This window comes from Pinus tabuliformis, chromosome 6 (genome assembly GCF_031772625.1).
Source record: "Pinus tabuliformis cultivar Carrire ecotype Pingquan chromosome 6, CPIR1, whole genome shotgun sequence".
Taxonomy (NCBI): Eukaryota; Viridiplantae; Streptophyta; class Pinopsida; order Pinales; family Pinaceae; genus Pinus; species Pinus tabuliformis.
The window spans coordinates 1,394,873,321-1,394,945,409 of NC_142292.1; positions in this window are offsets into that span (position 1 = coordinate 1,394,873,321).

A 72,089-nucleotide genomic window follows, 5' to 3' on the forward strand; every position below is an offset into this window, starting at 1 on the left:
CCTCTTTCCAATGCCACAAGTCTGAGCCAAATTGGATTCTCGAAGGAAGAGTTATGTGAAATATCCCACAGTGACTTGTTTTTAGACTCGTTCAGTACAGCGAACTTGTACGACATGCCACGAGTCACTGTTTCAAACTTTGAATCTAAAACACACACAAAAGAAACTACAGTCCGTCCTCTTTCTGTATCTTCTTACGAAATTTCAATCAGATCCCCAGAGAGAAAGTTATGACGATTTTCCCCAGGTCACCTGTTTTGAATGTAATTCAAGAGTCTGCAAAAAGGCCAAATTCCTCAGACCATATCTCCGCAAATATCGCGCAGAAAGCTCTGAAATTTGGACACAAGGTTCAGCACAATTTCTTCTCAAATGGGTTTCTTTTTCGACTTCGGAAACGTCACAGAAAAAAGGTTATAGCGAAAATGCCACGATGACCTGTTTGGAGCAACGAAACCCTAGAATCCAAAGCTCTGATACCAAATGTTATGAAACCAGCTCAAGAAAAGATAGAAAAGATAGATCAACCTCTTATAATTCAGCCTCTTCGAGGGGGAAACCTCCTTTACATTACATAAATGAAAAATTCTTGGATGATACAAATTACAAAACCTTCTTTCTATATATAGGAGTCTAGGGAGTCACAATATAATCCAACCGACCTAACAATAATAATATAAAGCCACAAAAATAACAATAGAGGGATTCTATGGGGCATATAAATAACAATATGGGGGTAATAGGGGCACAACAATATAAATAAGAGGTATAACTACAATAGTAATGGGGTAATCACTAGTATTATAGGGACCCAACATGTGGCCACCTATGTCGAGGGTGCAGACGTGTGTTGTGCAAACACCTCTAAGACTAAGGCTCAAAAAATAGAACTTGATGCAGCAGTCGGGAAGGCAACGGGCTCCATAAGAAGTCCATGACGGAACATTTAAAAATCTAGGCGGAGTTATGAATAGATTTCACCAGATGAGGCGAACCACTAGGACATGTGTGTACCAGCGATTCGATGGGCCTATGGGACTATAAGAAAAAAGAGGAGCACAGAAATAACCCCATCATTGACAAAAGGAGATGAAGCCAAGAGGACGAAGATGAAACCCTAGACCACAACTCCCATAGTGGGGATAGGACACGAGGACCTAGGTAAAGGAATTAGGTAGTTACACAAAGCTGTTCAGCAAGGGAGATTGAAACTTCGGGAAGTCGACGAAGAATGGGCAGGGTTGAGGAAGAAAAGCAAGACATTGGGTGAGGACATCAGTGAACTGGAAACCGGAGTCACACAAGCTGGCCGCGAGAAACTAAGCATGATGGGACCAAGTCTAACTGGCCATACTACTGCATTGGAAATAGTCGCGTCCCTGCTATCATGGCTACGACCGCACCTTACTATACAGGGGAGTGTACCATACAAAGAAGAACACGACCCACTATTGGATAGAAGGGTATTCGAAGGGTGCCCGCAGCCTAGGCTAGTAGGAAAATTGAAACCTCACACCGAGGTTGCGACCACCTGACTACCCATAGGAAGCACAGTCTCGGTGCTCCAAGCAGTTGCAAGAGAGCGCGGGACTATAAAAGAGTCTATAAGAGAGTGGGGCGGCCTAGACGTGGTGCGTAAGATCAGTTTGGAGCATAGATTGCGTCCATGTACAAGGGACTACGTTGCCATGCGGATGGGATGGAAAGTGACCATTGGTGACATTGTTCATGACAAGATGTCCGAGTTAAGCCACTGAGGAGCGGATGACAGGCAATTAAGAGATGGAGTCAGAACTAGATTTGAAAAGATCTATCGCCAAAATCACATTAATGAGATAAGAAAGGGGGGAACGGTTGAATTCGAATTCAAAGATGCATATAAATCATAGGTGGCTCGTCACCGAACAACCCTTGGCATTTTTAAGTTGTTTCTTATCAAGCGAGCATGAACCTGATGAACTTGGAGGTTGTAAAAGCAAGTCCGTGCTTTGAAGCATTTCCAAAGGATACCCACGAGTCCCCGATCAAAATAATGAAAACAACTAGGGTAGCCGCCTAGAGTTCTACGCCACCGGTACGTGATGCACCAGAAATCCCTAAATTGCCTCGGATGTCAAGGCCCAGAAAGGACCCACAGGCAACAAGACCAGTCCGTATGTCTCTACGAAATCCATGGTTCGGCAAACTGTCAATGGAAGAGAAGGGAAAAACAGTTAATATTGAGAGTGAGGATAAGGAAGAGGACCCTCCGACCTTTGTCGAAGAAATGGAACGAGAGGATGAGCTAGAATAAGACAACTAGCCAATATGTGCCCCATCAAAGTTGCCCAAGTATGTCCCTCCACAAAAAGGGAGATTAAATTTCCCTAAAGATTTGGACGTCATTAAGAGCACACTTAACACCCTGTTCCTCCTCGAGGGGGTTCTATTTGAAGGTATGGTTGTTGGCCACATGCCCACTATGAAGTTTGAAGACTGGGACCTCGCGGATACTAAGAAGTTTCCTCATTTGGAAACTAGCTAGCTGATGGAACAACACACAGAGGGGGTTGTTAGAACACTGGAGCCACATAAATGGCTGCGTGCGGTGGAGGAGGCCAAGCTACTCCACCTCCTATCGATTCCACACTTCCATCGAGCCCCAATCATGATGTTTTTCATTAGGCAATTGCTTTTCCTAGTGCACGATGGGTACTTGTGGCTGGAGGAGCCCATTCCCATCACGATGGAGCTCATTCATAGGATTTCTCAGCTTCCCTGTTCAGGAAGGGACCCCGCGGAAATAGCTAGCACAAGTGGGGACTTCGCTTGTGGAGGCTATGAAAAAGAAATATAAGTTTGAGAAAAAGAAAAGGGGGTATGTTATTACTAGTATCCAGAACAAAGGGGTTCGCGTCGCTACATAGTTGCTGGCAGGAATAGTGATGAGAAAATGCTGGGGCAATGAGGTACCGGCAATGATCATCACTTTGGCAGAGCAATAAACGGAAGGGTTATAGTTCAACTGGGTGCAGTTCCTCTGAGATGAGTTCTTGACGAACTATAGGGAGGCCCAAGAGCAGGGTAAGACCTTCCACTACGCGTGGCTGCTCTTATCCATCCTCTTGGTTATAGGCGAATTCCCTGAGGATAGTCAGTTTCCTCCCCTTGACCAGGATTGGCCCGAGGCAGGAAAATACGCTCACTATGGGCGACAAGGGATGCTACGCGAATCCGAGAAACCAGGATCTTCTGGGTACTGATGGAGGCAAGCATACGACTATGGATCAACAAACGGCCATGCCTATCTACCTCGGTATACGATAGTTTGAGGAATTTTGTGGACTTTAAAGCAGATATGCATAACGTGTATATCAGGGTGCGAAGGGATCCAGAGAAGAAGTGGACCACGCTCCCCTTCATTGCCATAGATGATGTTGTTTTTGTGGTGCTCGATACATGGCCCCCGGAATGGCGTGTACTAGATGTGGTAGCGCGCGACGAAATATAGATTCAGAAACAAAAGGCTACCGCCAAGTGGCTAGCACAACATAAACAAAACGAACAACTAGTTGTGGAAGTGTGGGCATCTCGGGAGGCTGCAAAGGCTGCTGCGGACAAGACAGCAATAGTACGGGCCACTACAACGTAGGAAGAAAGACGCCCAAACATAACCACTGAACAAGGGACAAATGCGACAACGGAAGGCGTGGAACCCGACACCACTTCGACATAATTCAAATGACCGTGCACAACAGAACGAATAGGGCCAACGAAGAAGACCAAGGATACCAAGTTGGAGGGGGAGTCTATTACACTGATCCAGGGTGGCTTATATGACATCAGTTACACAGTTCGCAAAGTCACCAACGAGGCACTCCAGGAGGCAATGACGGAGTAGTAGAATGTATTGGGGGAGCTCCGGGTGCAACTCCAGGAATTTCAGGTGTGGGCTCCACAGCAAGCAACGGTAGCTAGGGATACGGGTACAACAACAATCGAGAAATTGCTGCAAGCCAAAATGGAAGATACCGTTGTGCTGCCAGAAGGAGCATTGACAACGGCCGATACAGAGGACAGAGCTATGATAAGCTGGCTTAAGGGACTTGATTTAAACTTGGCTTCCCTACCATGAGAAATCTTATACCAATTGCAGGATGGAGCGATGGCAGAGCTCTGCACTAGGGAAGGACGTGCAGTCCAGGTACTCAATGAATAATGAATCAACATCGAGCAGCTGAGCCTCCAATGCAATAAAGCAGTAGCACAGGCTCAATAGTTGGAGAAAATCGTCGAGGAAGCATGTCACTATGTCCCCGAGCTAGCGATTGCAACAAACTTACTAGTAGGTATCAGGATCCACAAACTGGCCAGTGGATTCCTCCAGGAACAAGAGGAAGCAATAAAGATCTAGTTGGACCTCAACCTTTAGATCGCAGAGCTGAGGCTGAAAGTGCAGCTCGCTACATCACCAGAAGTCAAAGAGCAGTGAAACTGTGACATTCAATCAGGATTGGAAGCAATAGAGTGCACCATAGAAGACTGCACAAGGTTGTTAGATTAGTCACTCTCCACCCTCACGTCACTACAGGAGGATCCCATGCTACAGCGGTTAGAGATAGAAGTGCGGGAATTGCAGCAGGCCTATGACAATGTTCGAGGGACCGCGTAGATGGTCGCCCTTACTCAATGACTGGCCAAGATGCAGGAAGCTCAAGCTCTCAAGGCGCAAATGGATGCCGCGTGTTAAAAAGAAGCAGTGCTTAAAGAACGCATCCAACCATGGCTTGAGGAAGCATTCACAGTCATAGCCAAGATCGAGGGAAAGTTGGCACACATGCATGGAGTATACGCACTCAGGCAAGGAATTGCACCCACCGATAAAGCATCGGAGATACGCACACAATGGGTAGAACAAACAGCGGAAGAATGTGCTACGGATGTAAGTGAAGTACAGATGTTGCTGGATGGACTCTGAGCGAAGATCATTGCACCAGCCGAGTGACTTGGGATGGGTCACAATGATTGTGTTGGGGGCTTTTTGGGCAGCGGATACCCCATGTAACAGCCTTGGGGTTTAAAGCCCACAATTTTGGGTAATGGTATTGTAAAGGCTCCGTGAAGTGCACGGAGCGCGAATTGTAAAGAGTCAAGTCAAAGGGCTGTTTGCCTAAGATATTGTAATTTAATATAGAATGGGTTGGCCTACCCATGGTCCGTAGACCATGGGAATGTATAAATAGAGCAAGTCATTAACTGTAGAGGCAATTTTTGCTTGGATAGTTTTGGTCTTAAGTGTTATGGGTTTTTGAATGTGATGTTTGCTTTGAATCTGTAATTTCGAGTCGTGGTTGGTAGTAGTAGAGACAGGCTCTGCAGCTGTGTGCGCAAAACCCTATAGCTGAGTGCGCAGGGTGGAATTGGATTGTATTGGAAAAAAAGATTAATAAAAGATAAGTGTTTCTGAAATATTATGCATCTGATCGTAGATCCGTGTGTTTGTTCTTTTTTTATGAGTTTATGCATCTCTTTAAGGTTTATGTTTGCACGCACTAGTTATAAATATTGAATGATTGATTAAGATTACTGAATTAAGTCAGATCTATTATAATATCGTACTAAGGGTAAGGGATTTAGATATCACTCTTTGTGCTCGGTACCAGTGTTTGCGAAGGCTAGACAGTTGCACGGAGAAGCGCAAGCATGTAGGATTAGATCGCAACCTTTCCAGACCTCATCAAGACATCCCAAGGGTGTGGAAACCTGGTTCTAGCACCCTCCCATACTACCTCGGGTGAGACCTCAATCTGCGCTTGGTGGATTGTTTCTGAAAGGGCCGATAGTGCGAGATTTGTTTGGCTAAACATTTCTGAACCTGGGTCAGGCCCCAATGAGCCAACAATGGACATCTCCTAAGCCCCTTGGCCTCTCCTCTTGCTAGTTTAGTGGGTCAATATCTATTTTTTGTGGGGAAAATTCATTGAAATTCACCTTTGGTAGGGGTGGTGAGCATACCGTTTTTCCCCATCTACCTATGCCCAATTTTTTTTATCCTTTTCCTTTGAATTTGGTCTTTTCCTTTTTTTTTCACTTTGTTTGACGCTTATTCTTATGCTTAGATTGACTATAAGAGTACTTAGTTTTTGTATAGTGTCTTCTAGTGTTTTTTTCTCATTAAATTCAATTTTGTCTTTGTAGGCCTATGATAACCCACTAAGATGCCTTTTGAATCTTTACCTTCTCATCCTTGATGTACACACATACCATAACAGTTCTAAAAATCTATTGGTGTATTCATCTGCAATAAGTTTCTCTAGTGAATGCTCATAAATTCTTTAATTTGTTTGTCGTAGTACCTTTCAGATACATATTTTTCCTATAAATTTCTTTCAAATCTTCTCCATGGGAACTCCTTCTCTCTGATGCCCTTAACATTCCTCAAAACCTCCCACCAAGATTCATCTATCTTTCAAATTGAAAACGGTTACTCCGAACTTCATGTTTTTAGAGTATACATGTACTCTAAAGCATTTATTCATCCTAAGTGCCCATGCTTTTTCCTCTTTAGATTTCTTAACTTTCCCATCAAAGGTAGGGGTTTTGCTTTCTTAAACTCCTCTAGTATTAAGATTTTGTCGCTCCTCATTCATCGTTGGTGGCCTCTGGTTGCAACACTTTATGACTGATCAAGTCTACCTACCCTTCTTCTTGGAGTGTTGAGAAGAGTTTTTCCTCTCACTATATCCTCACTTTCTTGAGTATGTCTCTTCTTTGAAATATTTATTTCTATTCCATTAGCCTCTAATCCATTTTTCTAATGGACTTTGCTTGGAATTTTGATTACCAAGGTAGTTGCGACTAAACTCATGTTTTTTTGCATTTGGAAATCTAATAGGCATTGTAAAAATATCAAATTTGCCTTTGGTTGTTTCTCTTGTCCTCTTAAAATCTTCTCATTGTGAGCTTTCCAACTTCTCAATTCATCCTTCATTCTCCTAAGGGTGTCCATACATTCGGGGGAATTCTCTTTCGACCTATACCAAAATGATTCCTCTTCCTCATTACATTGGGATCTATATATGTTATATTACACCACTCTACCACAAATTCCTTTCTTTCTAACTAGAACTTGTACTTCCTTATGTGTTGTGACAAAAACACAACTATGAGTTAACTTTGTCATGAGTATAAAAATTCATTACCTTCTCCTATCATCATGTTACATGATGATTTGAATTTGTTCACTAAATCAAAGTCCATGTTAGTCATATAGAGTAAAAGATATGTAAGCATTTTATAAAATTTAGCAATTCTATAGTTATAACTCTAAATAAATACAGGATATGAAAAAGCTAAAAATTATATAAAATTCTATCCATGAGACTTTTCAGTTCTAATGCTAAGCCTAAGCTTTGATAAGAGTATGTAACACTACCTCCCACCACCTTTTACTATATTGGGTTGTGGAAGGTGTTACTTATGACTTATCCTCATCTCTAAATTATGTTATGAAGATGTGGTTGATAAAAATTATTCTTTTAGAAAGTTTGTGTAATTAAAATTTGGTACCACCTTCACATCTAGCTCATTGAGATCTTTTTGGTGATATAAATTTCATTTCAACTTAACTCTTGGATTACAAGTTATGGCCAACTAAAGTTAGGCCAATATTTTAATTCCACATGGCATCCATGTGGCACTCATGTGTAACCCATGTGGCTTTGTCCCGTCTCCACAGGGACTTCCACATTGTGCCACATCACCTTTGGAAGAGTTCCATGTTGAAACTGCCAACCAAATATGAGAGGTTTTTAATAGGACCCCCTCTCTATTTTAATATGATTTTACAAATTTAATTTTATTAATGTTGAGGATGAAGGGTTTTACAAATTGGGTTTTGACCAACACCATCAAAAATAACAAAAAAACTAACATTATGCTTTACTTCTTTTTGCACTATCTTTCATCTTTTTGTAACTCAGAAACTGTAATATGACTACTCTTACTCTCCTCACAAATTTAAGATCATTGTCAATGTGTTATCACAAAAAATTGATCATCTAGCCATAATTTATTAGATGGATCGAAGTACACCATGTAGGGCCAATTTTACCATAGTAAAATTGCTTTCACTCTAAGAAATTACTTAATAAACCACATTTGTTGAGCAATATATAATTAAACCCATGAGGAATAATTATATAGTCACTATTTGTTTAATTATATTCTAGAAATATTTAATTAAACCATTCTTTAATTAATATTCCTTGTTACGTTTGACCCAATCATGAGAAATAAACAAATAAATTATTTATTATCTTAATTTTCTCTAGGAATAATTAATTAATCACTAATTAATTATTATTCCTTGTCAAGTTTGACTAAATCCCTTAGGAAGAATTAAATAAATCATTATTTGTTTATTATTCCTCCACCATATTTCTTGAGATGATAAATAAATTATTTATTTATTTATTTATTATTTATAAATAAAAGTTTAAATATTTTTTCGCTTCTAACCAGATATAATAAAATATTCCAAGTGGTTATTTTAAGAATGAGGTTAATAATATTTTATTATTGCTCATTATTTGATGATAACCTAATATTTTGTTATAAATAGAAGGGTTTTCCATTCATTATTCACTTTTGATCATTTTCATTTCTGCACTCACTGTTGTAACTGATTATTATCACTATCGCACAACATTTTTCTTTTCCATTCGAGTTTCCATTGAGCTCAAACATTTTATTTGTTGCGTTTACACATTATAGAGGAGAGAGACTCTATCGAAAAGATGAATACATTTGAGGATAGCCAAGAACCCATCCCATAGAGGGGGACTGGTAACATTTATTTGTTCCCTTCACAGGTGTTGTTTAATAAAATATATTCATTATATATCTGGTTTGCATTGGATTATTGGAGATACCCGCATTTATTACTATTCCATTTTGTTGTTTAATTATGATCATGGCATAGATTAGGGCTTTGACAGGTTTTGTTTCTATCATTTGCTACAGATCTACAATGTTTAGCAACCATTTATATTTTTGAGATTGTTTGTCATCCAATGTCTTAGGTGATTTCTTTTTGTACACATATGAGAAGAAAACATTATAACAAAATTGGCGAATCTGCTGAGGACTTACTTTTGATCTAGAAACCTAGGCGACCTTCAGTTTTCAGCTTAGGGTTTCTTCTTTTTTTAGTCTCTTAATGTTGTTTACTAGCATTCTAACCCTAGATCAGTCAAAATTATAACTTTCCTAAGTTCTCTGGACTTTTCTGCATGTCACAGGAACTAGTGGCAACAGAGACGACAATTTTTTCGAAGACTTGTCAACCGGGAATCAAGGATTAGAAATCACACTTTTATGCCCCAAAAGTGCGATCTGGAGCTCCATAGCACACCTTCTTGCCCCAAAAGTGTGATCTCCTAGGAATTAGGTTAGTACCTATGATTTTTAATGTTTCTGGGATTTCTTCAGATCTGTTTCTCGATTTTTCTGAGAGCTGTCTGCTAGGTTGGTTGACCATTGTCCTATCCTGCTTAGGCCTTGATATACTCTATTTTGCTCGTTAAAGTGGAATTTAACCCCTTAGGGCTTCTAGTATGCTTCCACCTTTATAGGAGGAGTTTAACTAAGTAAGAAGTATGAGTTTTTACAATGCTTTCAACCAAATTTTCCATATATCTACTTTCCTATTTCAAATCCTCAAAGATGGGTTCTTTCCATCCAAATTTTCATTTTAAGCCTTGTCTGGTCATTCATCTTAGGGTACCACTGTTTGCCCTAGGTTTCACACACATCTCCCTATCTTTTTGCAGTGATTTTCCTCCTGGTTTTTTGTTGTTGTTGCACTACTTTCAAGCAACGTAGTGTCATTTGATCCCAGACACACCGATGCTTAGATCTCTTGGCCTTTTTAGTACGTTTTCAGTTGATTTCGCCACCAAATAGCACAATGTTTGCAAACCCAGTTTGGGTGGGGTTTAGTTAATTGATTTGTTGTTCATTTTCTATTTTTAATTTTAGTTTATTTTAGCAAGTTTTTTTTTTTTTTTTTTGAAACATGATCTGGGATTAATTAATAAACACACTTGCACACACAAGCACACCCTAAGTGAAGAGCACTTGGTTTACACCGCCAAGCCAAGACTAAACTTAATTAATTTATCTCCCCATTGAGATGCAAAAATTTAGCTGATATCCCTTCACCATTTCCATGTCACTTGTGTCCAACCACCATTACGCCACTAAGGCGTTTGGCGTGAAGACTCTTTCGCCTTTTTCCCTAGATTCCGCTTGGGCATATTACTCCTCCCCACAAGGTTCGAGTTCATAGTCCCCCAAGTACCCATACCTACTCTTATTTTAATTCATCTGATTCCGAGTCTCCTTTACCACATACGATCACCATGTCTGGACCCACTGCTAGTGTAGGAACCCAACTTGGTGTTGGATCTGGTTCTACCCTGGTAGTCACATCGAGAGGAACCGTTTCTAGAATGGTTCTGGAACCTCTGCTACCTTTCATGGTTGGGTTAAGTCTCCCGAATTTTATCTAGTTGATAAATGAACCTATACATCACAATGCTAGTTGGCCAGCTATGCTAACTAAGTTCCGCACCGACATCCCAAATTCTGAGGGTAATTTTGGAGAGGACCCTACCAATCACTTCTGCTCCTTCCATATGTGGTGTTCATCCAATTCTATCATCGATGATTCCATTCGTCTTCAATTGTTCCAATGCATGCTCATTAGAGATGCTGCAAAGTGGTATGTAAGCTAGCCAACCATCTCTCATTCCATTTTCATGATGCTTGCTATAGCGTTCCTCTCATATTTTCAGTTACCTCTCTGATACAACATTGGTACGGGGCTCTTGACTGCATTCCGTTAGTCCTCTGTGACCCATCTTTCTGATCATGTCCTAAAATGGCATAGAAGGAGGAGGATTCGTCGCACTACACTCTTCAAATATCGTGTCTACCTCTATTGGTTTCTTAGGAGCCTTTTATCACCCATTGCCAAAGATGTCGTGTCTCATTTTCTTCTGACAAAAGAAGAATCTCTCCAAACTGTTCTGAGATATGACTTGATTTATGTGCAATCCGATTATGTCTATACCTTCAATCCAGGCCTCCCCCATCCTGGAGGTGCCAATGCACTAGGGGTATCTCACGTCGCTCACAGTATCATTGGAGCCATTTCACATCCTTTGCCATATACTCAGCAAAGTTATGATTATCTGTAGGGGGCACTAGATCCTCCAATACTTATGCCCCTCTTGCTAGCAACATGTTTTTAGGGCCTACCAATGCTCAACCTATCTACCAAACCATTTCCCCTCCACCATCTTATCCCTATGCACAATTGAGCACTCCATCTCCTTAAGCATTAATGGCACAACCTCCCATGCATCCTTATCCCTAGTAGCCACCGCCTCCTTAGGGTCAAGTGTTTTCACAGCAGAGTGTGACCAATCCCCAAATTTTGAAGAAAACAAACAAGGGGAAGGGTAGAAAAGGTAACCAGGGTAATCAAGGACCAACCTAGTGAACCCCAAGGGAACTAGCCTAAGACCAAAAACTAGCAACATGCTAGTCAACTCAAGAAGAACAAGGCTATTCATACGAAAACACCTTGTGCATGTTGTGGTGTACATGGCCATTATACTCATGAGTGTCCTCTCTTAGCTTAAATGTGCCAAATGTGGGAAGGTCAAGTAGCTTCTTGAGGTCAACTGCCCATTCGATAATTTCTTAAAATCCTACACCATCTCAACCAACAATGCTTACAAATCCTTTCCCCCAACAAGGATTTGTTGTTGCTCAACCTCAACCAGGTCAAGCAGCCCATCCCCCCTAACCTTCTGGTCCTAGTGACTACCAGATCCTCATGATGAATTCTGACGTGGTTAATCCCTCTTATATCAACTTGCAAACTCGGTCACGTTAATATGACAAGCCATCAACTTTTTCTGCCACTAAGTCCAACAAAAAAGCATCTATTGAGCCTCTTACGACATCAAATGGTCCAATAAAATTCCCTCAACCTAAAGTTGAGTTAATTCCTAAGATTCCCAAGGGATCATTATGTTGTAACACAACTTCTAACCAAGTTTCCCATACATATAGTATAGTAGATCACTTGGTACAATCACCTGTTGTGAAGTCGACACTGGAGGTACTCCAGTCATGCCCATCTCAAAATAAAGCTCTACTAGCTTCTTTGGGCATAGTAGACCCTTTCGACGATCCTTTGATTGTCTTCCTAGTTTATACATGAGAAAATCCCCCATTACCTTCATCCATTTCTTTCCACATACCAGTTTGAGTCCTTAATTCCATCATCTCCAAATGCATTATTGAGAAAGGCACATCCATCTGTGTGATGTCCTCTATCGTTTGGAAACAAGTTAGGTCACCTGAAATATCCCCATCCACCATCACTTTGCATTCTTGGGATGATCACTCCTCCCATCCTTTTGGCATGTATCACAATTGTCTACTGACTCTTGCGGGCAAGATTGTTCATGTCGAAATTGTTGTTATTGATGCTCCGTTAGATTACAACATTCTCTTGGGTTGTAGTTACACTTATTCCATGTTAGCCATCACATCTGCGGTTTTCCACAAGATGTGATTCCCCCATGAAGGGAAGATCATCACCATCGATCAATTAACATACTACAAGCTGACATCCTTGACCTCCCTTGAGTCCATTATCTAATCAAAGTCCAACAAGCAATCTTCTACCCCTCTCACCAGTGTTTAACTCAGAGTCTACAAAGATTACTCGTTATTAGGTTCTTTCCTCAGTCCTCCCCCTCCCATCTCTGAGCCTAGCTCTTTGCGTTTTTTCATGTTACAAGCATCGCAGGCTGCTCACAAGTAGTCTAGTACATCTAAACAATAGTCATTTCCTCAGCACCTTGTTGTTCCCACCTCATTCGAGCCATCTGGATCCACTCCCCAGGACCTCCTCTGTTTGTTGGTGCCTCTCTTTTGTTCACACCAGGAATTGTTCCTCTAAGTCTCAACCATCCAGGAGTTGTTCTGTTGGGACATTACCCTATAGGGAGGTACCTTTCTTGTTTCCTCCTACGAGAATATTTTTTATTCCTATCATGAATTCGTTGGTCCTCCCTAACATGACCTTGGGGATCCCAGTGTCGTACATTGATCCCTCTGCAATCACTCTCCCTGGTCAGCTAAGACCATATCATGCTTTGACCCTACTTCAACTGGTCCCTACAACCCCTATCACTGCTCCAGTCCCATTGCAACCTCAACAGGAACAAACTCCTATTGCGAAATAATCTAGAGAGGGGGAAAAGACAAAAAAAATGAACCTAAGGACTAGGCTCCACAAGCTCCTCTAGCCCCCAAAGCCCCAAAGCCGTCACCTTCATTCACTTTATGCAAAGTTGTTTGGCACACCACAAATAAATGTCCTGAAGTTCCTTATCTCAAACCTTTGGTTCATGAAATGTTTCCTAAGTCTAATATTCCCAAGGTCTAAGTTACCTTACTAGGTCCAGCCAAGAAACTCAGAACGTTACGCACAAATCACCCTTGTGCCTTGTGTGATCATCATGTTCATTATTACCATTGTTTCCCTCGTCTCGATGAATTTTGTGATCTCCTGGAGGCGCTTCACGAATAAGAGATGACTTTTAGTGGATCACCTACTCCTCTACCCGTGGATTTTGGTACCAATAGTACACAAGAACAGGGAGAATCTGGTCCCACCATCATAATCCCTCCCCACGATGTTGAGATGACAAGTTCCATGGGCCACATGCTTTACCTATCATCATCCTTGAGTTCCTCGTAGAAAAACCTTTCTGAGATTTCATCGCACACTCCTATCAAACCTCCTTCATTGGAAATTTAGGTCTCAACACCGGTAGATCTTCCATATACAAGCTCGTCATCTACCATTCCAGATGATGCGTATGTGAACCTTCTTTCTCAGGATGATTCACCAAGTACAACCACTGCATCATGTAGTCAGTCTTCCTCCCATCCTCCCATCTTCGATTTTGATGGGGACATCATAGAAGCCATTTCTACCCCTAATTACCCTTGCACTTAGGCAAGGGGGCATATATTTTGGAATATTCTAAAGGCCATCTCCTTCCTAATTCTCCCAATGCACTCTACCTCAAGAAATTTCTCTCATAGCATATCCCTTTGATTTGTGTGTCTTTATTTCTGTCATAAAGTTAGGTAGATTGCATCAGCTCATCCATTTTCTTTTGCGCCTTTCAGATGGATCCATCATCCACACCGTGTATCGGTTATGTCGACGATGCAAGTCGCTTCTCCATGAATCTAGCCTTGGCGGCCTGTGCCATTTTTACCCCCTTTCATGCGTTAGTCCTTTTGAACCGCATGTGAATTGGATCTACCACCAATAACCAGGATGAATATGATGGAGTGATAGGTTTCTTAGTCGACGCCCTCACTCATCACATCCTTCATTTTCATGTTCGTTTATATTCCTTGCTACTTGTCATGCAATTTAATGGTGTGTATCATGTACATAACCAAGTCCTATTTAGAAAATATCTACGAGTTAAGTTTTTGGTATGTGAATTTGAAACCATCACTTTCAATCATGTTCCTAGAGCCCAAAATAAATATGTAGATACCATTGCAAATAACATTGTAGATTGGAATTTATCACATGTATACCACAAAAGACAACCATAAACACAACACATGGAAAACCATCATCGTCATATAAAAATGCATAATCATATTATGTATCACATAAAACATATAAGTATTTGGAGCCCATAGCTCAAAATACATCTAACATGCACATAACATGTTCCAAAAATCAAAACCAAAGGGACCAACATGTCCCCATATCTAGTCACTGTCTTGCAGATCTCGTGCCAAAGGCTTTCCTCCACCTACATGTAGATCATGTATTGCCTAACCAATGGTCGCCATGTGTCACATGATCCCTCACCACTCTAAGGGAAATCCTATACACTCATCTGTGTATCGATCGTCTAACTCATTCCATTTGTGCTCAGAAACTCTAGTCAGGCATACCTCACACCTATGGTGTAGATCAACGAGTGGTGCACTATCCTCTGGGCCCTCACGTGACGATGATGTTCCTTGATCTGCAGCCCCTCGCGCTGCATATCCTGCCGATTTTATTGATGTTATGTCTGCATACCACATATTTTACACTAAGTATTGTATACATGTGATAATAATATGAAATGAACCATAAAAGTAGTAGCAACTTTACACTTATCATCTGGTCCCCATGCTTACCCTGGTGGAAGTGTTAGGTCAGGATCACCTTGATAGTTCATCCTGCTATAATGATAATTGTCAATGTAAAGGGGAATCTAATCCTAGTGTGCGAAAAATTTGGGTCATAACACTGGCCTGACTCCCCCTCCTCCTCCTCTCCACAGTAGTTGCCCCTAGCGGCGCATCTTAGGCTCCTAAGGGTCCCCATCTTGGATTTATATATGAGGACAGATGTTGGGTATCTTCTCAAAGAAGAACGCACATAACACTGTACCAAATGCATAGTCGTGGTTCGCCTGTCTCTTGCATATACTTAGTTGTAGTTTCACGGACGACAGCATCATCTCGGCCCACCCATAGTAGATCCTAGCCAAAACACTCTCAACCAACATCATCTACGCAATGGTGATGTGGTGGAACGCCTCATTGCTCGAAAACCATAACACTGTTGCGACGGCATCCCGTGTATCTAATGTGTATAGATCACTAATCAGGATGGTTTTGCCCTTCATATACACACCCCTTGGACAATGGCGCTCCACCAACTCTGTAATGTTCCTCCCACAAGGCAACACCGGATGTATATCCCCCACCACCCCTAGGGGAGGGAGTCCGGTCAAGAAATAAGTATCCTGTAATGTGATGTCAATCTTGTGCCCCTGCACTACAAAGACCTCCTGCTCTAGATCCCAATAGCTCACAATACTCGATAGCAAGGGCTCACCTGCCCTCATCAATGGGTTCTCTACTAACTTGAGAAGCACGTAGAGAGTTAATGCCCCTCAAAACCCCTGATCCCTCTGAATATTAGATCAAAGGGTATCCAAATCTTTCTCATGCCAGTTGATTCTCAGCTCTTCCATATCTGCAAAACACCACATTTATTGTCAGTTCAGAGAAGAAAGCACTGACCTCGACTCATCAACTTGCAACCCCCATTAGGCCAACATACCACCCCTCTTTTTAGCTCCAAATCGTAGTTTTTTGCCCAGAAACTACGAGTTCCTAGTATTTTCCCTCTTTCCTATGATCTAGATCATAGTTCTGGGCCCAAAAAGTGTGATTAGTCGGAAAAGCGAAGCAGGGGTTTCCTAGGGAGATGCAGGCTATCAAAAATCAGGAAATAAACCACTAAAATTGAAGAGATGAATAAGGCCACCTAACTAAAAGTCTTAGATCCCAATTTCTATGGTTGGTTTGTCCATAGTGATATCCACAAGATTTAGGGCTTCTTCCTTGTCTCAAAATTCACCACAACTCACTTAGAAAATGAATTCAAATTGGAGGGAAAACACCCTTTCGTAGAAAAACACAATTTATTTTTCTGTCACCCATTGCGACCAAACCATAGCTCAATTTGACAAGCTATCAACACCATTGGAAATCTCTAACTGAGTATTATAATGTGTCTTTCTCGTTTTTTAATGATTTGACACTTCACTCAGAAACCATTTTTCCAAGAAGGGTCACTTCATCGCCTCTTAAAATTGAATTTGTTCATATGCGATGCTTGTACCTTAGGTACCACCTTCCCTTAATTCTTGTCGTCTCATGTATCGATTCTTGTCATGGGTAACCATTATTTACCCATGATTTCATGGTCCCCACCAGGCCTATTTAGTGTGACAGCGTCATCGAGTCACCCTTGTTAAGAGCATACACGATGAGTCACCTTTACATCCATGGAGTCTATTTCATATCCCATTATATCTTGTGTTGCCCATTTTTTCCTCTAATCATATTGTCCCCCATCCCCTCCGGAGTTGAGTTAGTCATTGCCAGGTCAACCATGCACTTTATTCTCAGGCAAGAGAAGTCATCTGTTTGTCCCTTAGTCCAATTTTTTCCATTCTCCCTGGTGTTATTCCATCAATCACATTACTATTTTCCCTCATGCCTTAGTTGAGGATTTCCATTTCCTCACTAATGGTGGGCCTTATTCTATCGACATCAACACATTTATTCCAAAAGAACGGCCTAGAGGCTAGTGTATCTTGGTTCCAGCTTCCATTCTTTTTCAGTGCCTCAGATCGAGCAGAGCGACTCATTATTGCCCTTTGACTTGGTTGTTTCATGTTTGTCATTCACACACTTGATGGTCCAGTGATGCAGCATATTGTACCAGTGATTCCTGGGTGTGTGTGAGATGTTTCAGACCTCACGAGGGGGTGGCCCTTCAGGTAACCTCCCACATGCCTGGATGACTTCATATTATGTTACACCCTCAGATGTAGTTCCACAGATTTGCTAGGTTTGGTTCCTGTCACTTGCAGTGTTCATAGCATACACGTCTCCTTTAGATGATCCATTCAGTTTTACAGAGCCCTCCCCTATTCAACAAGGCTTATTCGGTCGTTCTACCCTCCCTCCCACCCACCCACCCATTTTTTGAGGGAAGGGCCATTATATATCATGTACTTAGATGTTATTATATTCAGACCTGGCTAATGTTTTTTCTAGGTGCATTATGTATATGGGACATATTGTATTATCTTCGAGCTTAGTTATGCCAACGTGTTATGTACCATTTAGCATGTACTTCATTGCTCAATTTTATGTTTCTGGGCGCATCATTATTTTTGTACTAATTTATCTTGGTGGGTATAGGTATGCCTCCCTCGCCTCACTGAGATCTGGTAACACAACATAAAAGGAGACTTGTATTGGTCTTTCCCCCTCTGTCCTTATCCTCTTTTCACTTCAGCTCCATTGGTCTCTCTCTCTCTCTCTCTCTCTCTCTCTCTCTTTGACACCACTTGGTTGTCTAGTGTTTGTATCCTTACAACATACTTCAATCATACATTTTGCTCCTAACGCTCGTACGTTGGGGGGAAATCTGTTATCACAAAAAAATGATCATCTAACCATAATTTATTAAATGGGTTGAAGTACACCATGTAGGGCCAATTTTACCATAGTAAAATTGCTTTCACTATGAGAAATACTTAATAAACCACATTTGTTAAGCAATTTATAATTAAACCCATGAATAATAATTAAATAAATCATTATTTGTTTAATTATCTTCTATGAATAATTAATTAAACCATTGTTTATTTAACACTCGTCACATTTGACAAAATCATAAGAAATAAACAGTTAAATTATTAATTATCTTATTTTTCTCTAGGAATAATTAATTAATTATTATTCCCTGTCAAGTTTGACTGAATCCCTTAGGAATAAGTAAATAAATCGTTATTTGTTTATTATTCCTCAACAATATTTCTTGAGATGATAAATAAATCATTTATTTATTTTTAAATAAAAGTTTAAATTCTTTTGCCCTCCTAACCAAATACAATAAAATATTCCGAATGGTTATTTCTAGAATAAGGTTAATAATATTTTATTATTGCTCTTATTCAAGGATAATCTAATATTTTGTTATAAAAAGAAGAGTTTTTCATTCGTTATTCACTTTTGATCATTTTCATTGTTGCACTCACTATTGTAACTCTGATTATTATCATTGTCACACACCATTTTTCTTTTCCATTTAAATTCCCATTGAACTCAAACATTTTATTTGGTGGATTTACACATTATGGAGGAGAGAGACTCTATTGAAAAGCTAAAGACATTTGAGGATAGCCAAGAACCCATCCTATAGAGGGGGACTGGTAACATTTATTTGTTCGCTTCACTAGTGTTGTTTAATAAAATATATTCTTTATATATGTGGTTTCCATTGGATTATTGGAGTTATTCGCATTTATTATTATTTTATTTTGTTGTTTAACTATGATCTTAGCATAGATAAAGGTTTTGGCAGGTTTTGCTTCTATCATTTGTTGTAGATATACAATGTTTAGTAGCCATTTATATTGGTGAGACTCTTTGTCATCCAGAGTGTTAGGTGATTTATTTTTGTACACATATGAGAAGAAAACACTATAACAAAATGAAGTACAGGACACTGATTTTCTTCACTCCTAGGTGGCGAACCAACGAGATCTACATCTCCTATTTTATTGTAATTTCTTATTATCTATTTAATTTGAAAGTGTTTTTATGTTTTGGAAAAAAACTAGAGTTGGATTCTACACAGGTAGGAATCTGCATGGGCATTGACATTTCCTATTTTCAGCTTTCAATATGAGCGATGCCAAATTTCACTACTCGTGTCCCTGGTACAAAATAAACACTGACTGCAATTTTCGCATGTTCTGATCAATGAAAACACTGTGCCCTGTCTCAATTTTCTCCGTTTGAGGTTGCAGGGGTTTCAAAATGATGTGGAAGTGAGTGGAATTGAAAATAATGAAGGCAGGAAATGAAGGCTCACCATTAACTTATTTCAGAGTGAGTTAGGCAAGGTGTCATGTCATAACTTGCGAGCCTGCAAAAGGAACTCTGCCGACGGTAACGCCAATGGTGACCAAGATGGAGACAAATGATAACGACAACGGTGATGTAAAAGGACTTGGGAGTTTACGTCTGGAGACGGAAGGGAACCACATCATGGAGAGGTCGTGGGAAGGGCATCGCCTCTAGCGAAGGGGTGCGAAACACGAAAGGGTCTTACTCCATAAATTTATAATAAAGGGAAATTTTATTGTCGTAATAAATAGCAAGAGTAAAAGATCAAAGCTAGAGGTAGAGAAAACACAATGTCATGAATCGAGTGACTTGCACATAAAAGTGCATATAGAAAGAGAATGACAACTACATGCCATAGAAAATTAATTATTCATATTGTTTATTGGAGACTACCTTAATATCAAAAAATCAACTAGGAATTTGTCTTTATATCTTTTTTTCACATGTGGGAAAACATATTGTAACTTAGTTGTCAAACAGCAATGAGGACAACTATCTCTAGCTGCTATCTGCAAATGTAGGTTACCTCATCACCCTTGTTCAAGGAAAACCACGCCACCTAGAATAACACGTTGGTGGTCCCTAAGGGGGCAGGGTTTCACTTTACCATGCATGTAGATCTTGGGTCATTAAGCTGTTTCCTTACATCTGAGGAAGACGAGCTCTTAGTCAAGCAAAATAAATTTTAAGACATACTCCAAGACTAGTTTTTATATCTCACTCCTCTAAAGACAAAATAAGACTTCTTTTTATAGCTTTAAAAATAATTATGATGGACTTATTTTAAAATGAAAATTAATATAATATCATTATAAAATAGAAACCCGGAATATGTGAGACCCCATTTGGTAGCGAAAATTCAATAATTCGTACTTTGGCATCATTGGCCCATTAGATTCTTCGTATGAACATACACATGCGATCTCCAAATCCTTTCCAAAAATTGCTTGACAAAATGTAAAAGAACAAATATATGGTGGAGATGTTATTATTCTTTTATTTAAATTCGGAAATAAAATGGGTTGAAATTTGATTGACAAAAAACAAGATTATGAATTACAGATTTTTAAATTGATACAAATATTAATTATTTTTACACTAGCATTATGTAAATTATACCTATTACATAATACAAGTTTACCAATCTCAAAACTTGGATGAATTTCAGGTGAAACGGACGTAAAAATATACGAAGAAATAATTAAAAACGTCCATAGTTAAACTACGGGGCTACCCACATACAACCATAGCTCGCAGTGACAATATTACAGTGTGAATGAGGTTTCCTCAACATACGAGAAGAAAGGTTCATTGTAGTTTCCTATACGTAAAGGCTTTTCGCTTCGAGAAAGCGAAAGATCCGAATTTACAAATACTAATTTCCACACAAGTACGCTGGTTGGATTGGATAAAGCAAAAGATCGATTCTTTGTTAGCGTTCTATCGATAGGTAGTCATTCCAAGATTTCTACACACTGACGCCAACAAAAAAACAGTGTGTCTCACAGTTTCTTCTAATTCTAAATAAGTACGGTGGTATCTGCCTGTGTGAACTGCTCCGGACAAGATTTTTTGGGTTGAAAAAAGTACGGGGCGATCTGAGAACGAAGAGGTCCATTTGCATACAAATTATATTAACCTCAGTTGCAGAGTCAGACATTCACGAGATCCGTATGGGCTGTATACAACCCACCAACGTAATTTCCGACGATTCCATCTAAAAATGAGTTAAAGAGAAGGCTCGTTGTGACAAAGAACACAGAGGCGGAAAGAGAGAGAGAATGAAATCCGAAACTAGAATGGAAAGAGAGAGAATGAACTCTGAAACTAGAATGGAGTTAATAGGGCTTTTTAATATTCAAATTAGTTAAATAAAATTATATTGGAGATACAATAATAAATAATGTAGTGGGTAAAGGAATTGTGGGAATGGCGGTTGGAATTTTGGTAAAAATATTTCAAATTTTTTTATAGAGGCAATGTTTGAATCGTCTTTTTATGGTGAAAATAGATACAGCACCATCAAAAACATCTAGTACACCTAAAATTTCGAAGTTTAACGGTGAAAATAGATTAATCACCATCAAAAACATCTATTACACCTAAAATTTCGAAATTTAACAACTATAACTTGATTTAAAAAACCAAAAATTTCTTGAACCCAAAACTGAATTAAAAACAATTAAATTAAAAAAAAATCAAATTATGGCAGCCCATGTACCCTAAATTAAATATCATACCGATATTATACTATAATATCTCAATAGATTATATATGTGATTACATATCGATTGGATCTCTACCATTGGAATCCGTGGTGTCCATGTGACCCCCAAGTCGGTTGGATTGTCCATGGGAGCTGTTGCTATCCCGCCTAATAAGACAAACACAGTGCTCTTTCCAAACACAGTGCTGTCATACGACCCCGAACAAAATATCATACGCTGTAGCTAATGTTAATCCTGCCTGGTACCCACTTTCCTCGTGCTTCAGTTCATTTTCTTTTACATTCCATCGAATCAATGGAAGTCATGTCTGTGTTGATTACTGGAGAATACAATAGAAAGCGACCAAAATTTTTCCCAAGCCATTGGTAACGCAGTTCTATTTTTTGAAAGTTTTATTAGCGGGTTTTTCCGGTCGAAATCCGGCAGGAATTTATTGGAATTGCAAATTTGATAACTAGTTTCTGCACAATGAAAGCGTCCAAGGAGTTTTCGAGGGTGCTGAATCCAAATATGCAGTTAAAAAACTATTTTAACTACAACAAATCAAGATCTAACCTCAATTTCTTCCGCCGGATTCCGTGACCAAAATCTCCAAAAAATCACATTATAGACAACTCCATTGATAACTGGAGTTGTTACTTCAAATTCTCGCCTAAATATAAGCCAGGTTTAATTGATTCACCAAGAAACACGGTAAGAAAAATTTCATGTTAACGACTCCCATAATGAATGATTACGTTGCACCGGTTTTCTTTAAGTTATTTTGAACATGGAGCTAAAAATTAATTTATTTATTTTCAACGAATTTTTCAACACTGCAAGAAAAATGCATAGAACACTCAAATGAATTATAGGAAGAGAAAGAATGTCTTCTTAACGCTGCAAACCAATGAAATAATTATAACCAATCCATATATAACGTTCCCGAATGATTTTATAAATTTGGAAAGACCTTTTAGAATCACCTTATGTGCCCACCTTGAGGGTTTGTAAATATGGTGAATTGTTAATATTAAAAGAAAGAAATGAAGAGGAAATAAGTTATAATAAATAGTAGAGAAAAATTTTGTGCTCATCATTACATTATATTATTATTATTTTATTTTTTAATAAATATAACAGGAATATTTTTAGCTTTTTAATGTTGAAATGTGTTATCATATTTTAAAAGTAAATCTACTAAAAAATTTCAAAATATTTCTTAGTGTTCAAAATGGTGATTAGTTATTTAAAAAATTATAATACTTAGATATCTTCTAAATGCTTTCATTTAACATAACATAAAAACAATAGATTAAGCCCATTCTATTTTTAAAATATAATTCTAATCATTAATAAAATGCTTAAATCAATGACACTAATATATCTATTAAGTTTTCATGATATTGTCTTAGATATCATTGTTTCTATTATATATTGTCTTAGATATCATTGTTTCTATTATATCTTTGTTTTGATATTGTTCTAGGTATTATTGTTTCTACCTTATTTTTGTTTTTCAAATTAATATAATCATTTTTTTTTTATAAATATGCATGAAACACTATACTATTTTTACTTTTACTTTTATTGTTTTATATTTACTTCTTTGCCATGGAAATATATACTTTCCACTCTGAACAAGTAGATTGTTCGAGACTTTCCACTCTCACATTTCTATTTCTTTGATCCTGGTTATTTTGTACTCGTATAAAATGGACAAAATTGTTGATGACTTTCGATGAGAAGGGACATTATTTGAGTTTATTTCATTAACTTTTAATATGACTTTCCACTCACATTTCTATTTCTTCGATCTGGGTTATTTTGTTCTCGTATAAAATGGACAAAATTGTTGACGATTTTCGATGAGAAAGGACATTATTTGAGTTTATTTCACTAACTTTCAATAAAGACATTAATTAAGAAAGAAATAACAACAATTTTGAATTTAAATTTTCTTTCCCCTATTAACAATGCCACATAAAAAAATATTATACAATTTTATATTCATAAATTTAATTAATGTTAACCGATCATAAAAATCATTGGGTCTCTATAATCTCTATTTCTTTTTCTTTTTGCTTCGAACACGATGATTCTGTCTCAAAATTATATCATTTTTTTCAGAGAGAAAATTAACATATGACCGAAGCTCGCAGATATCTTTTACAATTACATATGGCCGAAGCCAGCAGATGAGCAGAATTTTTGGCCGAAGCCAACAGATGAACAGAATCATATCTACATATACCTTTTTCGCATAAAATATTGTTTCATTTAAAATTGAATAAAATTGAATTTTATTTGAATATATATTTAAGGTGTGGATACTATTAATTTGGAATTTTCAAAACCTTTATCAAAGCGTTTATATAGAGTGGGAATTTTTTTATCATTTTCCATCATTATAATCACTTTTCCAAAATAAGTGTCCACCCATGCATCTTCCACGATAGGTGTCAACTCATTTCAAACAGACACATTTCCATAAGAGAGTCGTGTATATTTTTAACACATATATGCACCCTGTAGGGTAGCTAGATTTTATAATTCCTACTTTGATATTATTAAGAAAAGAAATATTCATTGTAGTTTGTTACATGGAAAGGATTGCAGTGTGAAAGCATTTTTCTGCACATAGGAGCAGAAAGAGTCGCTGTAGTTTGTTATACGGAAAGCCTTTCTCGCTTCAATAAAGCGGAAGATCTGAATTCGCAAATACTAATTTCAACGCAAGTACGCTGGTTGGAGTGGAGAAAGCAAAATATTGATTCGTTCTTAGCCTTCTATCCATCTAAAAGTGCAGTCATTCCAAGATTTCTACACACGGACCCCACCAACAATTTCTTCTAATCCTGAAGTGATACCGTACTAAATGACAATGAAAAGGAGCGATTTGCTGACAAATTTATATTAACGTAATGCAGAGCTATTGACAAGATTCGTATCCACTGCGTTATATGCAGCCCCACCAATGGAATCTCTCACGATATCATCCACTTACCAATTAAAGAGAAGGCAGGTTGTGTATGTGACTCCAAGTCGATTGGATAGCCTATTCATGGAATCGGATATTTTGCTATACCGCCTAACAAACCAATTTTTTCAGTGCAACCTACCCTTCTAAAACACTGTAGTTTCACACGACCTTAAAAAAATATATCTTACGCTGTAGCTGATGTTAATCCTACCTGGTGCCCACTTGCTTTGCACTTCAGTCCAATTTCTTTTACTTGCCATCAAGTCGATGAAATTCATTTTTTCGTTCGATATTCCAGATTATAATAGACTTGACCAAAATTTCACCAAGCGACGGGTAATGATCGTCGTTGTCTCTTCCAATTTCCAAAAATGGTCGAACTTATCTCCATTGCAAATTTAGAAAATATTTTGAAATCGTACATACAATAGCGGAAGTCAATTGTGGCTGCTGTTCGTTAAATCTGCAAACAACATCAAGAGAACGACGCCAAGCAAGATGTAAATATTTCACCAGCAAACATGGTCAGGGGAAGGCTGCGAAACAAGATGTAAATATTTCACCAGTAAACATGGTCAGGGGAAGGCTGCCAAACAAGATGTAATGAAATAACCAGTAAGCAGAGTAATTTGAACAGTTCCCAGGATGAATGATTATAATGTCGTATTCATGAAGTTGCTTGCTACATGGACTTAACTGTGTGTTTATGTTGGTGTACATGCACTTAGACTAGCTGTGTTGGTGTACATGCACCTAAATTAGCTCCACTTAACTTATTGATTGCATGTGGCACATGTACACATTAACATAAGATAAAGCACACTTAGCTTTAGTTAGCTTTAGTTATTGCATGTACAACTAAGCTTAACTTAGTTGCTTTTATGTATTTATTCTAAAACTAATATTGTAGAATCAATTTTTATTCTTTTCTCAATTCTTGATCGCTTCCTTCTTTCTCTTGTAAGCTTGTTTATTGTTTTGCAGATCTAGATCTGTGTATCTCAAAAATCTTACATGGTATCAAATCACAGGGATTTGTAATCAGTGCACAAGCAATTTCATTTGCAGGTTCAGAAGATTGAAACAACAATAAAGAATGGAGTCTAAATTGGATTTTCCACAATCGGCAATTCTCACTCCATATAATTATTTCGAATGGAAGCCAAAGATTCAACTTCATCTCAGAAGTAGAGGCTTATTTCGAATAACCATGGAAACGAAAGTTGAACCAACATCGGCAATGGAGAAAACAATATATTTCAATCGCATGGACGAGGCCTTCGGCATCCTATGTTTATCTATTTCTCTGGAACTGCTATTTCGTGTTGAATCATGTTCAACTCCAAATGAAGTATGGAAAATTTTGGAAGGATTGTTTGGAAAATAGGATGAAATGCAAGGTCACATTCTCGAAAATGAGTTAAACTCATTAGATCCGAGAAACTTTGAGAACATTCAAGATTTTTTCACAAGGTATAAAGCCTTGTTGGTTCAGCTGAAAGGATGCGGGATCGACAAATCCAAGCAAGAAAATCGGTTGATTCTTTCCATTTTATCAAAACTTGGTCCAGAGTATGCAGTATTCGTCTCTGCATTCCACACAGTCAGATTTAAAACTGGTGCAGCTTGGAAGATGCCTTCACTGGATTCTTTTATTCAGTTTTTGATGCATGAGCAAGATAAGCTCATCAAAATGGGCACACTTAAAAATTCCAAAGCGCATGCACTTACTGTGCATGCAAAAGGAAAGGCAAATTCCAAAGACCATCAGAAAGGAAAAGGGAAGAAGGATCCTGATCCAAGAAAGGGAGGACATCCCAAACCCCCTGATGGATCTTCTGGCTCAAAGGAAAGGAAATGAACGAAAGGGCAATCAATGTGCAATTATTGCCACCATGGTTTTCATCCTGAATCTGCATGCATGAAGAAGACTATAGATCTTATGGCGCAGCCACTCCAGCAACACAATCTTGGAGACCACATTCCTAAGAATGCTAAGAAGAAGTCTGGAGAAAAAGCACCAGATCCAAGAGGTAACGGACATGCTTTGATTGCTCTTCATTCTGCACCACAAGAATGGATCATCGATTCAGGAGCTTCACATCATATGGCTTCTTCAAAGGAATCCTTTTCTTCTCTACATGCATACTCAGGTCCTCCCATTCTCATGGGGGATAATTCTGCAGTTGCAGCAACTGGACAAGGAAGAGTGCAATTCGAAGATGGAAGTTTTGAAAATGTCTTGCATATTCCAAGGCTTTCTGTGAATCTTCTCTCAGTGTATCAGATGACACACACAGGCAGCGGAAGGAAAGTGGAATTTACCCCAGATTCCGTGAGCATTTATGACATGCAAACCAATTTGAAGATTGCATCTGGCAAGGTAAATGATCAATCTCGTCTGTATACATTTTCTGATTTTGTTCCTTAATCAGATTCTATTTTGCTACTTACGCATGCAAATGAAGAAAGTAGGATTTGACACGAAAGATTTGGGCACTTGAATTTCAGATATATGCAACAGCTTAGTAAGCAAGGGATGGTCAAAGGATTGCCAACCATTGAATTTTCAGATGGTGTTTGTAATGGATGTGCTCTTGGAAAGCATCGACAAGAAAAATTCGAGAAGGGGCATGCATGGAGAGCCTCTTCACCTTTGGAACTTGTACACAGTGATCTCATGGGTCCATTTCCGGTGCTTTCAATGAGCAAAGCAAGATATGTGTTTTCATTTATAGATGATTACACGAGATTCACTTGGGTTTACTTCTTGAAACTCAAGTCTGAAGTTTTTCAACATCTAAAGATTTTCAAAGCGCATGCGGAAAATCAGTCTGGAAAATGCATCAAGATACTCCACACAGATAATGGGAAGGAATATGTCAACAAAGATATCAAGAATCTTTGTAATGAAGCAGGCATACAGTTGCAGCATACAGTTCCTTACACTCCACAACAAAATGGGGTGGCTGAAAGGAAGAATAGATCTTTGAAAGAGATGGCTAATTGCATGTTGCATGCAAGATCTCTTCCATCAAAATTGTGGGCTGAAGCTATCAATTGTGCCTCATACATCCAGAATAGATCTCCTCATAAATTTGTTACTGGAAAAACACCTTTTGAGGCTTGGACTGGCATGCAACCTGAAGTTAGTCATTTCTGCATTTTTGGATCTCGAGCATGGGCCCGTATTCCTACAGAGAAGAGAAAGGCTTTGGAGCCTCAAAGAAAAGCATGCATGTTTGCTGTAAATTATGATGAAGTCAAAGGGTACAGATTGCTTGATATCCACACTGAAGATCTCTTTATTGAAAGGAGTGTAAAGTTTGACGAAGATATTTCGCATGCACCAGTAGATGAACTTGTTACCAAATTTTCATCACCACTCATTGATGAGTATGCAGATGAAACTTCATACCAGCATTCTGATGAATATGAGTCTTTTCCTGTGACCCCTGTTAGACCACCAGTTGTTGAACATCGAGATCATACTTCTGCATGTAGTTCGGAAGATTATCGACCACCTTCAACACAAAAATGGCGCATCATGAGTGATATCCTTGATGATCCTGCCTCTATCCCTCTGTTTGAGGAAGATCCGCAAGCACTCTTAGCTATGGAGCCATCCATGCCCATGCATGCTTATATGATGCATGGATCTGATCCACAAACTTATGCAGAAGCAAATTGGCATCCTGAATGGGAAGCTGCCATGGATGAGGAATATAACTCTCTCATTGAGAACCAGACTTGGGATTTGGTTCCGCTACCTTCAAATCGCAAACTTGTGAGATGCAAGTGGGTTTACCGGACCAAGAAAGCATCAAATGGCCAAGTTAGTCGATATAAGGCACGATTGGTAGCAAAAGGTTTTCAGCAAGTACATGGTGTTGACTATGATGAGACTTTTTCTCCAGTGGCAAAAATGGATTCCATTCGGCTAGCTCTCTCCATTACAACAGCAAGAGGATGGGAGGTGAATCATATGGATGTGAAGAATTCCTTTCTTCATGGTGATCTCGAGGAGGAAATCTACATGGAGCAGCCACCGAGATACATGCAGAATTCATCTCTGGTATGCAAACTAAAGAAGTCTCTCTATGGCCTCAAGCAGGCACTTAGAGCATGGTATGCAAAGATGGATTCTTATTTGTTATCTCAAAATTTTGTATGCTGCAAATCTGATTCCAATGTTTATTTTCTGAAGAAAATTGACTCCTTGTTGATCATAGTACTCTATGTAGATGATCTTTTGATAACAGGTAGTTCAGCTTCTGTCATTACTAACATCAAAACTGCATTGCATAAGCGGTTTTCTATGACAGACATGGGCTTGCTAAATTTCTTCCTTGGACTAGAGATCCTTCAGCATGATTCTGGCATTACCATTTCTCAACCAAAATATGCCAGAGATATTTTGGCACGATTTCACATGAGTGACTGCAAGCTAGCAGCCACACCTTTCTTATCAGGGATAAAGCTTAAGAATGGCAAAGACACACCATTGGTTGATTGCACATTGTATCGCCAGCTTGTGGGAAGTCTTCTTTATCTCACTCACTCCCGTCCTGATCTCTCCTATGCTGTCGGAGCAGTTTCCAGATACATGCAGGAGCCACATGAGTTACACTGGAATGTTGCAAAGTGCATCCTTCGATATGTCCAAGGGACAATCACCTATGGGATTCATTATGCAGCCAATTGTTCTTTGAATCTCATTGGGTTCACAGATTCAGACTCGGCTGGCGACCCCATTGATCGCAAGTCTACTTCCGGTTATGTACTTAGTTTGGGATCCGACCCAATTTGTTGGTCAAGTAAGAAGTAGACTACCATTACTTTATCATCAGCAGAGGTCGAGTATAGAGGAGCAGTCAATGCCACTATTCAGGCAATTTGGCTACAACATTTCCTATCTGAGCTTGGGATTAGTGTCCATCATCCAACTATCATCTGGTGCGATAATCAAAGTATGCTAAAGTTTTACAGAGATCCAGTGCAGCGGCAGCGTACCAAACACATCGAGATCCACATGCACTTCATTAGAGAACTCATTCATGATGGGATCATCGATCTTCAGTACTGTCCTAGTTCCGAGCAGATTGCTGACATCTTCACCAAGACTTTCACTGAGCAGAAGTTTCGATTCCTGTGAGATCGTCTCAGGGTGAAGGACACGACTGCCTACCAGTTGTCTTTTCTCTACTTTTGCTTTAGATTTTTAGGGGGGGTTTTCTTCCCACTGGGTTTTCCCTCTTTCCTCCTTTTTATGCATTGTATATGGGTACCTAAAATGGTTGTGTTATCGGGACTCATTCATTTTGCATCACACTCACCTAAGTTATGCTTAAGGGGGGGTGTTGGTGTACATGCACTTAGACTAGCTGTGTTGGTGTACATGCACCTAGATTAGCTCTAGTTAACTTATTGCTTGCATGTGGCACATGTACACATTAACATAAGATAAAGCACACTTAGCTTTAGTTAGCTTTAGTTATTTCATGTACAACTAAGCTTAACTTAGTTGCTTTTATGTATTTATTCTAAAACTAATATTGTAGAAACAATTTTTATTCTTTTCTCAATTCTTGCTCGCTTCCTTCCTTCTCTTGCAAGCTTGTTTATTGTTTTGCAGATCTAGATCTCTGTATCTCAAAAATCTTATAGTTTATTTCTTTATTTCTTTATTGATTAACATAATTGCATAATTAGGATTATATAAAGTGATTGATATTATTTTCAAACTATATATATATATAGATATATATATATATATATATATATATATATATATATATATATATATATATATATATAGTTATGTGGTTGTGATTGTGTTGGTTGAAGGTTCGCTGCATGCAAGTAATAATATATTTGTGAAATGGAGTACTTGTGATATTTTAGTATGATTGATTGTGGTTGACAATTTTAAATGATGATTTGTTATGGTTTATCATGTTTGGATATGTTTGACTATAGTTGACTTTGGTTATACATGGTTGCTTATGTGTTACAATATTTGATTAAGATTGATTTTAATAAAAAATGGTCTACTATGGTTGATTTTGGTTGACCATTCTTGACTTTGGTTGACCATAGGTGACATGTTGATTATACATGTTGATTTAGATTGACTACATATTATATGGTTGACTATGGTTGACCATGGTTGATCATGTGAATATGGTTGACTAAGGTTGATCATTATTAATCATGAGTGACAAAGGTTGTATATGGTTGACTATTGTTGACTATGTTAAACTCTTATTAACCATGGTTAAGTTCGGTTAGACTACTCAACTATGGTTGACTAAGGTTGACCATGATAGGGCATGTTGACTTTAGGTAAACATCATGACATTGATTGGCTATGGATGACATCATTGACCATGTCTTACTATGTTTATCTTTTATTGACTATGGTTATCTATCATTGACCATTGTTCTCTATGCTTGAACATGGTTGATGTAACACTCCCTCTTGTCCCCTTATACTATCTGAAGTTGTGGAAGGTGTTACTTTTGACTTAATCTCGCCTCCAAAGTCTGTTATGAAGATGGAGTTACCAAAAATATTACTTTTCCAAAGTTTACAGAATTAAAATTTGATATCACCATCATGTCTAACTCATTAAGAGCTTTTTAGTGATAAATTTCATCTCAATCCAACTCATGGATTGGAATTTGTTGCCAATTGAAGTTAGGCCAACATTTGACTGTCATGTGGCACCCACTTGTAACCCACATGGTATCCACATGTAACCCGCATTTCTCTACCATGTCCCCACAAGGAGTTGCACATTACACCTCATCACCTTGGGTGGAGTATCATGATGATACCGCCAACTAAATTCGCATGGTTTTTAATACTAGCGGTATCTAGTTTGGATCCCTCCCACTCCCCCGTCACTTTGTCAAGTCTTGTTAGACTAGGGGGACCCGAGATGAATAGCGATTGTTGATCAGTCATGCACCTAGTTTAACCATCTTATAGTGGCATTTTATTAAAACAGGGATCTACAACAGGAATGCACATGTCAGATCCCCACCCCTGTCAACCCATGGTGAACTAGGTAAGCCCTAAGGTGGTCATTGATCTGAGCCCTCTGATGATCACACCGTTGAAATGATCATTTGATGATGAGGCCCATTAGCATTGAAAGGTTCCTACATGCTCCCCTGCCCACCCCCCAACTGTTGAAATGTTCAACAAGAAATGCTAAAAATAGAAAATGCTAAAAAATAGCACTACTATAAATAGTTTGGCTATAAATAGTAGTTCAGCCATTGCGGATCTTAGCAACAATGGGTGAAAAGTGAATGTGCTAAAAATAGCTTTTCTAAAAATAGCATTTCGGGATCCCTTCTTATTTTAGTCAGTCCCCGGACTAAACATAGCAAGTAAAATTCGAATTTGATATTAACAGTAGTTTGTAAATTAATTAATTAATTTATCTTGAGATAATTAGTTAAGGAAAACCAAACTTGAAGTCTGCGTGAGAACATGCAACAGTTTATCTATTAATTGAGGGATTTATCCATCAGTTAAAGGGATAAGGATGAGTTGTAATTACTTGGCTTAGTTAACTGAGTCAAGTCGAGTTAGATTAATTTAACAGTTTGTTAATTAATGAGAGGTCAGTCAGTTAATGCTTGCATGCATGTAACTACTGTATTTCAGATAACTGAAGATTCACTCATGGATAACTCATGCATGTTAGTTCAGTCAAAGACCCAGTTGATATTAGATGGAGGGACAATGTACTATCAGTTGCTAGAATATTCCATTGTGAACATTCCTTGCATGCAGAAAGAATAGTATTCCTTAAGGATTGCACAATTGGATCAGAGGTTACAGTGACTGTGATGAGGCCAATTCACACATGTGACATCATTGGACACCAACCAAAATTTCACAAGGAAATACAAGGCTTGGAGGGCTTGAGGAAGATATATTATATGTCTATTGAGTCTTTGTGCATTATTGTTTGATTGCAAAGAGAGCATGATAGCTTCAGAGCTGATTCTTTTTGTAACTTGAATAAGATTTCCACTTGTATGATAATACAGAGTTGGGGTTTTAGGCTGGTTCTTTCCCCAGTGTTATATCTTCTGTGTTATGGTTGATTACTTCTCATTCTAAGTTATATTTGTTCTTGGTTGATGTTGCTCATGTTCGATTAAGCTTCTGCTAAATTTTTTGTAGAAGTAGATCAAGTGTTTTTCTTTAGTATATTACATTACCAGGTGATCTATAGTGGGAATTTCTACACCAACATGGTCCTTACCAGGCCTTGTGGCACTGGCATGTCAACTCAGACTTATGGGTTTCACTAAGCTGACCATTTTATGTTATGCACCAGTTCTTTGTTATATCTGGTTCTAGGCCAATCCATGATGTCAACATTTATCGATTTTTTACACACCCTCAGATCCCCAAATGCACCCTCAAATCCCCAAACATTTATATTTATTGGTTGCATTGAGAGTAATTCAACATAGCGAACACCATGCTCCACAAGGTGTACACCATGTGCCAATCCATAGATATCAGATACACGTTCAACTTCTTGAGAAAAGCATATCCGCTTACACATATGAGCCATCAATGTGGGCCCGACCCTCGATAACCAAAAATCACTTATAAATCCAACTCAATTTAAATCTAGACTATTTCTAACGTGGACATGACTTGTCCATCCAGATGCCCAGATTATCGAATACATCCAAGAAAGGAAGGGAAAATCAACCATTGCTCGCGTGTCTAGACATATAATACATTTAAGGAAACCATCTAGTTCTAGATGACTCCAATTACATCTAAACTTGTGTGATGAACAAGTATCTCAATTAGATACAAAATCAATAAAAGCAACCATCCTAGATAATTGTGCATTTCTATTGAGGATAGTAGACAAAAAAATTTGAGGGAATTTTTACGAGGCCTTCATAAAGCACCAATGCTTCTTCTAAGAAGCTATGTTTCTAAGACAATGGTTAAGTCCCAAGTTCAAACCATAAGAGATCCTATGCTATGTCCAAATGAGTCAGAATGAACTAATTAAGCTTAAATCACTATGGCTTTTTATGCTATGTAGAGAATTGTCTCCAAATTTCAAAACTACATTAGTTTAGTCATTCTAAATTAGATAGATTCTTCAATAGTATAGGCAATCCTAATTCATATCAAAAAGACATGCCAACTGCATGCTTATACAAGAAGATTATAGACTTGACTATAATAATAAACCTTAGAAAATACAAAAATATGTATAAGTCTGCATAAACTTTCAAAAACATCTCACTAATTCTTAGATTAAGCATTCTCAACATTATCAAGACATCCAAATAATCCTAAACATAAGACATAGTCTATAAATTTCAGAATTAACAATAGTAAATGTTCATGTAACCATAAAAATAAGGAACATCTTCAATCATTTGATATATAGTGCTCTTAGGAACTCATTCATGATTTTTACATAAGCATATATCAACTTACTTTTACGTCAAACATAAATAATAATTCATAAATCAAAACATACATAAGCCATGATACTTATTTGAGTAAGTTAAATCAACTAGCAAGTAGATAAGATCTTTCACTCTCCACCCAATCATAGGTTGGCTACATTGTAACTTTTCTTATAGTTGGCCACCCCGATCTGGATCCAAAGTTTGAGGGAATGCTTGTAGAGGGGTAAGTTCACAACAATGGATGGGTCAAACACGTAGGAGATGGATTTGAATATCGAGGTGGTTCTAAAATACTATTTGGTAGTAAGCACTTTAGTGACTCACTTACTCTCTAAGATTCAAACACGAGGTAGCTTCCAAATTCAAGTAATATGCATGTTACCATGTTTCAGATGATTGAATCCATGATGAGCACAATTCATCAGCTAGTTAGCAAGTAATAAGTGGCTCATCATTCTAACTAAAAACACCGAGTGTTATAATTAACTATCCGCAAGAACTTAGTCATTAGTCAGCTAGAGGCAAGAACTTAGTGGTTTAATTTCTATCCTTCAAACAACACAATAGAAACACAATGTCATGTAGGGGTTTTAGTGGCCTTAAACATAGTCACAAAATTTGGCACCCACAATGAATCGAATCCCAAATTCACTTCTGCGATGAATACATATAGAATTTTACCTATATCTCTTGGTGCATCTATGAGTGCATCCCTTGGCTATTCAATTCCATTCTCTTCTAGGGTTGTCTTCTCAGTTTTTGATGGGGGTAATGAGGAAAACACCTTCCTTTCCAATTTCTTCTCTTCATAAATGGTATTTCATAAATATACCAACTCCACTGCGACTCCAGTCACATCACATGAAAAATCTATCAGGAAGTGGATTTTATTAGTTGTGGTTATTTCCAACATTTTGGTTGATAGGGAATAGATATTTGAGGTGTGTAGGAAAAACATGCAATGTACCTCATACTCTGATCCATTGTTTGTCCATTCCTCCAATGAGTTTAATTTATTTTCATCAATAATTACCAAGTTCTTAAATAGATTTTCAACTAGTTTTGGTCTCCCCATGTTATATTCATAGTCACATTTGATCTTACGAAAGAAGAGGCCAAAACAAAGGATGTTCCAAACTTCACCCCCTTAAAGGAACATCGTCCTCGATATTCTATAAACAAAGAACAATAACAAAAACTAATCTTTATAGTCACATCCTTTTGCATCCCTTTACATATTAAACAAAAATGGGTACAATACCTTCATTAATATGCATGTAACTAGGTTGCTTCATTTGGTCTAAAGTGCTTCCTTTACACATTGACCTATTATATTACTAGATTTCAGAGCATGTACTGCCTCTAGTATAGGATGCATAGTGGTTTTGGTTAGAACTCATCCTTAGATTCCACATGTATCACAAAAAATCAATCACATGATCAGTGTCATGTACATACCTTTTAATCAAGCATATGTAAAATATGTCATGTTCCTTTAAGTGATGTTAATGTTTTCCTTTGCTTTTCATGTAAATCGGGATATCATCTACTTTGGTTTTCAAGTAAATTAGGATATCAGATACAAACACTAGCACAAATTTTTTTAGGTATTAACTAAGGACATTTTTCATTAAGGACATAAATTTGGCTAGGGAATTTGTAAGTCCAAATGGAACCACAACAAAATCATAGTTCACATATCTCATCCTGAATGTAGTCTTATGAATATCCTTCTCCTTAATTCTTACTATGTGGAAGATGGATCTTAAATATTTTTTAGAAAATATTGTGGCTCCTCTTAGTTCGTTAAATAAATTTCCAATTCTTAGAAGTGGGCATTTGTTCCTTGTTGTAGCTCTATTCAAATACCTGTAATCAATACATAGTTATAGTGTACCATAATTCTTGTTCACAAAAAACATTGATTCTCCTCTGGGTGACACATTGGATCTCATACACCCTTTTTCCAATATCTCTTTTACCTACATCTTTAACTCAACTAGCACTAGTGTGATCATGCAAATGGGTTCTTAGAAACTCGTAATGAACTAAGAATTAATTCAATGGAGAATAAATGTCTCACTTGGGTGGAAATCTTGCTATGTCCTCTAAAAATAGATTGTTGTATTTATTTAAAATAGGATGATCCTCAAGCTTGATTTTCTACCGTTTGTTACAATGTTTTCTTGGACCATATAAATGGCACATCCCTTCTGAATGCATTTATTCACTTGCAATGTTGAAATTTTCCTCACTAATATAGGATATCTCGTCCCTTGCAATGTCTTTCCTTTACTTGATCATCAAGGCACTCTAGAGATTTATCATAGCAATCCACTTTGGCTTGGTGGGTTTCTAGCCAGTAAATGCCAATTAACATATCATATGAACCTAAAGAAAGTATGTTGAGAATAATTGTTTTGGGCATGTTGTCCAGTTCTATGTGGAATGATTCTACTCGCTCTCTTACACTCTGTTTGGCTCCCATGGATAGCTAATCCCACCATGACTTCGTGTGTGATTTATTTTACAAGGCACAATCTTCTATGATTTTTGGACTAATATATCTGAGATTATAGTCTGTATCAATTTAGATCTAAACTCATTGGTCATTGATTATAATTTTCATTTCAATTCACTTTCATTTCCTCTTGCATGATGTGCAACTATTTATTATTCTTCTATTGTTGGTGGCGATAATCCCTCCGCGGGTGGATTTCTCCACATGTCCAACAATGATACGGTCCTCTCCTCAGCCCCTTGGCCTCTTCTCTCACTAGTTTAGTGGGTTGATGTTTATTTTCTATAGGCAAATTTTGTTGAAATTCACCTTTGGTAGGAGTGGTGAACTTACCATTTTTCCCATCTTTCTATGGGGTGAATGCATGATGACGGATTACACATTTGGGCCAAATGCAGAGATGAAATTTCAAGCTTTTACTCTTTTATCGAATTGAAGCCCTCAAAATTTATATAAGCACGGTGAATTTTGATTCAGAATAAAAAGAAAATTGTGGAGAATTATGTTTTTTCCTCATGATATTTTTTCATAAATATTTAGTGTCATATAATATGTCAATTTTCCTTTAAATGAAATGGTCATCCTTGCAAATTTGCATATATATATATATATATATATATATATATATATATATATATATATTACATAAAAAATAGATTTTTTATTATGGATTTTAGACATCTGTGGTTCATTTCTTTTGAGTTAAGTTTTGGAGAACCCACAGTAATAACCATATTTTGTCAACGTTTCAAATCCCAACAGGGATCCATCATCAGGACAATTTCTGAATGATGATAGTAGAAGAGCTAAATGAGAGGATAAATAGTTATGAGATGATTTGATTTAAGGATGAGATGAAGGTCAGCTTTTTTATTTAAAATAATAATTATTATTATCCACAATATTTAATGTTTTTATTGTAATTTTTAATAATTTTTGAATAGGTTAATAATAATTAAGAAATTAATTAATTAATTAAAAATATTATAATAATTAAAAACTATTTATTATTAAATCTTATCCCTAAAAGAAATAATTAGTTGATTAATAGGTCTTCATAATTAAATACTAATTCTTAATATAAATATAAATAATTCTTGATATAAATAATTAATAATAATAATAATAATAAGTAATAGTAATAATTATTAAGTACTAGTTATTATTATAAATAATTAATAATAATACTTACTAATAATAATTATTATTATAATCATTATAGTTAAATATTAATTATTATAATGAATATCTAAGAGTATTACTATTGTTATAACTAATTTAGATTAATACTATTTGATATTATTAGAAAAAAGTAATGTTCTTAAAAAAGAAATTAATTAACTAATTAATTAAAAAGAAATTATAATGATTAAATTTTTTATTGTTATTAAACCCTATTTCTAATTTATAGTTAGTTACATGATTGATTAATAGATATTAATTATAATAATTCATAATAATAATAATAGTAAATACTTATTATTGTAATAAATAATTAATATAAATATTATAATTAAATACTAATTATTATTATCAACACTTAATAATAATGATAATTATTATTAAGAATAATAATAGTAATACAATTTTTTATGTCTATTTGTAAAATAATATTAGAATGATAGCAGAGGAAGACAACTACCTAATGTGCTATACCTTGGATGTATTGGTGGTTTCAATTTATCTAATTAAGGGAAGTTAGCTTCCACTGATATCGATACCATTGTCCTTGTTGAGATTCTGTGGATGTTTTATAATCTCAAGAGCTTCCGTAATCTTTCGCCTATGATGTTGTTCTTCCCTTGTGACAATTGGGGCGTTTTCCAAACAGACATGGTGCTTAGTTTTTGAGGAATGCTCTGCTAGGGCCAAAGTATGAGACCTTCTATTCTAAATATCAGCTCCATGTTCTTTTAGTATTATCTTCAAGGAATGACCAATTTCAAGAATGTAACTTTTTCCCACCTTTTTCCACAAGAACAATTTATTTGTAAACTCCCTTGAGTTGATGTCTATCAATATTATCTTTGACATATCTCATACCTTGTTTAATTGTTCTAGGTGCTGAGAACTGTGTGACTATGTCTTTCCTTCTAAGGATTTTAGCAATCTTATCTATCACCCCTGAATATAAGGTAGAAATACTCTACCACACTGAGGTTGGTCTTGAGCCTTAGGCTCCTGAGATAACACCCTTCTTTCATCCATCTGTATAGCTCTTTTAATTTCCTTTTCTTTATAGCCTATACCCTTAAATGCTCAAACCAAATGCTTCTTATCTTCATCTAGATGCTCAAAGTCAGAAATTCGAAGGGATCTAATAGCCATAAGGGATCTAATAGCCATAGTGTTAAGAAAACCAAAATTTTGGGATGAGTGATGGTGGGATTTAGCGTGGAGGTAGCTTTTTGTGTGAATTGACTTCCTAAATACTTTATTCCTTAAAGAGCCATCCTCCTTTCTAATGATAAGTACGTCTAAAAATGGGATGATCATGTTTTCCTCTAGCTCCATAGTAAATTTTATTTCTGGAGAGATAGACTTAAGGCGCATAAAAAACCTATTAAGCTTTGTCTTACCATGAGTCCATTTTATGTTGGAATCATCGATGAATTGCTTCCACCAAGTTGGCCTCAAAGGGCGTGATTCAAGTGATTTCTTTTCAAAGTATTCCATGTATAAGTTGACCACAATTGGCAAGAGGGGTGATCCCATTGCTACCCTAGATTTCTGCTCCTAATACCCTACTTAGAAGGTGAAAACAATTGACCACAAACAAATATCAGCCATTCTTGTAGTTTCTGGATCCGTAACATCCTTTATAACCTGAATAGCGTCATCAAGAGGAATCTTGGTGAATAAGGATACTACATCAAAACTTATTAGATTTTCATCATGGTCCACTTTCGCTTTTTTTATAAGATTCACAAAATCATTGATGAAAGAATCAATATTTGAAATAAGAGGCCTAAGGATCTTAGCAACATACTTAGCGAGTTCATAGGTTGGGGAACCAATGGTATTAACTGTTGGTCTAAGAGGAACTCCTTCTTTGTGGATCTTGTGCAACCCATAAATTCTTGGGATAGTTTCACAAGAAGGAGTTAACCTTTTCTTTAATTTTTAATCAAGGCTGGAATCTGAAATTGTCTTCTTTACCTCTCTCATAATCTTGGGAATGGGATTAGTGCTAAGCTTCCTATAACTGCCATAGTTGAGGTGTTCATTCATTTTACAAACATAGTCTTATTTATCTAGAATCATTGTTGCCCCTCCCTTATTTGCCTTAAGAACCACAGTTTTATCATTATTCCGGAGGGACCTAAAGGCAATTTGCTCTTCTTTACTTAAATTACTCTTGGGAATATGGTTATTACTATGGGTTCTCCAAAATATGGTTATTACTATGGGTTCTCCGAAACCTAACTCAAAAGATTTTTTATTATTCTTCGAAGTTGGTGAAGTAATATTTCAATTTCACTTCGAAAACACGTGTGTATGTAAGGTATTTTCAAATATTTAAATAAATTGACAAACCAAAAGTACTCTTTTGAAGAGGACTCGTAAGTGAGGATAGTTGTTTTTTTGAAACTTTTTCGTTGTGTATATATTATGGTATTTATTTTTTATTCAACCTCTTTCAAATAGTTCAAAAAAAATCCAAGCATTATGTTTAAAAAAAATTAGATGAAAAATACCATATGAATTCCAAATGTCAAACCCTTATGCCATTGGGTAAAGGATTCCTTCATGAAGCCAATGTGATTAACTGTGTCACCAAAGGGAGAATTTTTCACTAAGTCTGCTAGGGTACAAAATGGAGTTGTAGGAAATTTTGCAGAAGGGGTGTTGAAATTGTGGTTTTTAGGACTTAAGAGGCTCAATTGAGCACTTAAAGCACTCAATCAAGTGCCTACATTTCAAATTCAAATAGCTCGATCTAGGGTTTTGTAAAGCCTTGATTGAGCCATATACGTAGTTAACAGGGGCTCAATCTAGCGTTATGGTTTGATAAAGCTATGCAGATCGACCGAGTTATTGTGCTCGATTGAGCCTCTATAAGAAAAAATTGAATGATCTAAAATTAAACTTTTACCTCATTTAGAAATTGCAAATATTATTAGAATTTTTGTTGTCATGTCATGTAAAAGCCTTATTAAATTTAACATTAATATTAAAAGAATATTATTATTATTGCTAAATTAAATGATGAAATGATATTAATATAAAAAATTAATATTAATATATTTTAATGTTAATATTAAATTTATTAATTTTGGATTAATATAATATTATTAATTTTAATATAATACAAAATTTCTTATATTATAATATATACTACCACAACCACATTAATAAATGTGGTTGATACATGCCATAGGCATCAACAAAAGAGTTATTAACACAAAAAGAGTCATGCAAGTTGACCCAATATGTCAAATTTATTTAACCTATTATTTTTATATATCTAACATAATAAAATATATAATATTTTTAAAATCTTGTAGTGATCATAACCTAAAGCTACCTTTAAACGAAAAAAACCAAAACAATTTCAATTGGAATACATGAAGTGCTCTATGTGTCTTTGATGGAGGAAACTAGAACATTAATATTTTGGGAAAATTTTAGATAATAGTTTCATTGAAAATTATCATTTCCCTCTAGGTGAATTTACAACACATATTTGAAATATTGAATTTTAAATATGTCTCATATAAAACAAAATGTTGTATGACATAAAAATAAATAAATTATATATATATATATATATATATATATATATATATATATATATATATATATTAATATTATCAAAGCATTTTAATTTTTTTGAAATATAGAGGAGTGAGAGAGAGTGGGAGAGAAGAGTGAGAGAAGGAAGGGGGGTGACACAAAGATGGAGAGAGGGAGAGGAGAGAGTCTCTAAGAAAGAGATGGATCTTGAGAGATGGATTTGGACGAAAATATAGGGAAAGAAGAAGTTCAAGACATATAGCGAGAGAAAGGTGTAGAGAGAGAGAGAGGAGTGACAAGAGAGAGATGGAGAGAAGTGGGAGAGAGAACGAGAAAGGGAGGGAGATAGTCAACAGAGTTGCAAGACAAACTCGAGAGAGAGAGAGAGAGAGAGAGAGAGAGAGAGAGAGAGAGAGAGAGAGAGCAACTTTGTAACAACTTGTGGTTAAAATCTCATGTAATAAAAGTTAATAAAGGAAAAATAAGACTACAGTTAAGGGACACTTATTCCAAGCTGAATGTTGGGAAAATATATCTTAATGGGCATCAATGAATGTGTTTATGGCTAAGGAAATTGGAAAAGGCGATGGCTAAGGCTTTGCAAAGTTAAAAAGGCATTTTTGTCACATTTTATTTATGAAAACAAAGGAAAATAGGAGAAAAGGGAGGTGAAAGGTCACAGGTGCGATGTGAGGAGGAAATTGAAGGAAAAGAATGAAAAATGAAGAAAATAGAGGCCTAATTGATAAAAATGATTTTAAGGATTAGTTTGTAACCTTTTGTCAGTTTAGTTTTGGAGCTCTCTGATTATTCTCTCTCTCTCTCTCACTCTTGGAGACTTAGAGTTTTCTTGGAGCACTTTAGCTTTGGAGAAACGAAGGAAAAGAAAGCAAAAGGAAAGGAAGGAAAGAAAAGATCAAGCAAGGAAGAGTAGGATCAAGCAACGTAAGCAGGAATACTTGTAGGTGACATATTTCATATGTGATTTCCTAGCTGTTTTTGGCATGCATGGATTTGCATGTTGTTGTATGGTTCTCTTGCTATCGTTGGCATGGTTTTTCTAGGTCATTACAGTGATTTTCAGCCTAGCCTTAACTTTTTTGGATAACCATTTTGTGATGGGATTGTTGTCTCAGTTTTTAGCTTTGGAATTTTTGGATGGATTTCAGAATTCGAGGGAGAGGTGATCTCAGGAAAAATCCCAAAGGCCTAGGAATCTCTTGACTGGTTTTGGCGAGATACATGGAAAATCTTGAGGGTGGAGTCTCGGTTTAGGGCCTATTGATCTGTTGTGTATTTCGATAAAGCTAGAGAGGGTGGTGTCTTAGTAGGGCCTAGTGATCCAATGTGGATTGCAGTAAAACCTTAGGGACAAGGAGATGCAAATTCATCAAGGATAGTGATGGAGTCCGGAGGCTTTCCAAGCTCGGTTTGGTTTTGTGATCTCAATGCTGGTTTTGGTGACATCAAAGTTTGGTGACGGTGGAGGTGGTTTAACCTCTGGATTCCATTGGTTTTTTTTGGATTGGTTTATCCATGAGATTCCACATTCATGCTTGGAATATGACACAGGGGTGACTGGCTGAAAGAAAGATTTGGTTCAGCCATGTCTACAATCAAGTGATACGTGGAATACCCGAACCTGGTCAGTTTTCTCTATGTTTAATGAAAGCTAAGTTCTTTTGCTTTTGCACTTGTTAATATGTGGATTTAATGGTTGTTATCTCATTATTATTTTCATGGGTTAATGTTGGTTATAAGCATGGTTATGTGATTGGTTATTGTCATGGTTATTTCATGTATTTGCTTATAACTGAAATAATAATTGATACAATACATAATTGATGTCAAAAAAGTTAATGGAAGAGGGTGGTGATCCTTCTTTTCAAGTATCATATGAGTTATCAATAATTTATGCTATGTCTTGTATTCATTTCCTGTAGATTTCATTGATGCCAAGTGTTTGATAGAATGTCGGTCCTAGTTGGGGATTGTCATAACTAGTCCTGGAGTCATTTTTTGATTTGTAAGTCATTTCATAATGTAATTTATGGATTTTGAAAGTGGAATTGTGTTCTGGGCAGTGACCTGGGCTCTAACCTTCAAAACATGGCTTAAATCCTAGGGATGCAAGCACAATACTGGGCAGAAAAGTCCTTGGACCCTAGAATACCCATGTTGTGCATGCGTCCAAAGTTCCTTAGACACACCCGTGCCCATAGCAAGGGAGAATGTGGGGGTTTAGAGGTCTAAAAGTTAAGTGGGACCTAGAGGCTAGTCATGCGAATGACTAGGATGCATTCTCGGAGTCCTGTAGCAAGTGCAAAGGGTTTGGTATGGTGTGTTTCTGTTGATTCCATTTCCTTAAGATCACTTAGGAGGTTGAATCATATCATGGTAACTTATCGTCACATGTTTACCCCGGTTGGCTGGTTATTTGGATAGATTATGGGGAGGTCATTATAGAGTGGTATCAGTGCATGGTTCACCCCTCAGACTGGATGGGCTGTGTGTTGGTCATACATTCATGTCGGTTGAATGTATGTTAATTATCATTGTGGTCTATGAGCTTGTTGCATATGCATGGTGTTGGTCATGGTTATAGTGATGTCACCATGTGAAAGAGAATGTTGTTGTTATGGAGTGCATCATCATGAGTGTGTGATTGATTGTGCATTTTTATGTGTGTCAATACTTACAATTTATCAAATGTGAATTGATAAGGTTGTTTTCATGTATGAGTTCATGGTATGTGTAATTGATATAGGAATGCATTGATAACTAAAATCTAGTTAAACTGATGGATATATGGTTACATGCTTATGTCTCATATTTCTATATGCTGTCATGATTATGTATACATGTATTACACTGATTTGTTGATCTTACAAACAGGTTATCCCTCCAAATTATACTAAGGTACATTGGCTTATTGTGATTTGGTTTAGCTGACATGATATACCGTGTAGGAAGAAAATTAAAGATGACTAGCAACATGGTAGATATAACACCCCCTCCCAGGTCTACCAAAATTAACCATGCCAACTAGGGTAAACATGAGGAGAGATGATACTACAATCAAATTCGGCATCCTAGGTAACCTTAAGGAAGTGGAATAATCGAACATCACATACATTAATCCAACATCATCCACGGACCCCTCAGGGGACAAGCCAACCAGTCATACAACCTATCTTTGGGTCCCACAACTATTTTGTAGCTTTTATCCCTTACTTTCTCTCATGCTATGGGCAAGGGAGTGATCAGTACCCAAATTCATTCTCACAAGCATGTCTGCCAGTGATTGTGGTCTAGAATTACCAGTTCTACTAGCAATCCCAAGATTTAAACCGCTTTTATAGCCCAGAATCTTGGCCTCTACCAAAAACTTGTTGTAACTATAAGAAATCATTAAAAACATGATAACAATGTTGATGAATAAAAAATCACCCCTAGGCATAGGCCTGAGCATCCCCAACTAGGACTGAAATTATGTCAAACACTTGGCATCAATGCAAGCAACAGGTCTAGGATACAAGACATAGTATAAATGACTGAAACAACATATGAAACATCATTCGAAGGACCACCTCCTTCTCCATTGAGCTACTATATCATGAATTACGTCTGGCATTCATCCATTTAATAGTTACGAGTAAATACATGAAATAACCATGACATAAACTAGTCACATAAACATGCTTATAACCTAAATTATACCATGTAAATATCAAATATAGGATAGCCATTAAATGCATGTATAAATCAATGCAAAAGTAAGAGAACTTATATTTTATTAGTCATAGGCAAATCTTACCAGGTTCAGGACTTTCACCTACCACCCGACCATAGACATGGCTGAACCAAATCTCTCTCTCAGCCAATCAACCCCATGCCATATTCCAAGCATGAATTTGGGATCTCATAGAACAACCAATCCAATAATGATTAAGGGAATCCAGAGGTTAAACCACCTCCACCATCATCCAATTGTGATCACACCAAAACCAACTTTCTGATCAGAACCGAACAAAACCTGCAAATTCATCTAGAATCCATCACTATCTTTGAGAGGTTTTTTGTCTCCTTGTCTCTCAAACTTTACCTTAATCCAAACCCAGATCACTAGGCCCTAAACTGAGACTTCTCCCTCAGGCTTTACCATGTATCCCACCAAAATTGATCATGGGATTCCTATGCCTTTGGGACAGAACCTTGAAACCACCTCCGCTCGGATTCTGAAATCCATTCAACAATTCCAATGTTCCAAAACCGAAATAAACATCCCAACATGCAATGGCATCTAGAAAAAGGCTCGGCTAGGCTGAAAACCACTGTCGTAACTCAGTAATACCATCCCACTGACAACAAGAGAGCGATACACCAACATGTAAAGCCATGCATGTCCAAACTAGGTAGGAAATCAAACATGCAAAAGGTTACATGCAAGTATTCCTGTTGAAGCTGCTTGATCCTTCTTTCCTTTCCTTGTTCTTTGCTTGCCTTCCTTTTGTTTGCTCGCTTTTCGTTTCCTTGCTCCAAACTAGAGTGCCCCAAGAAAACTCTAAGTGACCAAGAGAGTGAGAGAGAGAAAATAATGAGAGAGCTCCAAACGTGAACTTGACAAAAGCCATGAACTGATCCTCGGAAGGCTTTTTATGCAGGAGGCCTCTAATTTCTTCATTTTCCATTATGTTCCTTCAATTTCCTCCTGACATGCAACCTATGACCTTTCACCTTACTTTTCTCCCAATTTCCTTAATTTTCATAAATAAATGTGCCAAAATGCCTTTTTTTCTTTTAATGACTCTGCTTGGCCTTTTCCATTTTAGTTAGCCAAAACACACATCCAGTGATGCCCACTAGGATATATTTTCCCAACATTTAGCTTGGAATAAGTGTCCCTTAACCGTGGTCTTATTTTTCCTTTATTAACTTTTATTACATGAAATTTTCACCAAGGCTATTACAGAACCCTCACCCTTGTGGAACACGACCCTCTGCGTTAAACCACACCATCACCTCAACAATACCACTGAAAATCAAACATACTTCCTATGGAGATTTATAACATAGCTAGTTAAAATATTTACAATGAAGAACCTGCTCAAAAGGAAAACATCGTGACAACATGAAAATATAATAACCATACTGATTATTGAAGATTTATAACTTATCTCATGGTAGTATTTACATCCATATACATATACATATACAAATATAAAAAACATTAGCAAAACATATGCTAAACATAAACCAACATCCAATCAAAACTGCTTTGCCTCAACCGAAAAACAATGAAGGATATAGGTCCCACATCTGATCCACCATCTCCCATGTAGCTTCTTCAACACTAGAGTGCTTCCACTAAACTTTAATCTTCTCTATTGCTCTATTCCTGAGCATGAGATGTTTCCGCTGCAATATGCACTTAGGCTCCAACTGGAACTCTCCCTCTTGATCCACCTGTAATGCATACCTATCAATAACATGATCAACATCGTTTATATATTTATTAAGCAATGAAATATGGAAAACATCATGGACTTTCACTGTTGGAGGCAGTGCAAGTCGATATCTCACTGGTCCATTCCTCTCAAGGATCTCAAAAGCCCCGCAATACCATGGTGCCAACTTGGCACATGAACCAAACCTCAAAGAGATTTTCTTGGGCTTCATGCACAAATTCACATGCTCCCCAACCTAAAATGATTTGAACGCCCTTTGTTGATATGCATAACTCTTTTGTTTATCCTGCAATGTCTTTAGATTCTTCTATATAACCTGCATTTCCTACTCCATGTTTGTCAACATGTCTGGTCTAATAAGTACCATTTTCACTAGATCACTTCAGCTAACGAGAGTGTTACAACTCCACCCATATAATGCCTCAAAAGAAATCATCCTCAATGATTCATGATAACCATTGTTGTATGCAAACTCAACCAATGGTAGATACTCTTCCTATTTCATCTAATGGTGCATCACATACATCCTAAACATATCTTCCAAGATCTCGTTAATCCTCTTTGTCTAACCATATGTCTGCAGATGATAAGTTGTATTGAAGGCCAACTTTGTATCCAAGCCTACAAATAACTCCTTCCAAAACATGGAAGTGAACTTTGCATCCCTCTCTGACATAATCTTCTTTGGAACACCATGTAGTCTCACTATCTCTCTGATGAACACCTGTCCTACCTCACTAGTTGAATATGTAGTTTTTACCGGAATATAGTGAGCTACCTTGCTTAACTTGTCGACCACGACCATAATAGAATCATGTTGATTCACTGTCCTCAGAAGATCTATGATGAAATCCATGGAAATGACCTACCATTTCCATTTTAGAATCGCTATAGGTTGTAGTAGACCACTTGGATGCTTGCATTCTACCTTTACTTGCTGACAATCTAAGCATCTCGCCACGAACTCAACCACTTGTTTCTTCATATTCGGCCAATAATAGAATTTCTTTACCATCGTCAATGTCTTCTGATATCCTAGATGACCTTAATATTGTTTCACATGAAACTTCCTCAAGATAAGCTTCTTGAGCTCATTGAAATTCATTAGATAGATCACCTCACCTCACCTGTACCTCAAAACCTCACCAAGCCATCTTCCATGAGATGATAGTCTGCATCCTAATCACTTGTACCTATACCTGCACCTGTACATGTACCTACACCTGTACATGTACCTACACCTGTACGTGTACATGCTTGTGCTCTGCTATAACATGTGCATGATCTCCATGTATTTGTCATCTTGCTGACCTGCCTACAAAATTCTATCCTGTAGCTTTGTCCCATAAGAGCTCATAACTGCTATATGATTTACTTGTACCTTCCTTCAAATAGCATCTACAATCTGATTCTCCTTCCCTTTGATGTATCTGATCTCGACGTTAAACTCGCTAAGGTTGGCCAACCATCTAGCTTGCATGACATTTGGATTCAGTTGGTTCAATAAATACTTGAGCCCACTATCATTGCTCATCAATGTAAACCTCCTGCCCAGAAGATAATGTCTCCACATATTCAATGCATGTATAATCGTCGCTAGCTCAAGATCATGTGTTTGATAGTTCTACTCATGCTTATTTAGTTTCTGTGACTCATAGCACATTACCTGTCCTTCTTGCATGAAAAATCCACCAAGTCCCCTTTTACAATCATCTATACATGCAACAAACTCTTGTTCTAGATCCGCAATATTTAGCACTAGTGCATGTGTCAAAAACCGCTTAAGCTCCTCAAAACTATCTTCACATTCGCCATCCATTCATACTTCTTACCTTTCCGGTACAATGATGTGATAGGATATGCAATGTGTGAGAAGTCCCTGATGAACCTCCTATAGTAACCTACCTATCCCATGAATGAGATCACCTCATCTACATTCTTAGGAGCTTCCCATTCCATGATGGCCCTTATCTTTTCCCGATCTACTTCTATGAATTCCTTGGAGAGAACATGTCCCAAGTAATGTACCTCATTCTGAAAGAAGTTGCACTTGCTAAGTTTAGCATACAACTAATTCTCTCTTAGCAATATCAACACTATTGCTAAATGTTCGTCATGTTCCTCCTCATTCTCAAAATATGCCAGTATGTCATCCATGAATATAATAAAAAAATTGTCCAAATAAGGATGCAACATGCTATTCATCAAACACATGAATGTAGTTAGAGAATTAGTTAAGCTAAATTGAACAACAACAAATTCATAATGCCCATACCTTGTCCTGAACGTAGTCTTGAAGATATTGTCTTCCTTGATGCGTACCTGATGGTATCCTGATATCAAGTTGATATTATAGAACATTTTTTCTTCCTTTAGATGATCAAACAAATCATCAATCCTTGGCAAAGGTACGTGTTCTTGATCATTACCTTCTTCAGCTATTTGTAATCAGAATATGCCAGTATGTCATCCATGAATATAATAACAAACTTGCCCAAATAAGGATGCAACATGCTATTCATCAAACACATGAATATATTTAGAGCATTAGTTAAGCTAAATTGAACAACAACAAATTCATAATTCCCATACCTATTCCTGAACGTAGTCTTGAAGATATTGTCTTCCTTGATGCGTACCTGATGGTATCTTGATATCAAGTTGATATTATAGAGAATTTTTGCTTCTTTTAGCTGATCAAACAAATCATCAATCATTGGCAAAGGTACGTGTTCTTGATCATTACCTTCTTCAGCTATCTGTAATCAATGCACATTATAAGAGTACCATATTTTTTCTTTAAAAACAACAACGATGTGCCCCAAAGTGATACACTCAGCCTAATGTACCCCTTGTACAACATTTGCTTTATCTACAACTTCAAGTCAACCAACTCAGGTGTGCTTATCCTATAAGGTGCTTTCGATGCTGGAGTTGCCCCTTGCACTATCTCAATAGAAAAGTCTACCTCCCTATGAGGTGGAAACTCTGAAATGTCCTCAGAAAATGCATCTCGAAACTATTGCAATATTGGGTACATGCTCAACACATCAACATCCTCAACCTCCTTACCCTTGTCACTTGAAATGTGTATTGCAAACATCACACAACCTTTTTTGCAACTACGCTTAGCCTGCATAGCAGTAACCATCCTCACTAATGTAGGCTTTCTTTCCCTACAAGGTCCTCTTTTCCCCACTATCATCCACACAGTTAATGGCCTTGTCAAAACAATCTACTTTGGTTCTACGAGTGTTATAGACAATTTTGTGCCTTACAGCAACAGGCATGAATTGTCAATAAGCCAAGGGATCCAAAGTTCCCTAAACATGATGTTCCTACCCCTAGAGGAACAAGGTCAGCAAACCAACAGCTCTCAGATCAGTTCTCCACCTGAAAACACTCAAAAACAAGCAATCCTGAAATCAAAGCAGGTGCTCCACTAGGTTTCTGCGCTGAAACTCAGATCCTCCATGGTGTACCTGCGTTGCAAAGCAAGTGGAACAAAGGCCACCTGCGCTGAGCGAGATGGGACAAGTGGCACACTGAGTCATTGCTCCAAAAATGACACTTGGATCAGGGATTTCGCCTTGTGATGAGTCAGAGACTCTGTTTCTCCAAGTGGAAGCAAGGTTCTCCAAGTGGACTCAAGAACTAAAGATCAACTAAAGATTAACTGAAGAGAGAGAGGACACAAGGCAGCTACACATCAGTTGCAAGCTGACTCATCCTTTCTCAATTCATCTATATATTGAGCTCTCTCCTATGGGCTCTAGAGGCTGGAATTTTGTGCAAAGTAATGATATGCTGTTGGTTTCACTATAGAGCTATTGGGTGATTGCTTGAGAGAGGTGAAGAGGAGAAATTCTTTCTGCTGGGAGGTGTTGCTGGATTAGGACCTTCAATGGTTGTAACACTCTCAGAACCTTTACTTCTTCATTAATAAAAGCTATTTAGGTTCTTCTATATGCTCTTGTTTCAATGATATATTGTGATGATTGTATATTTGATTTACACTAATCTATGAATCAGTTATGATTGCATGTTGCTTGTAGTTTCCTTCTTTGCTATTTTGCAGGATCTCATTGTAGCTGGGCTAGCAATAGAGCAAGGAGCTGGGAGCAAGCAGCCATAAAGAAGAGTTTGGATTCGACATTAAGCGCAAGGCAACGGTTAGTGCATTTATCTACTCTCTTTTGCTTTCATAAAGAAGTAAACCTTAAGTAGTTTTCTTTACAGTTGTTGCTGAGGTACTATCACCCTTAGAGTGGGATAGGGTCATCCGAGTCGGATACTTTTCCCTACAACAAACTGGCGACTCCACTGGGGATCGTATCCGTTTGATTGTGTTTGTAGTATTTTGCTATTCATTTCCTGAACAAAAGAGTACCAAATCGAAAAGCTTTTGACTATATCAAAAGCGAAGTAGAGGGCAGCTACTCTAGCTCATTTCTGAGCCTGTTCATGATTTGAAGAGCTGATCTACAAGGATCCTTGTAAGCTCTTAGTGATAGATTTTCACCTTCCTTATCATCCCTTTGAGTGTGCTTGACTGATTGCTTTTGATTTGAGCAAAAACTGTGCATTTTTGAGAAAATTATGACCCGGAAACTGTGAAAACGCAACTTTTGTTTTCCAAAGCAGGTAGTACACAGGCTACCTGCTTTGCAACGCAGGTCCCGAAGGGGCTACCTGCGCTGAGAGCCAGACTGGCTGTGCAGCACCTGCGTTGGCCCAATTTTGCCTAGTGCAGTTGGGGTTTCCTCCTTTTCTCTTGCCTGTTTTCACTATAGATTTGGCTGCCAGTTACCAGTCTTGCACCTGTTCTGAAACCAACGTTACTTGCCATCATTCTTCCTCTGTTATATAACGAAATTGTACTTGTTCTTTTGTATTTCTTAATCATTTACAATTTCCCATAACGAAGAGTAAACTAGTTTTGCTTTTGGCCTCTTAGATCTGAACCTGTGTTAGGCATTTTGCTGGTCTAAAGAGTTAGCTTGTTTGTTGTCCATAGCTAATTAGTCATTTTACTTTCGTCATTATGGTTTGATTTCATGCATTTCCAGTGATTAAGCAAGTAAATCTTAAGGTGTCTTTTGATTTTGGACAAGCTTGTTTGTTTTCACTTTAAATCGAAATCAAAGTTATATAACAACTTTCTTTTTGTAACCCATCTACATTAAGAAAGGGAAAAGAAAATACATGCATTGTGCATTTTGCATTTGACTGTTTGCTTGACGATTTAGGAAAAATTTGCATTTAGTGTGTGCTCTATGATCTGTGTGAAAAGATTTGCCTTTCTTTTCCCTCAGTAGTTAAGGTTTTCAAAGTTGAAAGATTGAAAAGTTTGCTTCTCATCTTAGACTGCATTCAGGAATTTGTTACATACATCTCGTGGTGATCCTTAAAGGTAAACTGCTAAGCAAGATCAACATTAAAATAAATCCAATTTACATAACAACGCTTTGTAACATAACACAAACACATAGAGGTCTAGGTAGAGACGTGTTCCGGCGTCGTTAAACATAGTGACTGTCGATCTCTACGAAGGTGGGTGATTCCTCCTGAGAGTCGGTGGCACTAATACGGACTTGTGCTCCCACGTACCGTCGCGTATATATTGGGAGACCCCTATAGGCAATTATCCTTTATCCATAGGAAGCCGTGTCGGCCGCCCTACTGATCGCGATGCAGTGAACACAGCATTCACGAAGATCGACCACCCGTACCGTAAAACGTATTCTATGGTTTCGCGAAAAGTTTGGCACACCCTCTGCCTAGAACTCCAGAGAAGTTTCTTTTGGCCTTTTTCAAACTCTATAACTGAAAAAGTCCATCCGAGCATTTGTCACTTCGGGCTCGTTAAAACATCGAAGGCGACTAGAGTCATCTTTAGCTTTTTCTCGACTCTTAAAACATGAAAAAGAAAGTTTGTGTCTAAAAGCGTCGTTAATAAAATTTATTTTAAACGGAACATAATCACCTGTTATTCCCACGTTGATCTTTCAGTTGAAAAGTATGGAGCCCACCAACCAAGGAAGTAACCTTGGTGGAAGTCCAAATCCCTTCTCCTCTTGGGGAGATGTTGGTGCGCCTCATATGGCCACATTGTCACTTCCAGGATTGACAATTGGCCTACCTGTATGGCTCTTTTCAACTAATGTAGTTCAGATCGCCACTAATCCTGAGCAGTCGAATCAACAGTCAGACCAGTCTAGAACTACCCACCAGCCTTCCACTTCTTACAATACTTCCTCTGATCCTTCATCTTCGCAAGGTAGAGCCGGCAAAAGTCAGCCCCCCATGGAGAAGAAGGAAAAGAAGAAGAAAATAGAAAAGAAGCAGAAGGGGCCTATGGCGAAGGCGACTGGGGGCAAGCAAAAGACAGCTGACAAAAATCCACACACTGCACCGACCGGACCTAAATCGCCATGTGTCATTTGCAAAGGGGCCCACTTCCATCGTGATTGTCCTTGTATTCCCCGGATACTAAGGGACTGGTCCCCAAGGTTGCACAATCCGGTAGCATCAACCTCTGGTAGTCATGTTGATTGCAGTCCGTCAACTAGCGAGAGTGAAGGACGAAGAGGGAGACCAAGATCACCCTGTATGTTGTGTGAAGGCGATCATGCCATCCACCGATGTCCATTCTTAGATGAGGCAAAGAGAGTTTTGGAAGATCGTCCGGTTTCACCATTACGACTTCCTCCTGGATACTGAAAACTCGCGCCTAATCCCTCGATAGTTGAAAATCCAGCTGACCCGCTCAAGTGGTCGGCTGAAGTGTCGGTCATTGAGAATGAACCTATTGAATCCAGACCAGACAAAAGTCTAAAGGTCGAAACGGCAGTTGACCCGGTTCTTCCTTCAGAGGTTTCATCCTCCAATGACTCCGTCATTGAAGACCCATCTTCAAATGACACCCTCACTGAAGAGGATAAGGATGACACTGCGCCCATTCCTTTATCGCGCGAACAAAACCATTTTTCGGATAATAAGTAAGAGGACAGAATCTCGAAATTATACTTTATACCTGGGGGCATGCAAACCTTTTGGAGTGCAAGCACGGGACGACTATTTATTTTTTAAATTTTTAGGTCCTCCCTTTAAACCTGTAGGTCTAACCCGTTAAACTCGTAGGATTAGCCGTTTCCAGCTTGCATAAAGAAAGGATGAAGGGCAAAAGTTAAAACCTGCCAAATTGGAGTAATTAGTGAGGTATCGCTCCTTAAATAAGATTACCTCACCTAAGGCATTCCTTGTATTAAGACTGGTATAAATCGAGCAGTTTTAGCAATGTTCATGCTCGTTAAAAAATAAACGCAAGAATCGAGCAGTTTTTGTATAAGAGTTCATGCTCGTTAAAAAATAAACATAAGTCGTGAGCAATCTTTCCCTACAGTTCAAGCTCACCCAGAAAAAATGAACCGGTAAATAACATTGAGAAAAGTAACCTTTGAAAGCCATATTAAAACCCTTGGTCGTGTTTATATGCCATCACCTCCATCCGTTCATTTGGCCAATCGTTCATCTCCATATGTTTGTTTACCCATTTTGAGGAACAGCTGCGAAGAGTGATTTCACTTAGCCATCCTTGTGACACTGCCGTGATTGGAAAATTCCAACCTGTACCTGGAATCTGCTGCTATCCCTGTTTATCACTCGTTCCTCAAAAGACGAGTCTTCTTTGAGCTCTTTTCACTGACTCGTAAAATATGAAAAGTTTGCCGAGTTTTGGCCTTCCAGCTCGTAAAAGGACCGGAAGAGCTATCCCTCCTCTAGATTTTAATCTTTTTGGACCTAAGGGATTATTGCACAAAAAGATCGAGCGCTTATTTTGTTCGGCTCGTTAAAGAAATCGAAAATTCATCCCTTTTGTATTGTTTTATACTTTTTCGGACTTAAGGGATTAGATGACGAAAAAGGAATTTTGGAGTTAACTTTCCGTACCTTTTCAGACTCTAAAAATGAAAAGGACCGAGTTTTCCTTGTCGTTAGACTCGTTAAAATTATTAAATAGCGACAAACTTGTCTTTAGACGAGAACGAGTTTCCCTATCGCTAGGCTCGTTAAAACATAGCGATGGGCTTGCCCGAAGGGCAGGTTATAGAACAAGCATATGTTATCCTCCTCAAGCTTGACAAAAATAAAGAGGTACTGGTCAGCAATGACTGGGGAAAAATTGGGAGAACCTCACAGCATTAATGGTAGCAAGTCGCTCTTGAACATGACACTTTGTCCTCCGTATCACATCGGGTTGGGTTGTTTCATTCACCGGTCTCATAACCATGGTCCTCGCCACACCATCCACAATTGGGGTAATGCTACCAATCCATCACATCAGTGTCGTTATATGTTCAAGAGATGTGGTTCTGCAAAGAGTCAACCGTGTCCCATCCACTGCCATACATTATCCTTCATCCACTTCATGGCCGCCACCCTGAATCATACATCACAGTTTGTTTTCACCTCATCACAATCACTAGCTCCGTTCCGTGTCACTGATGTGGGATTCATTAAGGCCCTCCTTTGACGGATCGCTCCTTGTTGACATCAGCTCATTATCCAAGGAGTTGATCTAGGAACACCCCCTTCAGTACTTTGAAGCTTGTATGCCTCAATGGCAAGTTTCTCACTTCCGGCGACAGGTATACATCAATGACCTTCGACCAGAAGATTTCGCATGGTGGTCGACGCCAAGTCCTTTATTCCCACCATGTGGATTGTACTGCCGTACCTTGAGGGTCATCATCCTTATCGGTGATTCCTCTCGCGCTTGTTAACGGTTTACATCATTGACCGGTAATCAAGCGATGTCCTTCCATGTTCGACTTCAAGAAATTCTCACATGGATCGACTTGTACATCGAGTGAAGATCGGAAGAGATTGAAGACCCCGGATCTAGTTTCATCCATCCGGGCTGCGATATATATTCAGGACATAAAGACATTTGATATGTACATCATTACAGCAGATGATCATCCTTCTCAAAGGATGATAATTTCAGCAGAGAATTATCGGTCTACAATCAGACGATCGTCTGTTCTATGTACCAAAATGTATTTATAAAGCTGAGCATGGGAATGCCCGCCTCAGCTAGATCATGAAAATGTATGAAAAATAATGTATTGTATTGTATCTTATTACAGGACACTTCTCAGCAGATTGAATGAACTTCGGATCCTCTCAATAAAGCATTTCACTCGATAAACGACCTCATACTTTAGGGGGCATCTGTTATAGACAATTTTGTGCCTTACAGCAACAGGCATGAATTGTCAATAATCCAAGGGATCCAAAGTTCCCTAAACATGATGTTCCTACCCCTAGAGGAACAAGGTCAACAAACCAACAGCTCTCAGATTAGTTCTCCACCTGAAAACACTCAAAAACAAGCAATCCTGAAATCAAAGCAGGTGCTCCACTAGGCTTCTGCGCTGAAACTCAGATCCTCCATGGTGTACCTGCGTTGCAAAGCAAGTGGAACAAAGGCCACCTGCGTTGAGCGAGATGGGACAAGTGGCACACTGAGTCATTGCTCCAAAAATGACACTTGGATCAGGGATTTCGCCTTGTGATGAGTCAGAGGCTCTGTTTCTCCAAGTGGAAGCAAGGTTCTCCAAGTGGACTCAAGAACTGAAGATCAACTAAATATTAACTGAAGAGAGAGAGGAAACAAGGCAGCTACACATCAGTTGCAAGCTGACTCATCCTTTCTCAATTCATCTATATATTGAGCTCTCTCCTATGGGCTCTAGAGGCTGGAATTTTGTGCAAAGTAATGATATGCTGTTGGTTTCACTATAGAGCTATTGGGTGATTGCTTGAGAGAGGTGAAGAGGAGAAATTCTTTCTGCTGGGAGGTGTTGCTGGATTAGGACCTTCAATGGTTGTAACACTCTCAGAACCTTTACTTCTTCATTAATAAAAGCTATTGAGGTTCTTCTATATGCTCTTGTTTCAATGATATATTGTGATGATTGTATATTTGATTTACACTAATCTATGAATCAGTTATGATTGCATGTTGCTTGTAGTTTCCTTCTTTTCTATTTTGCAGGATCTCATTGTAGCTGGGCTAGCAATAGAGCAAGGAGCTGGGAGCAAGCAACCATAAAGAAGAGTTTGGATTTGACATTAAGCGCAAGGCAACGGTTAGTGCATTTATCTACTCTCTTTTGCTTTCATAAAGAAGTAAACCTTAAGTAGTTTTTTTTACAGTTGTTGCTGAGGTACTATCACCCTTAGAGTGGGATAGGGTCATCCGAGTCGGATACTTTTCCCTACAACAACGAGGGTATATCCAATCCATACCAAAAATCATACTATGCAATCCCAATTGGAATACATTCAAATGTGATGCTGTAGGCATACCATTTAACTCAAATGCACAAGCTCTTACCCAATGGTGAACTCACTTCCTCGTACCAGTAGCTAACTGCACCAACGAAGCTTCTGCATGCACCTCTTTTCTCAAACCTCACTTATCCACTAAGTCAGGACTAATATAACTATAGTTAGATCTAGGATCAATCAAAATAGAAACAACTTGATCACAAATCTTACCATCCATTTCAGTGATCGATGCTTAATGATCCACCTTCTTGTTGTGCACAACTTCATAAATCCGAGGAATGATATGATCAACGTTTCCAACTGTATGTGCCTCCTGATCACTGTATATCTGGGGTCTACCACCACTCTCATACTGCAAAAAATCCCTCTTAAGATGATCCTGACCACATATCCAACACTACTACAATGGTTCTTTACACTACCTCTAGCCTGTTTCTCTCCATGTCCCTTCTCAACTATATTGAATTCCTTGTAAGGAACTGCATTAGCTTTCTCACTTGCATCTTGAGGTCTTCCTCTCTTTGGTGGAAATTTTTCTTTAGCTGTGTCATTTCTTTTCAAGTCATGTTTAGGCTCAATTTTTCACTTCGACTACTCATAGCAATGCTTCAACTTTCCGATGGCCTCCTCCAATGATCTAAGCTCATCGAACTCAATCTAGTCTCTGTATGAAACTAGAAATCCACTAATGAATCTTTGAACCTTGGCTTTCTCCTCTCTGAGGTAGGTCACATATCTCAACAACTCCAAAATTATGCTAGTATAATCCTCATCTGTCATAGAACCCATCCGCAACTCATAAAACTCCTTAGCTCTGTCATCTTAATACCTCTTAGACAAGTAATTATTATTGAATAGCCCTTCAAATGTATGTCAAGTCAACTCGTCCTCATGTATGACCATGACATTCTTCACGACTTCCCACCAAATATCCGCTTTACCTTTGAGACTGAAAAGCCTTATCCTTGCTTTCACGTTTTCTGAGTAATCATGAAATCTAAAGAATTTTCGCATGCCAAGCAATCAAGCCTTTGCATCATACAAATGCTTCATATCTCCATCAAAGGTAGGTGGATTTTCCTTCTTGAACTCATCTGACAAGTATCCCCTATCATTCCTCCTATATGGATGATAATGACGATGATCATGTTGTCTATTAGAACTAGAACTAGAGTATTACATGTATCCAATACCTCTTCTATCCAGAGTGTCCAACAACTTTCCATCTCTGATAGTGTTAGATATGTCCAACATGTGTCTACTATGAGACCTATTGCCATATGCCCCATTAGTTCTATCCTCATGTCCATGGCTGATCCGAAGAGGTCCTTGTCACTGCAAATCTGACAAACTCTAAAGTAATATCACATTCACCTTTGCTTGTTTCTCTTGTGCCTACATGATTTTGTCGTTGTCTACTTTGCAACTCCTTATTTCTTCCTTCAATCTTCTCAAGGTGTTTGATAAGTCAGAAGAGTGCCCTACACCATGCTTCCCATCTTATTCATATGGAGATTCTATGTAGTCTACCACCTTGTTGGCCATCTGATCTCTTTCCTACAAGACATAATATGTCAACTCAACCAAATCACCATAAATCAGTGTACCTTAGCATACTCGAGGAGGATACCGTGTTTGCAAGATCATCAAATCAATGTGATGAATGTACAACATAACCAAAATAACATATAAAATTATAACATTAAGTGCATCAACACATAACAACCATACTAGCTAGCTAGGTCGAGTAATCTATGCAAGGCCATATCAGCAATGCATGCTATGACCTCATGCATGACAACAAAAAATACTCGAGTATACACATTTCCTCATGCAACTATCAACCTGCATAAGCAATGCCTAATCAACTACACATACGCATAACCACTTGTAGTCCAACATAAGCAATCAGTTCTTGTAATCAACCTACAAGACTGATGCATGTAATCAAACAAACAAGGATGTAACCCAACATACAAGAATATAATCAAGTTACATATAATTGTATAATCAATTATATACTCATGATATTGCATTCCATAAATTCGAAATCAAGTTATTCCTGATAACCTTACTTCTACCATGATCAATATGATGCAGTGCAAGAAGAACATGGAACGCAAGTGTAAGAACCACACACACAACTAATATGAATGAATGACCAACACATTCACCCATATATGTAGCACCGGATATGACCCAAAGCAAGAATAACCATGCTTTGGTACCAATATGTAACACTCCCTCCCAGGTCTACCTAATGTAATCATGCCAACTGAGGTAAACATGAGGAGAGATGCTACTACAATCATATTCACCTCCTAGGTAACCTTAAGGAAGTGGAATCGATAAAAATCACATGTTGTCATCTAACATCATCCACATACTCCTCAGGAGATAATTCAACCACTCAGAAAACGTGTCCCTATGTCCAACTATTATTCGGCATCTCTTAGCCCTCAGTCGCTCTCATGCTATGGGAAAGGGAGTGACCAACAACTCAAAGTCGCTCTCACGGGCCTTCTTGCTAGCGACTATGGTCTAGAATCGTCAGTTATGTGCTCGTGACCCTGGGATTTAAGACAGTTTTCTAACCCAGAACTTGTTGTAACTTTTAGGAATCATTAAAAGTATGATAACAATGTTTCTCAATAAAAAATCACCCTCGGGACTAGGCTTGAGCATCCCCAACTGGGATTGGTTTTCTGTCAAACACTTGGCATCAATGCAACCTACAGGTCTGGGATACAAGACATAGTATAAATGACTGAAACAACTTATGAAACATCATTAGAAGGATCACCTCCTTCTCCATTGAGCTACTAGATCATCAATTAGGTCTTGCATCCATTCATTTAATAGTTACAAGTAAATACATGAAATAACCATTACATAAAGAAGTCACATAACCATGCTTATAACTACCATTAAACCGTGTCAATATTAGAGATAGGACAACCATCAAATCCATATTTAAATTAGTGAAAAAGTAAAAGAAATTAGCCTTAATTAATCATAGATAAATCTGATTAGGTTCGGGACTTCCACGTACCACCCGACCATAGACATGGCTAAACCAAATCTCTCTTTTAGCTAGTCACCCCTGTGCTATATTCCAAGTATGAATGTGGGATCTCATAGAAAAACCAATCCAAAAACAATCAAGGGAATCCAGAGGTTGAACCACCTCCACCCTCATCCAACTGTGATCACACGAAAATCGGTGCTCTGATCACAACCGAATAGAACTTGGAATGCCATCTGAAATCCATCACTATCCTTGAGGAATTTTTTTTCTCATCTCTCAAGCTTTACCGCAATCCAAACCCAGATCACTAGGCCCTAAACTGAGACTTCTCCCTCAGGCTTTACCGTGTATCTTGCCAAAATCAGTCAAGGGATTCCTAGGCCTTTGGGAAAGAAAATTGAGACCACATCTGCCCTGGATTCTGAAATCCATCCAGTAATTCCAAAGTTCCAAAATTGAAATAAACATCCCAACATACCATGGCATCCAGAAAAAGTCTAGGCTAGGATGAAAACCACTGTCATAACTCGGCAAGACCATTCCACCGACAGCAAGAAAACCATACACCAACATGAAAAACCATGCATGTCCAAACCAACTAGAAAATCACACATGCAAAAGGTTTCCTGAAAGTACTCTTGCTGAAGCTTCTTGATCTTTCTATCCTTTTCTTTCTCCTTGTTTTCCTTCCTTTCCTTTCCTTTCTTTTCCTTCCCTTGCTCCAAACTAGAGTGCTCCAAGAAAACTCTAAGTAACCAAGGGACTAAGAGAGAGAAAATAATGATAGACCTCTAAACTTGAACTTGAAAAAATTCATGAACTAATCCTCATAAGCCTTTTTATGCATGAGGCCTCTAATTTCTTCATTTTCCATTATATTCCTTCAATTTCCTCCCCACATGAAACCTATAACCTTTCACCTTACTCTTCTCCTAATTTCCTTAATTTTAATAAATAAATGTGCCAAAATGTCTTTTCACCTTTTAATGCCTTTGCCTTAGCCTTTTCCAATTTCCTTAGCCAAAACACACATCCAATGATGCCCACTAGGATACATTTTCCCAACATTTAGCTTGGAATAAGTGTCCCTTAACTGTGGTCTTATTTTTCCTTTATTAACTTTTATTAGATGAAATTTTCACCAAGGATGTTAAAGTGGACTATAGTTCTCGAGATTCTCCCTATGGATAATATGAGCAACATGGTTTTGGGCACTCTTCCGATTTGGCAGGGAAGCTAAGAAGCTTAAAGGTAGAAATAAAGAGTTGTAAGGTAGACAATGACAAAATCATACAGACACAGGAGAAACAAGCAAGGGTAAATGGAGTGATACTTCATAGTTTGTAAGAATCGCACTGACAAGGATCACTTTAGATCAACCATGAGAAGGAAGACAAAAGTAATGGGGCATATGGAAGTAGGTATCATGATTAGTATAGGTTGGATAGAGAGAAGACGACCAAAGATGGTAGGTCTTTGGATACTCTAGATAGGAGGGGTGATAGACACAGGGACTACTGTAGTTATGGTTTTGACAGGCATTATGATCGTCATCATTATCATCCTTACATGAGGAGTGATAAGGGATATTTTCCAAATGAGTTTAAGAAATAAAAGCCACCCACATTCGATGGAGAGATGAAGAAATCACATGATGTAGAGGCATGGTTTCTTAGTATGAGGAAGTTCTTCAGATTGCATGATTGTTGAGAAAACATGAAAGAAAAGATAGCCATTGTCAGCCTTAAAGGGAAAGCATATATCTCGTGGGAAGATGTGAAGAATGTTAGAAGTATTCATGAAGATGACTTGACTTAGAATGAGTTTGAGAGGCTCTTCAAGAAGAAGTATTTGTAGGAAAGGTAATATGGTCACAGAGCTAAGGAGTTTTATGAGTTGCAAATGGGTTCCATGATAGATTATGAGTTTACTAGTAGGTTCTTGGAGGTGTTGAGATATGTGTCTTAACTAAAGGAGGAGGAGCCCAACGTTTAAAGATTCTTCAGTGGACTTCCAATAGCATATAGCGACCAAATTAAGGTCGATGTGCCTAGATCGTTGGAGGAGGCCATACAAACCTGAAACATTTTTATGAGCAGTCTGTTAGGGTCGTATAATTATAGGATCTCAAGGTAACTGAGTATTGTATCTGAGGAACCTTATTTTGTAAATACTTATCAATTTGCCAATGATTTCCAAATAAAAAAAATAGAATAAAAAATTAAAAGAGGGTATAAATGAAAAAAACAAAAATAGAAAACAAGAATATTGAAAAAAAGAAAAGATTGAACCCCACCAAAAGAAAGAAAAATAAAAAAATGAATAATACTGAAAGTGTTGCAAGTCTAGATGCCACTACTCATAGATAGTTTTGCTTCATCACTAAAAAATAGAAGTTGTGTGCAGTTTGTTCAAAATGCCACAATCACTAGCTTTAGTCTAATCATATAGTGTAATAATGATTAAACTCCGTTCAATTTTTGTAAATTAGGTTAGAGAATAAACATTTGCCCAATAGATTATTCTAGGTAAATCAGTAGTTAGCTAGAAAATGACATGATTCAACTCTTTAATCTGAATCAATAGGAGAAATAAGGGATAGACTAGATAGCTTTTCATTTTGTATAAAATAAAATAAAGTGGGTTTTCTAGCCTAAGTGCACCTTAGAGGAAAAAATAAAATGATAGCTTAGCCATGGGTAGGTAAACTAGTTGGTTTTGCAAATATGTGCATATGAAATTTTTATCCTAAGTTTTAAGGATATGGTGAAAAGGCCAAAAATATGTGCCATGGATAAAGTATTTCATATACTTCATATTTTCCTTTTATCCTAAATTCAGAGGTCAATCATAAAAAGCACATGCAGACAAATCTTCTTTGTCATATTTGGTTAAAGTACACTTCACTCAATAACCTAAGGATTCGTACCCACTTCTCATCAATGACGCTCATCCGCCTTTGGCCCCCCCTCTCCATCCTGCCTTTATCGCCGAGGGGGAGTCCAAAAAGTTGTTTCTCCCATCGGGCCCCATCACCTATGTGTCACCTTCTCGCAATTTCACACCCTCCCTCACCAAAACCACAAACCACTTGCTACCCCCTCTAAAAACCACTTTTCCCTTGCTCTCTCTACTGCATGCCAGCATGATTCCTCCACCATTCTCCTATCAACACGTCACATAACCATTAAGCCAATTAAATGCTTCCCCGGCAAACGAACGTTTTGTATTAACACGTAATTCCTGAGTAATTGTTTAGGCCTAATGGTACCCCACCATTTTCAACGAGACATTTGCCGCAACGTTTAAAAAATCTTGAACCTATCATTTTCATCCCTTTTCGCTCATGTTTTTTTGTTATTGACGATTCCGCACAACGATCACTCTCAAAGCTATCCCATGACCAGATCATGACAAAAAACTGACAGTTCCCTTTCCTTTTCACCTGATAGTTCGTTATCCAAATTGTTTTTCGGTAAGCCCCTATGATTAATTTCTTCTTGTTTTCCACTCAATTCCTCGTGTTCTCAGATTCTTACGGTCATGTCTTCGAAGACTAAAACCCAAGACATGCTAGTTAATCCTTTAATTCCCCTTTCTGTAGATTTAGATCATATACCTTTAGCTGATAGGGATTATAGGATTAATGAAGCCCAATATGACTATGATTTTCTTGAATTATATTTATGTTTATAAGATAAACATGCATATAAGATCCATGAAATTGGGCTCTGGGATTCCAACCTCCCCCATTACATTTCCCCTTGAGATTCCAAGCCCCAGAATTTACCAGAAGGTGTCAAGCATGCTATGTCCATGCCAAAAGAGCTTTTATTGGCCCTACAAGTGAAATTCTCCTCATAATTACTACCCAATCCATTGACCAAATGATGCTAGCTCCCACTATGGAAAATACTGCTCCTTTCTCCTTAGAAGCCCTCACCCAGCTTTATCAGATGTTGGATTTCACCACCAGAGTGAGAATATTTGAGATCTTCTCGCTCAAGAATGCCCAATTGCCTAAAACGAATCCCCCATATCCTTCCTCCATCTTCCTTGATTAGGCCAAGCAAATTATATCCATCATTTCCTACATTTTAGGTTATTATTCCGATAAGTGGGTAGATGAGCCCATTTTAAGATTCCTCTCCATATTTTCGGCAGACAACAAGCCTTCCATTGTGTTCAATTTTAGTCCATTCTTGGCTGATAGTATTCATGAACATTTTATAAATTTTCCTAGAGGGCAGGTGTTTAATTACACCTCCATTTTGATTTACATATTCCTTTACTATCAATGAGACAAATTCATTTTTTCACTGCAGAAGCTTGATGATGCAGGAAATCAACAGCCAATGATCTTGGACCTCATTGGTCATGAGAGAACAACAGGAATTCACTTCTAACCAGTTCATTGAGGATTTTTTTCATCTAGCCATGAAAATCCTTAACAATGCAATTCAACCCAGGATCAGTGAGGAAATCAAGAGAGTTTTGCATCTAACAGATTAGGTAAACAGTGAGGATGGGTATTGATACCAAAATTATACAGAAATCAGGGTGTATGGTTGTGAATTGGCACCCTATAAACTCCCCAAATACCTCCCAATGAGGATTGTTTCCTTGGAGTATATTACACCGATGTTGAATTCGGATGACGTCCACTTTGTAGTGGCCAAGAAGAAGTCACAGTTCAGAATAAAGACATAGGTGGGTTGGTTTGTGTGTAACAAAAGGACAACAACTAAAGATGTAGATAGAATGCTTAAAGAAATGAAGTTTACTCTGAGCTTTACATGGTCTTATCAACCCTATGGCATCATTTCAAAGCTCAGAGTGTACAATAAAAACACTTTTTACATTCATACTTCAAGGCTAGAAATAGTGCAGTATGCCAATCAGCTAGAATGGACAAAAAGCACTTTGCAGGAAGCTGAAAAACAACTCTTCTCCACTTCCGGTAACTCTTCTCCACTTCCGGTTTGCAGACACCCATTTCTCAGGAAAATCAAGAAAAATACAGAGGGAGGAAGGATCTTCATCAACAATTGGGAGTGAAGCCAAAGAGTTCAGGATCAACTACAGGAAGAGAACAAATTTGACTACTAGAGTAAAGTTGGACAAAGACACTAAGGAGCAGGCTACCATCATAATCACAGATTCACCACCTGCAACCAACAAATTCACAACATCTCCTACTGAACCTTCATCTTCACAAGTTCACAGGGAAACTGAGCTAAAATCATAGAATGTCCAAAAAGGATAAAAAAAAAAGACGGTGTTTGATAGGTAAAGGGAGATTAAGCTCAAAATTGAGATTCTAAAAATAACACCTATAATCGATTCTCGAAGTGTTTATATGGAGCGGAACTTTTCATAATTTCCATCATAATAATCACTTTTCCAAATAAGTGTCCACCAATGCATCTCCATCATAGATGTCAACTCATTTCAAACAAACGCATTTCCATAAGAAGGTCGCGTATACTTTTAACAAATATATGCACCCTGTGTGGTAGCTAGATTTTATAATTCCTACTTTGATATTATTAGCTCTATACTCGATGTGCTGGGCCATTATGGCGATTCCAGATTCCGAAAATATTTTGAAATCACTCTTTTCCAAAATGGCTTGACAAAATGCGGAAGCATAAATAAACAATTCCAAGCTGCCCATATAGCCATACCTCGCGGGAACCATATTGCAGTGTAAAAGAAAATTTTTGAACATAGGAGAAGAAATATTCATTGTAGTTTGTTACATGGAAAGGATTGCAGTGTGAAAGCGTTTTTCTGCACATAGGAGCAGAAAGAGTCGTTGTAGTTTGTTGTACGGAAAGCCTTTCTCGCTTCAACAAAGCGGAAGATCTGAATCCGCAAATACTAATTTCAACGCAAGTACGCTGGTTGAAGTGGAGAAAGCAAAATATTGATTCGTTCTTAGCCTTCTATCCATCTAAAAGTGCAGTCATTCCAAGATTTCTACACACGGACCCCACCAACAAACACTGCCCAACAATTTCTTCTACTCCTGAAGTGATACCGTACTAAATGACAATGAAAAGGAGCGATTTGCTGACAAATTTATATTAACGTAATGCAGAGCTATTGACAAGATTCGTATCCACTGCGTTGTATACAGCCCCACCAATGGAATCTCTCACGATTTCATCCCATTACCAATTAAGGAGAAGGCAGGTTGTGTATGTGCCTCCAAGTCGATTGGATAGCCTATTCATGGAATCGGATATTTTGCTATACCGCCTAACAAACCAATTTTTTCAGTGCAACCTACCCTTCTAAAACACTGTAGTTTCACACGATCTTAAAAAAATATATCTTACGCCGTAGCTGATGTTAATCCTACCTGGTGCCCACTTGCTTTGCACTTCAGTCCAATTTCTTTTACTTGCCATCAAGTCGATGAAATTCATTTTTTCGTTGGATATTCCAGATTATAATAGACGCGACCAAAATTTCACCAAGCAACGGGTAATGATCGTCGTTGTCTCTGCCAATTTCCAAAAATGGTCGAACTTATCTCCATTGCAAATTTAGAAAATATTTTGAAATCGTACATACAATAGCGGAAGTCAATTGTGGCTGCTGTTCGTTAAATCTGCAAACAACATCAAGAGAACGACGCCAAGCAAGATGTAAATATTTCACCAGTAAACATGGTCAGGAGAAGGCTGCCAAACAAGATGTAATGAAATAACCAGTACGCAGAGTAATTTGAACAGTTCCCATGATATGATTATAATGTGGTATTCATGAAGTTGCTTGTTACATGGACTTAAGTGTGTTTATTTCATTATTTCTTTATTGATTAGTAAAATTGCATAATTCGGATTATATAAAGTGATTGATATTATTTTCAAAATTATATATATATATATATATATATATATATATATATATATATATATATATATAATTTTTAGCTATGTGGTTGTGATTGTGTAGGTTGAAGGTTCCCTACATGTCAATGATAATATATTTGTGAATTTGTGAAAGGGAGTACTTGTGATATTTTAGTATGATTGATTGTGGTTGACAATTTTAAATGATGATTTGTCATAGTTTATCATGTTTGGATATGTTTGACTATAGTTGACTTTGGTTAAATATGGTTGCTTATGTGTTACAATATTTGATTAAGATTGATTTCAATAAAAAATGGTGTACTATGGTTGATTTTGGTTGACCATTCTTGACCTTGGTTGACCATAGTTGACATGTTGATTATACATGTTGATTGAGATTGACTATGGTTGACCATGGTTGATCATGTGAATATGGTTGACTAAGGTTGATCATTATTAATCATGAGTGACAATGGTTGTATATGGTTGACTATTGTTGACTATGTTAAACTCTTACTAACCATGGTTGAAGGTGTTACTTATGACTTAACCTCGCCTCCAAAGTCTGTTATGAAGATGGAGTTACCAAAAATATTACTTTTCCAAAGTTTGTAGAATTAAAATTTGATACCACCATCACGTCTAACTCATTAAGAGCTTTTCAGTGATAAATTTCATCTCAATCCAACTCATGGATTGGAATTTATTGCCAATTGAAGTTAGGCCAATATTTGACTGTCATGTGGCACCCACTTGTAACCCGCATTGCTCTACCATGTCCCCACAAGGAGTTCCACATTACACCTCATCACCTTGGGTGGAATTTCACAATGATACTGCCAACTAAATCCAGGTGGTTTTTAATACTAGCAGTATCTAGTTTGGACCCCTCCCACTCCCCCATCACTTTGTCAAGTCTTGTTAGACTAGAGGGACCCAAGATGAATAGGGATCGTTGATTAGTCATGCACCTAGTTTAACCATTTTATAGTGGCATTTTATTAAAACATGGATCTACAACAGGAATTCCCATGTCGGACCCCCACCCCTGTCAACCCATGGTGAACTAGGTAAGAACTAAGGTGGTCATTGATCTGAGCTCTCTCATGATCACACCGTTGAAATTATCATTTGATGATGAGGCCCATTAGCATTGATAGGTTCCTACATGCTTCCCCACCCCCGCGCCCACAACATGGTCTTTACCAGGCCTTGTGGCACTGGCATGTTGACTCAGACTTATGGGTTTCACTCTGTTGACCATTTTATGTTATGCAACAGTTCTTTGTTTATCCAGTTCTAGGCCAATCCATGGTCTCAACATTTATCGATTGTTTACCCACACACATATCCCCAAACATTTATATTTACTGGTTGCATTGAGAGTAATTCAACATAGCGAACACCATGCTCCACAAGGTGTACACCATGTGCCAATCCATAGATATTAGATACACTTTCAACTTCTTGAGAAAAACATATATGGGGCTTATGCATATGAGCCATCAATGTGGGCCCGACCCTCGATAACAAAAAATTACTAATAAATCCAACTCAATTTAAATCCAGACTATTTCTAGCATTGTCATGACTTCTCCATCTAGATGCCCAGATTATGGAATACATCCAAGCAAGGAAGTGGAAATCAACCATTGCTCGAGTACCTAGACATATAATACATTTAAGGGAACCATCCAGTTCTAGATGGCTCCAATTACATCTAAACTTGGGTGATGAACAAGTATTTCGCTCAGATACAAAATCCATAAAAGCAATCATCATAGATAGCTATGGATTTCTATTGAAGATAGTAAAGAAAAAAATTTGAGGGAATTTTTACGAGGCCTTCATAAAGAACCAATGCTTCTTCTAAGAAGCTATGTTTCTAAGACAATGGTTAAGCCCAAAGTTCAAACCATAAGAGATCCTATGCTATGTCCAAAAGAGTCAAAAGGAACTAATTAAGCTTAAATCACTATGGATTTTTAAGCTAAGTAGAGAATTGTCTCCAAATTTCAAAAATACACTAGTTTAGTCATTCTAAATTAGACAGATTATTTAATAGTATAGGCATTCCTAATTCATATCAACAAGACATGCCAACTGCATGCTTATATAGGAAGATTATAGAATTGACTATAATAATAAGCCTTAGAAAATACAAAAATATGTATAAGTATGCATAAACTTTCAAAAACATCTCACTAGTTCTTAGATTAAGCATCCTCAACACTATCAAGACATCCAAATAATACTAAACATAAGACATAGTCTATAACTTTAAGAATTAGCAATAGTAAATGTTCATGTAACCATAAAAATAAGGAACATCTTCAATCATTTGATATATAGTGCTATCAGGAACTCATTCATGATTTATACATAAGCATATATCAGCTTACTTTCATGTCAAACATAAATAATCATTCATAAATCAAAACATACGTAAGCCATGATAATTATCTGAGTAAGTTAAATAAACTAGCAAGTAGAGAAGATCTTTCACTCTCCACCCAATCATAGGTTGACTACACAGAAAATTTTCTTATAGTTGGCCACCCCGAGTTGGATCCAAAGTTTGAGGGAATGCTTGTAGAGGGGTAAGTTCACAACAATGGATGGGTCAAACATGTAGGATATGGATTCGAATATCTAGGTGGTTTTCAAATACTATTTGGTAGTAAGCACTTTAGTGACTCACTTACTCTCTAAGATTCAAACATAGGGTGGCTTCGAAATTCAAGTAATATGCATGTTACTATGTTTCATATGATTGAATCAATGATGAGCACAATTCATCAACTAGTTAGCAAGTACTAAGTGGATCGTCATTCTAACTACAAGCACCGAGTGTTATAATTAACTATCAGCAAGAACTTAGTCATTAGTTAGCTAGAGGCAAGAACTTAGTGGTTGAATTTCTATCCTTCAAACAACATACTAGAAACACAATGTCACATAGGGGTCTTAGTGGCCTTAAACACAGTCACAAAATTTGGTACCCACAATGAATCGAATCCTGAATTCACTTATGCAATGAATACATATAGGATTTTACCTATATCACTTGCTACATCTATGAGTGCATCCCTTGGCCATTCAATTCCATCATTTCTAGGGTTGTCTTCTCAATTTTTGATGGGGGTAATGAGGAAAGAACCTTCCTTTCCAATTTCTACTCTTCATAAATGGAATTTCAAAAATCTACCAACTCCACTTCGAATCCTATCACATCACATGAAAAATCTGTTAGGAAGTGGAGTTTATTAGTTGTGGTTATTTCCAACATTAGGTTGATAGTGAATAGATATTTGAGGCATGTAGGAAAACATGCAATGTCCCTCATACTTTGATGCATTGTTTGTCGATTCCTCCAATGAGTTTAATTGATTTTCATGAATAACGACCAAGTTATTAAATAGATTTTCAACTAGTTTTGGTCTCCCCATGTTAGATTCATAGTCGAATTTGATCTTACGAAAGAAGAGGCCAAAATAAGAGATGTTCCAAACTTCACCCCTTTAAAGGAACATTGTCCTCGATATTCTATAAAGAGAGAACAATAACAAAAACTAAGCTTTATAGTCACATCCTTTTACATCCATTTACATATTAAACAAAAATGGGTACAATACCTTCATTAATATGCATGCAACTAGGTTGCTTCATTTGGTCTAAAGTGCTTCCTTTACACATTGACCTATTATATTATTGGATTTTAGAGCACGTACTGCCTCTAGTATAGGATGCATAGTGGTTCTTGTTAGAACTCATCCTTATATTCTACATGTATCACAGAAAAATAAATCACATGATTAGTGTCATGTACATACCTTTTAATCAAGGATATGTGAAATATGTCATGTTCCTTTAAGTGATGTTCATGTTTTCCTTTGATTTTCATGTAAATTGGGATATCATCTACTTTGGTTTTCAAGTAAATTAGGATATCATATACAAACACTAGCACAAATTTGTCTAGGTATTAACTAAGGACATTTTTCATCAAGGACAAAAATGTGGCTAGGGAATTTGTAAGTCCAAATGGAGCCACCACAAAAGCATAGTTCACATATATCATCCTAAATTTCTTACGAACATCCTTGTCCTTAATTCTTACTCTGTGGAAGATGGATTTTAAATATTTTTTAGAAAATATTGTGGCTCCTCTTAGGTCATTAAATAAATTTTCAATTCCTAGAAGTGGGCATTTGTTCTTTATTATAGCTTTATTCAAATACCTGTAACCAATACATAGTTGTACTGTACCATATTTCTTGTTCACAAAAAACATTTATTTTCCTCTGGGTGACACATTGGGTCTCATACACCCTTTGTCCAATATCTCTTTTACCTACATCTTTAACTCAACTAGCACTAGTGTGATCATGCAAATGGGTTCTTAGAAACTCGTAATGAACCAAGAAATAATTCAATGGAGAAATAAATGTCTCACTTGGGTGAAAATCTTGCTATATCCTCTAAAAATAGATTGTTGTATTTATTTAAAATAGGATGATCCTCAAGCTTGATTTTCTACCCTTTGTTACAATGTTTTCTTGGACCATGTAAATGGCACATCCCTTCTGAATGCATTTCTTCACTTGCAGTGTTGAAATTTTCCTGACTAAAATAGGATTTCTCTTCCCTTGCAATGTCTTTCCTTTCCTTAATCATCAAGGAACTCTAGAGATTTATCATAGCAATCCACTTTCGTTTGGTGGGTTTCTAGCCAGTCCATGCGAATTAACATATCATATGAGCCTAAAGAAAGTATGTTGAGATTAATTGTTTTGGGCATGTTGTCCAATTCTATGTGGCATGATTCTACTCGCTCTCTTACACTC